Genomic DNA, 72,089 nt, shown 5'->3' on the forward strand with positions numbered 1-72,089 from the left:
AGATCAAGTGAGCTGAATGCCTAGCTAGAGGCCGCTTCAGTTCAAGTGGAATTAATGATATTAATCCACAGCTTACTCTTGACTGAACCCGTAGGGTCACACAAATAGTACGTAAACGGATCAAGTATTTAATGGCATTAAATACTCCATCTATGAATATTCGGAACCGACGGATCTTGGTTTCAGTGGGAGCTAAGATCGTCACAGGCAAGAAATGAATACTCCGGAAACGATGATATTGCCGGAAACGGAAATATGGATCGTATCGGAAATATGAATATTATCCGAGTCGTAGATGTTACCGGAAACGGAAACATGGTACGTATCGGAAAATATTATTGGAAATGGAAATATTACCAGAATCGGAAATATTGCCGGAAACGGAAATATTGTCAGAATCGGAAATATTGCCGGAATCGGAAAATAATTCCGGAAACGGAAATATTAAATATTTGTTCGAAACGGAAATTAATTCCGGAATCGGAAATATTAAATATTGTTCGTATCGGAAATAGATTCCGGAAATGGAAATTTAATCGGAAGCGTATCGTACGAATTAGCATCGGACGAGGCCTGCCGGACGAAGGCCCAGCACGAAGCCAGGCCGTCGCCCAGCAAGCACGCACGCCACAAGCCCAGCGCGCGCCAAGGCCACGGATGCGTGGGCCTTGCTGCGTGGGCTGCAGCTCGCACGCATGGGCAGTCCTTGTGGCTGCCGTGTGTGTGTGAGTTTGTGCTCATGCGTGATTCCTGAATCAGCAAGAGTCAGTGTATGATTAAATGTCTATTCCTAATTGGATAAAATTAATTAAATAGAATTCATGTAGGATTCTAATTCCAATTAATTCGCATCCTACTAGGATTACGATTCCTTTTCCATAACTCTATAAATAAAGGCCTAGGGGTCAAAATTTATAGACAAGTTTCAAAGTATTCAAAAGTGAGTTTTTGAGAGAAAATCAAACACACATCTTGCTCAAAAGTGCCGAAATTTTCTAGTACCTTAAGGGCGATTCTAGTTGGTCAATCTTAAGGCGGATCCGGACGTGCTGTGGACTATCTACGGAGGGACGACACTTGGAGTCCTAAAAGACTTGTTCTTGTTCGGTTCGGGCGCAGCTAGGGAGGGCACGCAACAAAGAGTATGCATCTAATTATGCTATATGATTATGTGTAAATAATATGTTTCCTGGGTTAATGGTTGTTTCCGCATGATCTATGTAAATGTCATATGTATCATAACCTAACACTCCAGCCCTTGTCTCACCGCACAAGCCACGGCACTCCCATCACAGCCCCGTACCACAGCCCCCAGCCCCGTGCCCGCCTCTCCCAACAAGCCTGCGTCTGTGTTCACCTTATGCCAGCCCGCATTCGGTTTGGCCCACCCATCAGCACTAACCACTCCTCCCCCTCCCTTATGCGAACACTGCTTTACCCACTCCTCAAAGAACTCGCTATAGGACTTAGATGTGTACCGTACCGTGCTAGCCGGATCAACCGTGAGTCCTTCCATGACCACCTTGTTCCTCGCACCCAAAATCGCCCAACACAACGTTACCATCTCCTCCATCTCCTCCTTCTTCAACCTTGCAAAGCAGATTTCCCACCAATCCAAGAGTGACCCACATCGCCATTCAAGAGTGCGTTCAAACTCCGAACCCATCCACGTCGCTGTAGCTAGTGGGCAATCCCGAACCGCGTGTAGCGTCGTCTCATCCACACGGGAACACACATCGCACACCGTATCAATACTCGACACCCGCTTGTTGAGGCCCACCCGTGTCGGCAATGCATCCTGACACGCTCTCCATACAAAGAGCTTAACTCGAGGCAAAACCCGGAGCTGCCACACCTTTTTCCATAGGTCCCGCGGGCTTAATGCCCCACACACTTCCCTGCACCACTCGTCACTGGCCAGTGCCCTGTAGGCCGACCGAACCGAATACTCTCCATTATTTTCGAGTTCCCAACATGAATATATTTTTCTTAGAGTATAGATCATAAAAAATAAACAAAGTAGATTATATGAATAGTATGTTAGGTTATGATACATATGAATAAACATAAATCATGCGGAAAAACCATAAAGCCAGGAAACATATTATTAACACATAATCATTTAGCATAATTCAGATGCATACACTTTGTAGCGTGCCCTCCCTAGCTGCGCCCGAACCGAACAAGAACAAGAACAAGTCTTTAGGACTCCAAGTGTCGTCCCTCCGTAGATAGTCCACAGCACGTCCGGATCCGCCTTAAGCTTGACCAACTAGAATCGCCCTTAAGGTACTATAGATTTCGGCTAATAGGGCAAGTGTTTGTGGCTGATTTTTGCTTAAAAATCTTACCTTTGAATACTTGAATCTTACCTTTGAATACTTGCCTTTGACGATCTCAGCTCCCACTGAAACCAAGATCCGTCGATTCCGAATATCCATAGATGGAGTATTTAATTCCATTAACTACTTGATCCATTTACGTACTATTTGTGTGACCCTACGGGTTCAGTCAAGAGTAAGTTGTGGATTAATATCATTAATTCCACTTGAACTGAAGCGGCCTCTAGCTAGGCATTCAGCTCACTTGATCTCACTGAATTTATTAACTTGTCAATTAATACTGAACCGCATTTATTAGACTTAACATTAAATGCATACTTGGACCAAGGGAATTATTTCCTTCAGTCTCCCACTTGTCCTTAGGGACAAGTGTGCATTTCCTAATTCCTTTGTCGCTCGATGCTTGCTCTTTAACATAAGGTAAGAGTTGTCAACCTTATTACGTCCAGATGTGTTTCTCGGTTTCAGAGTACAACTGATCAAATAAACAGATAATCATAGCCTATGATTCATCCGAGCACGGCCATGCATTTTACAGTTTCTAGCTCTCCGAGTGGCCTTGTACAACTTTTAAGCATCTCATCCCGATTTATGGGAGGACAATCCCAATCTTGCGATCTTGAGATTAGACTTTGTTTGATAGGTGATTACCTGAGCGTTGCCTTTATAGACTTTTTTTACGGTGCGACGGTTGGTCAACGTCAAAGTAAGCAGTTCTCAAAGAAGTAATCTCAAATCACTCAGGTATTGAGGATTTAGTGTCTAATAATTTTAATGAAATTTACTTATGACAGATTTTCATCTCTTACAGTAAAGTTTCATAGGTTTGTCCGATACTAGTCTTCCCAAAGTAAGTATCTATGCAAATGATTTACGACATTGCCATGTCCACATAGTTCAAGAAACAGAACTACTAGTCATCTTGCATTCTAGTCGTCTAACGTTTTCTATGCGTCCATCTTTATAGAAAACTCCGACCAGGGACCATTTTCAACTTTTGACATTCAAGTTCACTTGATAGACATTTCTTAGTTACAGGACTGGTCCTGACAGTCTATCTTGAATATATCGTCAAATTGAAGGGACTCATCATTTAATACTAAACCAAGATTAAATGGAATATGAAAATTCATTTCATATATGATAAATGTTCAACCCAAATGTTTTACAACCATGGGCCTCTAACCCATATTTAAAACAGTTCATGGAATTCAAAGCTGTGCTTGATTTCCAGTGCCACAATGTGAGTGTTGTTTCTCACTTGTTGCATAGGTTTAGTTATCATGCTTTGCCAATCTTAATATCCTTTTCATCGAATGTTCTTAGAGATAGGATGATAAGATCTTTTGAGTTTGTTTATTATGTGAACTAGTCTTTCTTACTTCGATAGTGGTTCTACGCATTTTGCAATGAAGAACCGTCAAGTCAGCAGACATGTGATCCACCCAAGTTCAGTGAAGAACTCTTTAACGTAAATAACCCTGTTTTATTGCTTCTTAGGCAATAAGTGCTTTTACTTCAACTGTTTAGGTTGCTAGTGATGCTTTGTTTGGATTTACTTATCCAAGAAGTTCATAGATATGTGGAAGACTTTCCAGCTGTATCTTAGAACATAGAAAGTAATATTTTAATTTCCCACGCAACAACTCATGGTCTCCAATCCATGTTGCCATTTCAAAACACGATGCTCTATAGCTCGTCCTTGCCAATGGTTAACTCCAACGGGATCTTGCTTGATCCTTTACCAGTGTTTATGCGTGTAGCATTAATATTTAGTATATCTTTATTTCCTTGAATCAAGAACTATTCCTATGTACCTTTTCAAGTACCATAAGTATTCTTGATCTCAATCTAGTTGATCTTCATTAGATCAATAGAGATTGGTATATGTTCGTCATGCCTAAAGTCATACGATACGTTTTTGGCGATCCTCATATTATATCATACATGATAAATTCTTTTGCAGAATAATTCCCAATTGAATTCTATTCATGTAACTTTAGCTGATTATAGTTTCAGTCGATACTAAATCCAGCTAAATTCTTTGACATATAATATAGGTTAAGAATCTCATCTAGATCCTTTGATGTTTAACTTAGTAAATGCTTATACATAGTTCAAACATTCTTTACTTAGATTTATTCACATGGGTCGAATATCTCCAATGGAGTCTTTCGTGTTTGATTTAGTAAATTCCATTACTTAATCTAAAACAATATCATAAGATCTTTGTAAATAGATCTTAATACCCAGTATGTACTAAGTTTCGCCATGGTCCATCATTGATGAATAATTTCAAATCTAAGTCATTAGCATTTGAATGTTATTTCACAATAGAGAGATATGTGTGCGATACACATAGGACCAATTAAGTTTTTATGTACTCCCACTAAACTTCTTATATATCTATAAGAATCATGTACATTTTATGAAACTAAAATCTTAATAGCTTCACTAAAATACAGTTCCAATTCCCAATTGCTTGCTTAAATTTTGTACTTAGATTTTATAAGCTAGCATTCATTTCAAGCATTATTTGGATCCACAAATCCTATAACATGCCATGTACATAGTTTCTTCCAACATTCGACCGAGGAAGATGTTTTGTCATCCAATTGCTATATGTACCAATATGCAATCATTGCTTGAATTATAGACTTAAGCATTACGATTTGCATGAGGTTTCAACACAATCCACACCGTGAATTTGCTTATAACCTTTAGCAACTAATCTAGCTTTGTGTGTGAACACAATTTCATGTTTGATGGTTTTTATCCTCAAAACAAACTTGCAACCAATAGGTGTGAAACTATTCTTGCAAATCAACAAAATTTCAATTTTGTCATCAAAACATTGAGTATGTTTTATGGCCTCTAACCATTTAAAACTTTTGAGTCTATATATGGCCTCTAACCATTTTAGGGAATCTGGGTTTCGTCATAGCTTTCTCACAGGTCACAAACTCATGATAGTAGTTTGACTGCAAGTTGTAGGTTTCTTCACTATCTAATAGAAGAATCGCATAGCTTCAGTGACCTGAACTCCATGTTTCTTCACTATCTAATAGAAGAATCTCATAGTTTCAGTGACTTGAACTCTATGCCTACTTGGGTATAGAACATCAAACAATAGAATATCAATAGCCACTTGAAAGTCCTTTGAATATTCTGTTCTCCTTGAAGCACTTGTAAAGTCCAGCAAGAGATGTCTATTCTTTAAAGCCACTTCTAAAGTCCTTAAAGACTAAGTATTCGAATTTTCTAAAGAACTTCGAAAAGCCTCCGGAATGTCCGTTTGTGTTTGTTGTTCGCCTCGAAGACTTTCGAGGTCTATTTTCTCCCACTTGTCATTTTGGAAACGAATCTCCAAAAGGACATTATTTCGAGCAAACCAACATTATGTTCTCAAAAGTTCGTGGTAGAAACAATACCCACGTGTCTCATTTGAATAAATCACAATGAAACATATATCTAGACTTGGGCCTTAGTTTGTTGAATAACAAACACTAAGCTCCCACTGAGTTTAGGAACTTTTTAGATATATTATGAAAAGATATTCTGAAATTACTTTTCAATAGCTTTGACGAATTTGGTTTAGTTTGGTGGAAGTTTGAGCATTTTGTTTTAGAAATTATAGGAAAAGTCTTTATGATCCATCATTGATCGAATCAAGTACTAATCGACTTCGATCATTCCAACTTAGATATGCCATATCTTATGGAGCTAGATTGTGAATTTTACTACACACAATCATTGATGATCATTCTTGACTTAAGTAATCATCAACATGATCTAACCTAGATCTTTATGATTTCTTGCCAAGTGGGATTTATACTTCTGAATCTTTGAACTAGCCAAACAGATTCAAACTTATATCACATTGAGTAAATAAAACTATATTCACTCAAATCTGTGTGAAATAATAAAGTTATAAAACCTTTCTTTAGCTTTGAACTCTATCGTCTAGGCGTTCTAACAATAGTTCATATCTTTTGTTACTTTCAACAAGTAAGACTAGCTTGTCTTGAATTGATCTAGAAATCAATCAACTTTCAAAAGTCCATCAAAATAGAGCTTATGAATGTTAAATTGTTGATATGGTCTAAGCAACAATGCTAAAGATTAGTGGAACTCAAATCAAGGGGTTGATTTGAACCTAGTAAAGTTCTTATTGTTAAAGAGTTGTTTGTTTTAATCAAGCATATTGACTAAACCCGTAAATGACAATTTCATTCAAATAAACAAACAAACATTGTTTTTGTTTTTCTTGAATGTGAGTCTTTCTGTGTTTGAAAACAGAAATTTAGGTATGCTGATTATGGAACAAAATAGCCATTAAGTTCCAGCCTTGAAAGGACTTAAAACAAACTAGATGACCCTACAACTAATGTAGCATTGCCATGCTTCATTTCCCACTTGCAGGTCGTTAGTGTATCCTAGCTTCCATTGTTTGAGTTATTACCGAAGTAAGAACCTCAAGCGGTATATGAGACCAAGGAAGTTTGATTGCTAGGTCACTTCTCTTTTAAACATAAACTTATAGGTAGAAACAGAATCGTAAATTCCTTTCGTTTGTTCCTTGTTTTTCCCATTTCTTGTACCCTTTCTAATAGCCTTAAGAATTGAATTCTCCAGTGTTGACTTTTATACTTTGTTTAGACATGTCCAATGTTACTCCAACAAAGTTCTTACCATTTATGTTGAATATTCTGTTTCAACTAGATGATCTTACCAGAAGCTTCTAAAGTTCTCTAAGCATCGATCTATACAAATGTCTAGGGACTAGACTCATTCGAGAATTAAAAGGAAAAGATTTTAGGTTGTTAACCATTGGTAAAGCTGAGCGTTTAAACTCAATGCTTTATGATCTCAAAACTACATTGTATTTTGAATTCACAAGCACCAAACGGTTTTCCATTCGATTTTGATACTCGAAAACAACCATAAAAGTCGCTATAAGAAACGTACATTTTGAATTGCTCATTTTTTCTCATTTCCATGAATCATTCTTGGATTCATTACCAATCGAGGAAATTTACTGTTACCTTTCTAAAAGGATTTACTGCAACGCAAGATATTTAATTATAAACAATAATTAAAACATACATTGAAGCATGCAAAGTCTAAACATTTATCATGAGTAATAACTTGAAAATTAAAGCAATCATGCAATTTAAACAAGTCATTAGCATTTTATTCGAATTTATTGTTCCGGCAGGTGTGAATAAAATGATTCCAAGACCCTAAAATCATTGAAGAATTAAGCACATTATGTTTGACTCAATTTTAAAATATTTTAGGTAAGCAAAAGCCTTTTGCTAATAGTCTAGAAACTACTCTTGGTTGATAGGTACGTCTAAGAGCTTATTAGGTAAACCTATCGATTTTTCCACGACATAAAAGGACTTCTTACTTATATCGTTGAGTTTCACAAAAACTAACATGTACTCACAATTATTTGTGTACCTTACCCCTTTAGTATCGATAAGTAACACATCGCTATGGCGGAAACCTATTACTAAGATCGATGTAAAGGATATCCAAGTAAGTGTTATTTTGGCATGGCACCTTTTAACTCAATTTTTAAGTTTGGAACTTAAGGCTCTTACTATGTTGGTTAGATTTTAAGTGAACTAAAATCCTTAATCATGCAGTATAATCAAGCCACAATCTCATGCATATTTAAGACATATTTAAAAGTAATAAATAACTTAAAGCATGCATAAGATAATTGTGATCTAGTATGGCCCGATTTCATCTTGAAGCTTCAACTTCAAAGTCCGTCTTGAAAATGGATTGGAAACTCCGTCTTGAATTTCACCGTGGCAGGCGCCATTTTCTTCAAATAGGATAAGCTATAACTAAACTAATTACAACTATTTGATGGTACGCAGACCATTTTTGAATTGAAAAACAAATTTGGTGCTTTAGACCAATTACATTCAAATTAATGGTACACAGACCATATTTTCTATCCTATTTGGGCCATACTAGTCACTTCATAACCTGCAAAACAGTACACATACAATATATACCATTCACCCATTCATTATCATGAATGGCCCACATAGCTGGTTAGTAAAAACACGTTGTATGCATCACATAAATATTTGCAGCAATTAATCAAGGGCACCAATAATCTACCAATTATTCAGTCCTTATTAATTCTAATCAAGTTGTTTAACCTTAAAGGATTTGTAGACCAAATCAAGAATTTATGACTAAAAATACTCCCACTTAAACCAATAACTTTATATGCTTTACTAATTTTAAACATAAAAATGTATTTCTAGTCTAACCGGAAACATACAAATTTAATTAAAATTTAAAGCTCATATAAAATTATAATTGAATCCATTGATTTAATTTATTTTTCAGTTGAATTAAATGAATTTAAATTAATTCAAGGTTTAATTTTAGTAAAATAATTAGTATAAATTAAAATTTATAATAATTATAATATTCAAAATTAACATCCGAGAAAACAATTTAAATAATTAATTTTAAATTTAATTAAAATTATTTCCGAACTGAAAATTTAAAATTAAAACGAAACGCATCAATACTTTGCAAGACGAGGCACTTGGGCTTGCGCCCAAGCCCCATCGAGCTACGAGGCCCATGTCCCGTGCCTATTGATCGTCGCACATAGCCCGCACAGCCATACGCACCCACGCCCATGCCATGCACACACGCAGCCTTGCGGGCTACGCTGCGCGTAGCATTGTTGCATCGTTGCTGCTGCTCCTTGGCGAGCCTGGTGCGTCGTGGCGCAGCGTGCTGCTGCCCACACGCATCGTGCTCTTGCTGTGTGCCCATGCCCTCGCCCATCGCCCTGCACGCACGCCTAGGCGCAGGGCCTTGCGTGCCGCATAGCTCGTTGCTCGCTGCATTCGTACCGCACGGGCGACGAGCTCCCTTGCTCGTCGTCGCGTGCCCGCATTATACAACACCCCTTAAGGGTAACACGTAGCTTCCATTGCTTTGTGCGTGCATCATTTAAGGGCGTTTTCATGAAAATTTAAAAATTTTAATTTAAAATTAATGACAAATTAATAAATCATATTAATTTCATAATTTTAGGGCGAAAAATCGATTAACATGGATTCAGATATAGGTCATAAAAATTAAAAATTTAACATAAATTAACAATTTTTATGGTGGTTTTTAATCATGGGTACCTAATTAAATTATTAATTAATTATGAAAAACAAATCAATTCTAAATTATTCGAATTTCAACAAATTAATCATAATTACAAATTAGGTTGTATAATTAACAAGTCTAGGCATTCAAAGTTGTTAAACATATACTGTAGGTCAATCAAAAACTCAAGATTTATCAACAAGAATCGCAAATATTCAATTTAACATCTTAAATTTACAAACTTTTGCGTTCGAAAAACTAAAACCTCCGAAAAGTCATAGTTAGGCTTCGAATTTGGGAATTCTGGATTCGGCCGAAAACTAATATTTTTGTCAAAATTTTAGAATGCCTTTTACATGCGGAATTGACACAAAAATCACTCGGTTTGGATTGGTAACGAATATTCTGCCGAAAAACTGCGTACATACAATTAAATAAACGCAATTCGCAATTAATTACGAAAATTAATCACCCCTTTAATTCTTTGCAAATTTGTAAAATTTAACCATGTTCATGCAATTTAGATTATGAAAATAATAAGAGGCTTGTGATACCACTGCTAGGTTATGATACATATGAATAAACATAAATCATGCGGAAAAACCATAAAGCCAGGAAACATATTATTAACACATAATCATTTAGCATAATTCAGATGCATACACTTTGTAGCGTGCCCTCCCTAGCTGCGCCCGAACCGAACAAGACCAAGTCTTTAGGACTCCAAGTGTCGTCCCTCCGTAGATAGTCCACAGCACGTCCGGATCCGCCTTAAGCTTGACCAACTAGAATCGCCCTTAAGGTACTATAGATTTCGGCTAATAGGGCAAGTGTTTGTGGCTGATTTTTGCTTGAAAATCTTACCTTTGAATACTTGAATCTTGCCTTTGAATACTTGCCTTTGACGATCTCAGCTCCCACTGAAACCAAGATCTGTCGATTCCGAATATCCATAGATGGAGTATTTAATGCCATTAAATACTTGATCCGTTTACGTACTATTTGTGTGACCCTACGGGTTCAGTCAAGAGTAAGTTGTGGATTAATATCATTAATTCCACTTGAACTGAAGCGGCCTCTAGCTAGGCATTCAGCTCATTTGATCTCACTGAATTTATTAACTTGTCAATTAATACTGAACCGCATTTATTAGACTTAACATTAAATGCATACTTGGACCAAGGGCATTATTTCCTTCATAGTACAAAATACAAAGTGTTGCAACTATTGTGAAATGAGGAAGTATTATATATAAAAAAAGTTATAATATAATACAAATAATTGTAATTATGAGCTGAATAGTGAAGATTTATCTAAACTAGTTACTCCGTATAATATAATATAGATAGTTGTACTTATTAGCCGAATAGTTATGTTGTTTTATAAATTAATTAATATTCGCACTTATCAATCGAATAGTTAATTATTATTTAAATGAGTTATATTATAATACAAATAGGTGTACTAAGATCTGATTGTTAAGTTCTTACCCCCTCTGTATTTAAATACAAGGTACACTTGGTCGGGCACGGGTATAAGGAAAAATAGTTGAATGAAATAAAATAATAAAACAAGTGGGGTTGGAGTAAATATTTTAATCAAGTAAAATAAGTGGGGATCATTAAATTTTGGAGGGGTGTGGGGTGGGGGTTTATGAAATTAATTGTTTAATGTGGTAACTAGTGGCTCAGAGTGTAAATTAGATATATTATTTAATTAGTTGGAGGAGTTGAAAAATTACTAAAAATGACAATTGTATCTCATATTTAAATACGACCGGAAATGGTAAGTGTTGAAGGAAATAATGCCCTTGGTCCAAGTATGCATTCTATGTTAAGTCTAATAAATGCGGTTCAGTATTAATTAACAAGTTAATAATTCAGTGAGATCAAGTGAGCTGAATGCCTAGCTAGAGGCCGCTTCAGTTCAAGTGGAATTAATGATATTAATCCACAGCTTACTCTTGACTGAACCCGTAGGGTCACACAAATAGTACGTAAACGGATCAAGTATTTAATGGCATTAAATACTCCATCTATGGATATTCGGAATCGACAGATCTTGGTTTCAGTGGGAGCTGAGATCGTCACAGGCAAGAAATGAATACTCCGGAAACGATGATATTGCCGGAAACGGAAATATGGATCGTATCGGAAATATAAATATTATCCAAGTCGTAGATGTTGCCGGAAACGGAAACATGGTACGTATCGGAAAATATTATCGGAAATGGAAATATTGCCGGAATCGGAAATATTGCCGGAAACGGAAATATTATCGGAATCGGAAAATAATTCCGGAAACGGAAATATTAAATATTTGTTCGAAACGGAAATTAATTCCGGAATCGGAAATATTAAATGTTGTTCGTATCGGAAATGAATTCCGGAATCGGGAATTTAATCGGAAGCGTATCGTACGAATTAGCATCGGACGAGGCCCGCTAGACGAAGGCCCAGCACGAAGCCAGGCCATCGCCCAGCGAGCCGCACACAACGCACGCCTCGACCAGGCCCAGCGCAAGGCCAGGCCCAGCCAAGGGCGCGCGCGCACGCAGCACCGCACATGGGTTGTGCGCTTGTCGTGGGCCGCAAGGCCTGCGCGGGTGCACGGCTTGTGCGATGCGTATGCCGGAAATCCTAATTCTATTGGGATTCGTGCGAAGATTAAAATCCTAATCTTATTAGAATTGCTTTGTTATTTAGAGTCCTAATAAAGTTCTAATTAACAAATCCACATCCTAGTAGGATTACAATTCCTTTTCCATACCTGTATAAATAAGGGCCTAGGGGTCATTATTTATACATAAGTTTTCAAGTATTCAAAACTAGGATTTTTAAGCAGAAAAATCAGCCATAACTCTTGCCCATTTAGCCGAAAATAATAGTACCTTAAGGGCGATTCTAGTTGGTCAATCTTAAGGCGGATCCGGACGTGCTGTGGACTATCTACGGAGGGACGACACTTGGAGTCCTAAAGACTTGTTCTTGTTCGGTTCGGGCGCAGCTAGGGAAGGCACGCAACAAAGAGTATGCATCTAAATTATGCTATATGATTATGTGTAAATAATATGTATTCCTGGCTTAATGGTTTTTTCCGCATGATTTATGAATTGTCATATGTATCATAACCTAACAGTGGTATCACGAGCCTCTTATTATTTTCATAATCTAAATTGCATGAACATGGTTAAATATTACAAATTTGCAAGAATTAAAAGGGGTGATTAATTTTCGTAATTGTTAATTAATTGCAAATTGCGTTTATTTAATTATACGTACGCAGTTTTTCGGCAGTTTCTTCGTTACTCATCCAAATCGAGTGATTTTTGTGTCAATTCCGCATGTAAAAGGCATTCTAAAATTTTGACAAAAATAATTTTTTTCTGCCGAACCCAGAATTCTCAAATTCGAAGCCTAACTATGACTTTTCGAAGGTTTTAGTTTTTCGAATGCAAAATTTCGTAAATTTAAGATGTTAAATTAAATATTTGCGATTTTTGTTGATAAATCTTGAATTTTTGATTGACCTACTGTATATGTTTAACAAGTTTGAATGCCTAGCCTTGTTAATTATGCAATCTAATTTGTAATTATGATTAATTTGTTGAAAATTAGAATAATTTAGAATTAATTTGATTTTCATAATTAATTATAATTTAATTAGAAACCTATGATTAAAAACCACCATAAAAATTGTAAATTTATGATAAATTTTAAATTTTTATGACCTAGGCTTGAATCCATGATAATCGGAAATCAATTGAATAATAAATTTTCGATTTTTCGCCCTAAAATTGTGAAATTAATATTAATTTATTAATTTGTAATTAATTTTAAATATAAGTTTTAAATTTTTATGCGATTCGTTCATATAACTTGCACGCACAAAGCAATGGACGCTTCGTGTTACCCTTAAGGGGTGTTGTATAGTGCGGGCATGCGACGACGAGCAAGGGAGCTCGTCGCCCGTGCGGCACGAATGCAATGAGCAGGGGCATGGTGCACGAGCACAAGGCAGCAGCCCTGCCTTGTGTCGTGGGCCACGAGCTATGGATGAATGGGCATGGGCGAAGGCAAGGCATGGCAGTCGCGTGTGGGCAGCAAGCGAGCTGCGCCACAACGCGCACTGCCTCGCGCAAGCGCGCGCAGCCTCACGCGCAGCGAGCGCAAGCTCGCGTGCCACGAGCGCTGCGCCCAGCGCTGATCGCGCGCAGCGCGCAATTGCTCGCGCACAGCGAGCGATGGCTCGCGTGCATCAAGCGCTGAAGCGCGCGCAGCAAGCGCTGGCGAGCGCGCACAGCGAGCGATGGCTCGCGTGCGTCGAGCGCTGGCGCGCGCGCAGCGAGCACCACTTGTGCGATGGCTTGCGATGGGGAAATGCAGCAGCTATGCGACGAGCGCATGGGCTGCGCGCACATGGCCAGCGATGGCTGTGTGCGTGTGGCCCATGGGCGTGCGATGCGTAGGGTGTTTGCGTTGCGATTAGATCGTTTTGAATGTTTAATTTGAAATTTTCAGTTTACGTAATTTTAATTAATTTTAAAATTAATAATTTAAATTATTTTCTTGGATTTTAATTTTGAATATTGTAATTATAATAAATTTTATTTATTCTAATTATTTTACTAAAATTAAAATCATGAATTAATTTAAACACGACTGAAATTAAATTAAACTTTTGGATTCAATATGAGCTTTAAATTTTAATTAAATTTGTATGTTTCCGGTTAGACTAGAAATACATTTTTATGTTTAAAATTTGTAAAGCATATGAATTTATTGGTTTAAGTGGGAGCGCTTTTAGTCATAAACTCTTGATTAGGTCTACAAATCCTTAAGGTTAAAACAACTTGATTAGAATTAATAAGGACTGAATAATTGGTAGATTATTGGTGCCCTTGATTAATTGCTGCAAATGTTTACGTGATGCATAATGTGTTTTAACTAACCAGCTATGTGGGCCATTCATGATAATGAATGGGTGAATGGTATATATTGTATATGTACTGTTTTGCAGGTTATGAAGTGACTAGTATGGCCCAAATAGGATAGAAAATATGGTCTGCGTACCATTAATTTGAATGTAATTGGTCTAAAGTACCAAAGTTGTTTTTCAAATTCAAATATGGTCTGCGTACCATCAAATAGTTGTAATTAGTTTTAATTATAGCTTATCCTATTTGAAGAAAATGGTGCCTCCCACGGAGATTTTCAAGACGGACTTTGAAGTCAAAGCTTCAAGATGAAGTCGGGCCATACTAGATCACATTTATCTTATGCATGCTTTAAGTTATTTATTGCTTTAAATATGTCTTAATTATGCATAAGATTGTGGCTTGATTATGTTGCATGATTAAGGATTTTAGTTCACTTAAAATCTAACCAACATAGTAAGAGCCTTAAGTTCCAAACTTAAAAATTGAGTTAAAAGGTGCCATGCCAAAATATACACTTGCTTGGATATCCTTTACATCAATCTAGTAATAGTTTTCGCTCAGCGAGGTGTTACTTATTGGTCCTAAAGGGGCAAGGTACACAAATAATTGTGAGTACATGTTAGTTTTGGTGAAACTCAACGATATAAGTAAGGAGTCCTTTTATGTCGTGGCAAAATCGATAGGTTTACCTAATAAGTTCTTAGACGTACCTATCAACCAAGAATAGTTTCTAGACTATTAGCAAAAGGATTTTGCTTACCTAAGATGTTTTAGGATTAAGTCGACAAACTGTGCTTAGTTCTTCAATGATTTTAGGATCTTGGAATCATTTTATTCACACCTGCCGGAACACATAACTTGAATAAAATGCTTAATAAACATTGAATTATGCATGTATGCTAGAATTTAAGTTTATTAAGAGAAACTGTGAATGGTTATTTATTTGTTTATTCCTTTCAATTGTAGTTTTTAATATGGCAAACAACAATTCATTCAACATTCGATCAATTCTCGAAAAGGAGAAGTTGAACGGGAAAAACTTCCTTGACTGGCAAAGGAACTTGCAAATAGTTCTTATGCAGGAAGAAAAGGAGTATGTCCTAGATGAGGCGATGCCCGAAGCCGCAGGCGACGGGGTCACTCAGGCAGCCCTCAATCGTTGGATTGATGCCAACAAGGATGTGAAATGTCTAATGCTCGCCACCATGAGTGCGGATCTGCAGAAAACGTTCATCAACTCAGATGCTTTCACAATCATCAGTGAGTTGAAGAACATGTTCCAAGATCTGGCTCGAGTCGAAAGATTCGAGACTCATAGGCAAATTCTTGAGACCAAGCTTAAGAAAGGCGAGCCCGTAAGTCCACATGTTCTCAAAATGATTGGACTCATTGAGAATATGAGTCGGCTGGATCAGCAATTTTCTCATGAAATGGCTATAGACACCATCCTCCATTCTCTTCATAGCGGGTATGATCAGTTCAAACTGAACTACAGTATGAATAGTCTGGACAAAACGCTCACTGAGCTTCACGGTATGCTGAAGACCACTGAAAAGACGCTCAAAAGTGATAAGCAGGATGTGCTTATGGTGCGTGGGGGCAAGTTCAAGAAATTTGGAAAGAAGAGGAATGCTAAGAAAGGTGGCGAAAAGGCCAGCCCAACTAAGCAAACTGGCGCCAAATCTGTAAAGAGGAAGGTCAGTCAACCCACTTCTGAATCCGAATGCTTCTACTGCAAGAAGAAGGGGCATTGGAAGAGAGATTGCTTGAAGCTAAAGGAAGATCAGAAGAACGGAACAGTCGTTCCATCTTCAGGTATTTTCGTTATAGACTGTATACTTGCTAATTCAACTTCTTGGGTATTAGATACAGGTTGTGGCTCACACTTATGTTCCAATCCACAGGGACTAAGAAGAAGTAGAAAGTTAAGCAAGGGTGAAGTCGACCTACGAGTGGGAAATGGAGCACGGATTGCTGCATTAGCTGTAGGAACTTACTTTTTGTCGTTGCCCTCCGGGCTAGTTTTGGAACTGGAAGAATGTTTCCATGTTCCAAGTCTTACTAAAAACATCATTTCAGTTTCTTGCTTAGATGCTAAGGGATTTTCCTTTTTAATAAAAGACAATAGTTGTTCGTTTTATTTTAAAGAGATGTTTTATGGATCTGCTAGATTAGTCAATGGACTTTATTTATTAGATCACGACAAACAAGTATATAACATAAATACCAAAAAGGCCAAAAGAATGATTCAGATCTCACCTATCTGTGGCATTGTCGATTAGGCCATATAAACTTGAAACGCTTAGAAAGACTTCAAAATGAAGGAATTCTAGAACCATTTGACTTAGAGGATTATGGTAAATGCGAATCATGTTTACTTGGCAAAATGACAAAGCAACCTTTCTCTAAAGTTGGAGAAAGAGCAAATGAACTATTAGGTTTAATCCATACAGATGTATGTGGACCAATGAGTACAAATGCTAGAGGTGGTTTCAGCTACTTTATCACTTTCACTGATGACTTCAGTAGGTATGGTTATGTCTACCTAATGAAGCATAAGTCTGAATCCTTTGACAAATTCAAGGAATTTCAGAGTGAAGTAGAGAATCAATTAGGCAAGAAGATAAAGGCACTGCGGTCTGATAGAGGCGGTGAATATCTGAGCTATGAATTTGATGACCATCTGAAAGAATGTGGAATTCTATCAGAATTGACTCCTCCTGGAACACCACAATGGAACGGTGTGTCGGAACGGAGGAACAGAACCTTGCTAGACATGGTCAGGTCAATGATGGGTCAGGCCGAACTTCCATTAGAATTTTGGGGACATGCACTAAATACAGCTGCACTCACTATAAATAGAGCTCCGTCTAAAGCTGTAAAAAAGACTCCATACGAATTATGGTTTGGAAAGCCTCCAAATGTGTCTTTTCTTAAGATTTGGGGATGTGAAGTATACGTTAAACGATTAATTTCAGACAAACTTCATCCAAAATCTGACAAATGTATCCTTGTGGGCTATCCAAAAGAAACAAAGGGGTATTACTTCTACAATACATCTGAGAACAACGTATTTGTTGCTCGAGATGGTGTCTTTTTGGAGAAAGATCACATTTCCAAAATGACAAGTGGGAGAAAAGTAGACCTCAAAGAAATTCGAGTCGAACAACAAACTCTAGAGAATGCTCAAGATGACATTCAGGATGAAACTCAGAGATCTTTAGAAGAATCTGGTGAGAATCATGGTCAATCTAGAAATGTTACCCCGCGTGGATCGCAAAGATATAGATCTCAACCGGAAAGGTACTTAGGTATTTTGACGAACGAGAGCTATGACGTTCTATTACTTGAAAGTGATGAACCTGCGACTTACAAACAAGCTATGACGAGCCCTAGCTCCAAGCAGTGGCAAGAAGCCATGCAATCTGAATTAGACTCCATGTCTGAAAACCAAGTATGGGATTTGGTCGATTTGCCAGATGGCTACCAAGCCATTGGAAGCAAATGGGTTTTCAAACTGAAAAAGGACAAGGATGGGAAACTTGAAGTTTTCAAAGCTAGATTGGTTGCAAAAGGTTACAGGCAAGTCCACGGTGTGGATTATGATGAAACCTTTTCACCAGTTGCAATGCTAAAGTCTATTCGGATAATGTTAACAATCGCTGCATATTACGATTACGAAATATGGCAGATGGATGTCAAAACTGCTTTCTTAAACGGCGTTTTAACAAAAACTGTGTTTATGACACAGCCTGAAGGTTTTGAAGATCCAAAGAATGCTAAAAAGGTATGCAAGCTAAAGAAGTCAATCTACGGATTGAAGCAGGCATCCAGGAGCTGGAATATACGTTTTGATGAAGCAGTCAATGACTTTGGTTTCATCAAGAACGCAGACGAATCTTGTGTATACAAGAAGGTTAGTGGGAGCAAAATTGCTTTCCTAGTATTATATGTCGACGACATATTACTTATCGGAAATGACATTCCTATGTTGAACTCTGTCAAGATTTGGCTTGGGAAATGTTTTTCGATGAAAGATCTAGGAGAAGCACAATACATATTGGGCATCAAGATTTACAGAGATAGATCTAAAAAGATGATTGGACTTAGTCAAAGCACTTATATCAATAAGGTGCTTGATAGGTTCAAGATGGCGGACTCCAAGCGAGGCTACCTACCCATGTCTCATGGAATGACTCTAAGCAAGACTCAGTGCCCAAAAACACTTGATGAGAGTACACGAATGAATGGGATTCCATATGCATCATTTATTGGTTCAATAATGTATGCTATGATATGTACACGCCCGGATGTTGCGTATGCACTCAGTGCTACGAGCAGATACCAGTCAGACCCAGGAGAGGCGCATTGGAATGCTGCCAAGAACATTCTGAAGTACCTGAAAAGGCACAAAGATGACTTCCTGGTCTATGGTGGAGATGATGAATTAATTGTTAAAGGCTATACGGACGCAAGTTTCCAAACCGACAAAGATGATTTCAGATCATAGTCTGGGTTTGTCTTCTGCCTCAACGGAGGAGCAGTAAGCTGGAAAAGTGCTAAGCAAAGCACCATTGCGGATTCTACAACTGAAGCGGAGTACATTGCTGCACATGAAGCAGCAAAGGAAGCTATATGGCTAAGGAAGTTCATAGGTTAACTTGGTGTAGTCCCCTCCATTAAAGGACCAATAGCCCTGTATTGTGATAATAACGGAGCTATTGCACAGGCAAAGGAGCCTAGACACCACCAGAGAGTCAAGCATGTACTTCGTATATTTCACCTTCTACGAGAGTTCGTTGAAAGAAAAGAAGTCGAGATAAGAAAAGTTGGTACTGATGACAACATATCAGATCCATTAACTAAACCTCTGCCGCAGGCGAAGCACAACTCGCACACTGCAGCTATGGGAATCAAGCATATTGGAGAATGGCTTTGATGTCTCTGATTAATGTTTTAAAGTTTTAGAGTTTAAATCTTTGTAAAACATTATTGGTTAATCATTCACAATAAATGAAAAGAATTCATTTTTCCATTTAATTTGTGGTTTATTAAATGATGAGTCCCTTCAATTTGACGATATATTCAAGATAGACTGTCAGGACCAGTCCTGTGACTAAGAAATGTCTATCAAGTGAACTTGAATGCCAAAGGTTGAAAATGGTCCCTAGTCGGAGTTTTCTATAAAATTGGACGCATAGAAAACGTTAGACGATTAGAATGCAAGATGACTAGTAGTTCTGTTTCTTGAACTATGTGGACATGGCAATGTCATAATCATTTGCATAGATACTTACTTTGGGAAGACTAGTATCGGACAAGACCTATGAAACTTTACTGTAAGAGATGAAAATCTGTCATAAGTAAATTTCATTAAAATTATTAGACACTAAATCCTCAATACCTGAGTGATTTGAGATTACTTGTTTGAGAACTGGTTGCTTTGACGTTGACCAACCGTCGCACCGTAAAAGGAGGCTATAAAGGCAACGCTCAGGTAATCACCTATCAAACGAAGTCTAATCTCAAGATCACAAGATTGGGATTGTCCTCCCATAAATCGGGATGAGATGCTTAAAAGTTGTACAAGGCCACTCGGAGAGCTAGAAACTGTGAAATGCATGGCCGTGCTCGGATGAATCATAGGCTATGATTATCTGTCTATTTGATCAGTTGAACTCTGAAACCGAGAAACACCTCTGGACATAATAAGGATGACAACTCTTACCTTATGTTCAAGAGCAAGCATCGAGCGACAAAGGAATTAGGAAATGCACACTTGTCCCTAAGGACAAGTGGGAGACTGAAGGAAATAATGCCCTTGGTCCAAGTATGCATTCTATGTTAAGTCTAATAAATGCGGTTCAGTATTAATTAACAAGTTAATAATTCAGTGAGATCAAGTGAGCTGAATGCCTAGCTAGAGGCCGCTTCAGTTCAAGTGGAATTAATGATATTAATCCACAGCTTACTCTTGACTGAACTCGTAGGGTCACACAAATAGTACGTAAACGGATCAAGTATTTAATGGCATTAAATACTCCATCTATGGATATTCGGAATCGACGGATCTTGGTTTCAGTGGGAGCTGAGATCGTCACAGGCAAGAAATGAATACTCCGGAAACGATGATATTGCCGGAAACGGAAATATGGATCGTATCGGAAATATAAATATTATCCAAGTCGTAGATGTAGCCGGAAACGGAAACATGGTACGTATCGGAAAATATTATCGGAAATGGAAATATTGCCGGAATCGGAAATATTGCCGGAAACGGAAATATTGTCAGAAACGGAAATATTATCGGAATCGGAAAATAATTCCGGAAACGGAAATATTAAATATTTGTTCGAAACGGAAATTAATTCCGGAATCGGAAATATTAAATGTTGTTCGTATCGGAAATGAATTCCGGAATCGGGAATTTAATCGGAAGTGTATCGTACGAATTAGCATCGGACGAGGCCCGCTAGACGAAGGCCCAGCACGAAGCCAGGCCATCGCCCAGCGAGCCGCACACAACGCACGCCTCGACCAGGCCCAGCGCAAGGCCAGGCCCAGCCAAGGGCGCGCGCGCGCGCGCACGCAGCACCGCACATGGGCTGTGCGCTTGTTGTGGGCCGCAAGGCCTGCGCGGGTGCACGGCTTGTGCGATGCGTATGCCGGAAATCCTAATTCTATTGGGATTCGTGCGAAGATTAAAATCCTAATCTTATTAGAATTGCTTTGTTATTTAGAGTCCTAATAAAGTTCTAATTAACAAATCCACATCCTAGTAGGATTATAATTCCTTTTCCATACCTCTATAAATAAGGGCCTAGGGGTCATTATTTATACATAAGTTTTCAAGTATTCAAAACTAGGATTTTTAAGCAGAAAAACAGCCATAACTCTTGCCCATTTAGCCGAAAATAATAGTACCTTAAGGGCGATTCTAGTTGGTCAATCTTAAGGCGGATCCGGACGTGCTGTTGACTATCTACGGAGGGACGACACTTGGAGTCCTAAAGACTTGTTCTTGTTCGGTTCGGGCGCAGCTAGGGAAGGCACGCAACAAAGAGTATGCATCTAAATTATGCTATATGATTATGTGTAAATAATATGTATTCCTGGCTTAATGGTTTTTTCCGCATGATTTATGAATTGTCATATGTATCATAACCTAACAAGTGTATCTCCTATTCAAATACAGATGGAGTACTAGGGCTGTCCAAAATCGAATAAATTTCATATCGGTAAATTTGGACCTGAATCCGATCCGAAAAAATCGGATATCCGAAATGGCGGATCAGATCATCGAATATCCAATCTGATGCAGTTTAGAATTCTTGCTTAAAAAACAAGTCGTAGCTGCCAAAAAATCAATTAAATACTTTCGATTATGCTACTGTCAGCTTGTGGAGCATGGTTGCAGATAGAGGAGAGATGTGAAAGAGGGGTTGTTGGTTGCGGGAGAGGATGGTGAATGAACCGGCACAACAATAGTTTAGGGTTTTCTTTTGATTTTTGAAAGTAACTTTTTTAAATATCGGATATTTCGGATTTCTAAAAATTGTAAAGTAGCGATGCGAAAATTCCGAATATCCGATCCGAAATATCTGAAAGTGGAAAACTCGGACCGACTATCCAAATTTCCGGATTGGATCGACCGCATCACAGATCGGATCAGTCGAATGGAATACTTTTGGGCAACCCTATTACATACCCCATGGTTAGTTAAAGTATAATATAAATATTTGCACTCATAAGAAAATAGTTAAGTTGTTACCTAAATAAGTACTATGTGCTTGTTTGGTTCACTTGGATAGTAACTTTCCATTGGAAGTTCCATTTTACGGGAAGTTAATTCTTTAGTTAACTTCCTAGAAAATAACTTGATGATGTTTGGCTGAACTTGCGCATTTATAATTCATGGGAATTGTAACTTACCAAGGGGAGGGTAGGTAAGTCCGTAAGTCACTTCCCATGTTCCTGGGAATTACAACTTCCCAAGGAAGTTCCAATTCCTCCATTACACTCATTTCATGCCAACCAAACAACTTGATATATATGCACTTTCTAGAAACTCAAACTCCCCCTTCTAATTTACTTACAACCAAACATCACTTATGTATAACAAAATATTTGCATTTATAATCCGAATTGTTAAGTTCTTACTCCATATAAAGTAGTTAAAACTAGTTTGTGGTCCGAGCAATGCCCCGGTTGCATTTAGGAGTGTTCGTGGTGGTTAACCGTCCCAAAACTTGATTGGTCCGGTAACCGTAAATTTATGTTCGGCATTTTCATGAACCGTACCCGTACTGTTTAAACGATTAACCTTGATTTCGATACTGTTACCTGGTTAACCACATAAACCGCTATTTAACTTTTTATTTCTTTTTTGACTCGTATGTACCGCATTTTTAAATAGAAGATCAAGTCAAATAAAAATGAGTCCAAACAACTTTAAAAATTACACAGACTTGAGATCGAATCCGGTGTGCCATCCCAAATAACCTTTCTTTTCCATTCTGACTTGAATTCGCGCACCCCTCCAATCTTTCTTGACGAAGAATCCACCACCTAGAGGCTAGAGCAGTGGAGCACCCCTTTTATCCGTCCCCTCCCCTCCCCTCCCCTTCTCTTTTCTATCTCAAGTTCTCCAACAAAACCAGTCGGCGGCGGCACCTCTTCCAAGTTCCAACCACCTCTTCTTCTCAGCCGCTAATGGCGAATTTGGCTACATCAGCTGGCGGCATGCTCGCCATGCTAAGCGAGCATTCAACTTCTCTGAAGCTTCATGCTCTCTCCAATCTCAATGTCTACGCTCAATTTCTCTGGCCAGAGATATCTACTAGTATCCCTCTTTTGTATGTTTTTCCATTTTCACTCTCTTCGATCTACATTTAAAAAAAAAATTATTATTAGGGTTTCAATTCTATTACTGCTATTCATTCAGATCTACTTTTACTTTTCTTGCGGGAATTCCATCCAGATTCACACCTTCTTGTTGTCCCTTTTGTTGTATGTTGATGAATTGATAAACTTTTGAAAATTTCTCTGATCTGATTGCAAAAGGGAAAAACTTCCGTCATTTTATTATTTTCTTTGTTTTAAAATTTCAGAGAAAGTTTATATGAAGATGAAGAATTCTCCCAGAGACCACTGGCAGCATTAGTTGTTTCTAAGGTAATCTTCAATCTTAAACATACTTGATTATTAGGGTTTCGTAGTACATTCAAGAATTCGGCTCCAGCATACTTTATTATTAGGATTATAATATTAAGCTGTAGTTGCATGTCAAATTAAGTGTGAGTGCAAATTGGTTGGGACCAAAGCTCTTGAGTATTGTTTGGCTGAATGACTTAGTGTTGCGTTTTGAAACATGGAATTCATTTCAAAAATGGAATTCAATTTCCAGAATTGAAATCTTTGCGATTCAATTCCTAATTTTGTGTTTTGGGAAACATGAGAATTTCAAATCCAAAATCTCAAAATTTGATATGCTGTTTGGGAATCAAAATAATTTCAATTGAACTATTAGAATTTCGGTTCCGCTTGACATATACACTACTTATTTTCAATAGAATTTTTTAATTTATTAAAATTAACATCAAGAACAATGGTGTAGCAACAACATCCACCAAAAATACATATAGTCTAAATTGAACAAAAATGTACCAAATCCACAACAATTATTTATGTTAATTAATGGAATTATTTGATTAATCAACAAGGGACAAGTAATTACAGAAAATCAGAATCAGATTGTAAACAACAGTTAATCAAACTTGGGATAAAAAAAAAAAAAATCAAACCCAACTCCTCGAATCCCGACAATACTATTGATGGATTAAGTCACCGTTTTCTTTTGATTTAGCTCCATTCCTCTCTTGACTCTGTTTCCATTTAATGCTGTTTTAAATTGGGATGATAATCACAGTCTAGAGAGAGAGAGAGAGAGCAGCAGACTCTTTTATTGAAAAAAACCAGCTCTACAATTAGCTGTAATGGTGGATTGTCAAAATGAAGGTGAAGAAGGAGAGAGAGATAAGGAGGTCGTGAATTTGTTGTGGTTTTCTTTTCGGCAAGGCTCTGAGGATTTCAAATTACATGTATGAAAAGTGGATTTGAAATTCCATACAGTGGGCTTATTTTAATTAGGAAGGCCATGGATTTGATCTAAATTCTGAAACTTACCGAACACTTGATTTACTCCAATTCTTGTATTTGATTTACCAAGCACACCATAAATGAATTCAGAATTGCTAATGGCTTCATGTCTGTTTCAAGTGCGAAATACCATATGTTCATACAAAAATCCCCTTGTCAGTGTGTGTGTTTGTATTTATAGACTAAAGAGAGAGAAAGATTTATGTCTTCATCATTCAATGAGTTGAGACTGTTGTGTTTGGAGATGTATCTTCTGCATAGCCCTTTGTTAGTTTCCCTTTGCTGCATGATGCCGTGCTCATGTGCTATTGTTTCTCTCTTTGCAGGTTTTCTATTTCTTGGGTGAACTTAATGATTCTTTAGCATATGCACTTGGAGCTGGGTCATTATTTGATGTTTCAGAGGATTCTGATTATGTTAGGACACTTCTCGGTATGTATGCTTATCTTTTCTTATACTTCGTATGTAGTAATAATTCTTGGTGACTAGTGGGATATCTTGAGTAAATCATAAACTGTTGTTGGAGATAGCTGGAACAGACTAGTCCATGACTAATTTTTATTGTTATTCTCTCTCTCAGACAAAGCCATTGATGAGTATGCTAGTCTTAGGAACAAATCAGCTGAGTCAAAGGAAGAAGCTGTCAACATTGATCCCAGACTAGAGGCAATTGTGGAGAGAATGTTGGAGAAGTATGATTTTTCCTTCTTGTCCATATTATGCTCTATTTCTTAAACGTATGTTCCTTGTTAAATTACTGTTAATTTTGGGCTAGGTGCATTTTGGATGGAAGATATCAACAAGCTATGGGGATGGCAATTGAGTGCCGAAGATTAGATAAACTCGAGGAGGCAATCATGAGGAGTGATAATGCTCCCGGAAGTTTGGCATATTGTATCAATGTCTCCCACTCCTATGTTAATCGTAGAGAGTATCGGCAGGAGGTGAGCATTTTCTCATGCTTGTCATACAAAGCTGGGACTTCATCATATTTGATTGTGCAGCTTTATGAACCTGCTATTGTTTTTCATCACAAGCTCTGCATGGCCTGATGTACAGGCTTGTAACCATAGGGTCAATTTTCTTTCTTGCTCCATTGTATGTGGTACTTTGCCTGCAATTCAAGCTGATAAGGAGACTAGTACTAATCAAACCAAATCATAGTGTTCAAGTGTTGTTGTACAGTGTTATTCATTTACATGGGTTTTAAATAATTAGATTTCTTTCCATGGTTCATAATCGTAAAATTGGGAAAGAGCTTAGATAAATGGCGTGTAGTTGAAGTGTTTTCTCTCTCTTTAAACTCAAATACTCAAATGCTTTTTAGTAATACAGTTTAGTACTTTTAGTAATAGTATGTCATAGTTTAATACGCAATACTTTTTAGTCATAATATGCCTTTGAAACTTTATTTCCTAGGAAATGCCAATATTCGTTTGGTTGCATGTAGGAATTTCTACTTCCCATGGGAAGTTCCATTTGGCTGGGGGAGGTAAATGGATTCCTCCGTTTTTCGGAAATAGAACTTCCTATGTTGTCAATCAAACAAGAGCATATATACTCATTTTCTAGGAAAATCAACTTCCCATGTTTTTTTATTTGTCAACCAAACGAGCAGTTACATTGTTCGGATTTGGCTTTCCTTTGATATGAGATGGGGTTGTAGTTCATCAAGTAGAATCTGAACTTCTGTAGCTTGGTATATTCTGTTATTGAACGGTATCTTATTTCCGAGGTGTCTGTTGTTGCATGTGTCTCTTATACGAAGAAGTTAGTCTCATATGGATTTGCGTGCAAATTTATCTGTTAATGTGATGGCTATACCTTTGCGGCTTTGGCTGAGACACCATCTTGCTTCTTTTAGGATCTTCATTGTTTAGCTTGCACTTAGAAATCATGCTTTCAGCAATACTAAATACCCATCTTTTATAGTTTTTATGTTGTTTAAATTCTATGGTTGGTTCCTGGTATAGCTTGTACTTCTATGCAGTTTCCACTTCTAGACATTATAGAAGAGATTTTCTTGTACTATTAGAAAAGAAAAAAACTTGTTTGCTGATATTGATGTCAAGAAATACCCGACATTGAAAAAAGGAGGGAAAGGAAGAATGGGCCACTGTTTTATTCCTTTTATTAACCTATATTGCCTTTTCAGGTGCTTCGTCTGCTTGTCAGAGTGTATCAGAAGTTGCCATCCCCTGATTATTTGAGCATTTGTCAGTGTTTAATGTTTTTGGATCAACCCGAAGCTGTTGCAAGCATTCTGGAAAAGCTTCTCCGTGCAGAGAAATTGGAAGATACCTTGCTTTCATTTCAAATAGCTTTTGATCTCGTAGAAAACGAGCACCAGGCTTTTCTGTTAAATGTGAGGGATCGCCTTTCAAAGCCCAAATCTTCTTCACAGCTGCCCATATCCACGGAACCAGAATCTTCTCAGACTGAAAATACAACAGCTTCCGAAGATGTGCAAATGTCTGATGAGACCCGTGTCTCAGATGCAGTTGTGGGTGAAATGGATCCTACTGAAGCTAGATATGCTGAAAGATTGACCAAAATTAAAGGCATATTGTCTGGAGAGACTTCCATACAGCTGACTTTGCAGTTTTTATATAGTCACAACAAGTGAGGCATTGCATTTTCTTTCCCATTTGTCAAGTTTATGTATTATCCAACTAAGGTCTGCTTTAAATCTCTTTTTATTTGGATGTAGGTCAGACCTCCTTATTCTAAAGACCATAAAGCAGTCTGTTGAGATGAGGAATAGTGTTTGTCACAGTGCAACAATATATGCAAATGCAATTATGCATGCTGGTACTACAGTGGATACCTTTTTAAGGGAGAATTTGGTAATATTTTCATCTTTTTCCCAATAGCAATTAGGATATCAGTGATGAGGAAATATGGCTTACTAACCGCTCTTGATTTCATTTGTCAGGACTGGCTAAGCAGGGCCACCAACTGGGCCAAGTTTAGTGCAACTGCTGGATTGGGTGTTATTCACAGGGGCCATTTGCAGCAGGGCCGGTCACTAATGGCGCCTTACTTGCCACAGGGTGGTGCTGGAGGCGGTGGCAGTCCATACTCTGAAGGCGGAGCACTGTATGCTCTTGGTTTGATCCACGCTAACCATGGGGAGGGTATCAAACAGTTCCTTCGTGATAGCCTACGCAGTACTAATGTTGAGGTGTGTGGTGTTTTGTTCAAAGAATACGTAATTTTCTTCTGGATTTCGTATATAATATTCTGATTTATTGTGTTACAATTGTGTGTCAATCTCGTCATTGCAGGTCATACAACATGGTGCGTGTTTAGGGCTTGGATTAGCAGCTCTTGGAACTGCAGATGAAGATGTATTTGAAGACATAAAAAATGTGCTCTACACGGACAGTGCTGTTGCGGGTGAAGCTGCCGGCATCAGTATGGGCTTGCTTATGGTTGGTACAGCTAGTGAGAAGGCCGGTGAGATGCTTGCTTATGCACACGAAACCCAGCATGAGAAGATCATTAGGTAAAGCTAGATGTTTCTTCTGTTGTGTATTAGTTCGTTTGCTGTTTCTTTTGGCTCATATGGCTATGTGGCATGTTCAGGGGATTGGCATTGGGTATAGCTCTTACAGTTTATGGAAGAGAGGAGGAAGCAGACACACTTATTGAGCAAATGACTAGGGACCAAGATCCTATTCTGCGTTATGGTGGTATGTATGCGTTGGCTTTGGCTTACAGAGGAACATCAAATAATAAGGCTATCCGGCAGCTGCTACACTTTGCAGTGTCGGATGTGAGCGATGATGTTAGGCGAACTGCCGTTTTGGCTCTAGGTTTTGTCTTGTATTCTGAACCAGAACAGGTTGGTTTTCATCTTTACTCTTGATCCTTTGTTTTTATGACAAAAAAAGGTATGAAGATTGAGGACAATTAGTACTGAAAAAAGCTTGATATCATTTAAAAGAAAACCTTGGAAACATCCCTATTGGGTAGCAGCAAAGGTCAGTGAGGTAGGCTACTCTTTTACTAACACTAGCCCTCTGTGTCCCATTGCTTTAACAATACCTAAAGAATAGCCTAGAATGCTGGTTTTCGAAAAGTCCTTTCTTTACTAATCCTAACTGCATAAGTGACTCACAATTCACAAAGCAAAAAGCACCAATGATAAGAGGATAGATAGAATCTTTTGATATTTTCGTTAATCTATATTTTCGTGAATCTTTTGATATTTTCGTTAATCTATATGTAGTTATGTACTACAGTACTAGTGTAACCTTTGAAGCTTTTAAAAGAAAAATTTACTTAAGTATCTCCCCCGCTACTGATTACTGAACTGGTGCCCCTGAATATCTCTGGGGATTGAAGTGAGAAACTATAGTATGAACGGAATGAGCCTGCAGAACACTTCGATGACTTGTATAGTTGTGTATGGTCTTCTGTTGATGTTGTTTTTCTGTTTTAACAACTTTCACACATTTGAGTTCTTTTCTTGACAGACTCCCCGTATTGTATCATTGCTGTCTGAGTCGTACAATCCACATGTACGATATGGTGCTGCCTTAGCAGTAGGCATTTCATGCGCTGGCACTGGTCTAAGTGAGGCTATATCTTTGTTAGAACCGTTGACATCGGACGTTGTTGATTTTGTTCGGCAAGGTGCCCTGATTGCTATGGCCATGGTTATGGTTCAAATCACCGAAGCTATGGATTCACGGGTTGGCACATTCAGGTAATATTTGTAGGCTTGTAGCTAAGAGCTCCTATAGTCCTTTTCTGCTCAGTTTCGTGTTCATTGTCTTTTACTATTCTGTTTTAGGCGGCAATTGGAAAAGATAATACTTGACAAGCATGAAGATACCATGAGCAAGATGGGAGCCATTTTAGCGTCTGGAATTCTTGATGCTGGTGGAAGGAATGTGACAATTAGGTTGCTTTCCAAGTCGAAACACGATAAAATCACAGCAGTGGTTGGTCTTGCTGTTTTTAGCCAGTTTTGGTACTGGTATCCTCTCATATATTTCATAAGCTTGGCATTCTCGCCCACAGCCTTTGTTGGGCTGAACTACGACTTGAAAGTTCCAAAGTTTGACTTTTTGTCCCATGCAAAACCTTCCTTGTTTGAGTACCCAAAGCCAACTACTGTGCCCACCACTGCATCAGCTGTGAAACTTCCGACCGCTGTATTATCAACATCAGTAAAGGCCAAAGCCAGGGCAAAAAAGGAGGCAGAGCAGAAAGACAAGTCTGTAGGGTCAGAGCCTTCAGCTTCCACATCTGCCAGTGGGAAAGGAAAATCGTCTACAGAGAAGGAGGGAGACTCTATGCTCGTATGTCATTCATGCTCTACTCTTGATTTTTCGTTTAGAATTCCAGGTAATCTTATTTGGTTTGTTTCATTGCGTGGCAGGTTGATAGTCTACCAGAAAAGAAGGCTGAGGCGGAACCTTGTTTTGAAACCATAACAAATCCTGCTAGGGTAGTTCCCGCTCAAGAGAAGTTTATCAAGTTTCTGGAGGGAAGCAGATATATGCCTGTGAAGTTGGCCGCTTCTGGTTTTGTACTTCTGAAAGACTTACGTCCTGAAGAACCAGAGGTATTGTCTCTTACTGATGCACCTGCTTCTGCTTCTGCAACAACAAATTCTGCTGCTGTTGCTGCACCAGTGCAACAGGGAACTGTTGCTGCCATGGCTGTTGATGAGGAGCCCCAACCCCCTCAGCCTTTTGAGTACACCTCATAATTGTCAATGATGTTGGTGGGTCAGTTGAACGCGAGGCTTGTTTGGTTGCCAACAATCATCTAAGGAAGGGGTAGATATTTCAGAGAGAAATTATAATATTGATGGGTCAGTGAAATGTTTGGTTATGGACCCAGTAATTGTTCAGTTGGTTCTCTTTTGAGAATTTTTTGTGTCAATCTATTTGCAAAATGATACTTGTATTTTACATGGTGAAGAATACATGAAGATACCTTTCGCTTATCCTCAATTTCCATGTTTGTCGTTACAATTTGAACCAGGCTCCTAGAGCTAGATTTCATCAGCTTACAAGTAGTTTAAGGTTTTTTTTAATTGACAGTTATGTAATAATCTTTTCGTGTTACATTTATGTCATTGACACTATTATTATTACAGTCTATGAGACTACGAGTCCTACCTTGTTTCAAAATCTTAAGGTTCTGCATTAGTGATTAGTAAAATTGTAAAGGAATAAGGATGTTCACTGAATGTCACGGACATCATGATCTGAGTAGAACGTAAAAGAATTCAAAAAAGCAAGTTTGAATATTTGAAAGGATTGGAGGTTGTAATTAAGTGATGTTCATAGTTTTGTAATTATTAATTAAAGTCATGAGAAAGTAAAAAGAGCGTAGTTGGGCTGTGAATGTGATTCACATTAATTAGAATCATGAGAAAGCAAAGACCCAGCCCAGCCCAATAAAACTTATGGGCGGGTAACTGGGTGGTGGATATTTAGTATTCAAAGGCTCCAAATGTATTGACAAAAGTCAAATCTCTGAATTTAATGGCGCTTTTCTTTGTTGTTTATACATGTGACTATATATCTATCTCAAATAATCTATGTATCATTCATGAGTATGTATGTATGTATTGTATTGTATTGTATTGTATACCATTTCTTCACCTCTCCAGAGTGTTACTAGCTAGATTGCTCATCCAAGACAACTTGGGAGTAGTCTATGTTAACCATTTGGTATTTTGCAGAATACTAGTAACATTTTCATAGTTATATATGTCAGGATAGGATATTGTCTTGATGCGCATGAGAAAACTAGCTAGGTCCGGTCCTAGTTGTTGTGACGTATATATAAAGTGTGATGCAGAAAGAAGAGAAGTACGCGGTACACACTCTGATAATTTGATTCTAAACAACAAAAACAAAATAAAAGTTGTGGCTTGTTGTTTTAGTACTTGATATGTTATTGTTTTTACCTTGTTTCTACTCTAGCAGTTACCCTTTGATTATCAACTATGTTATTTATTGGGTGTCCACTACTTGTGCAGGCGGCCACAGGGGAATTTGCTGCCAATGTAAATAGTTGTTCTTCCGTTCTTCCTAATCAAAGTGGGTCATTGCCGCCTTATCATCAATCTCAACCTCAACCTCAACCTCAACCTCAACCTCAACCTCAACCTCAACCTCAACTTCAAGGTGATAATACCATAATTGAGGGGAGCGGATCAGTTATGGTGGATTACATGTTAAACAGCCCTTCTGCTGAGATTATTAACAATCCATCAAGAACATCTTATCAGGAACAACAGCCCCTTGTGGTGGATGAGCACAACAGCAACAGCAGCATCAACTGTATAAGTGGAGGTATTCCCATTAATGCGGATAGGACACTCAGCTTTGCAGATGTTATGCAGTTTGCAGATTTTGGGCCAAAGTTGGGACTTGACCATTTCCAGCAGGAGAAGAGCCATACAACAGATCACAATATAGACCCTGTTTATTTCCTCAAATTCCCTGTGCTTAGTAGTAATTCACATTCACATTCACATTCACATTCACATTCACATTCACATTCACATTCACATATGGTGGCAGATCATCATGGTCATGGTAATACTAGTAGTATTCATGATGATAGCAACAAAAGTATTACCGAAAGAGATGAAGATGGAGGTTTTGGTGATCCTTTCCGAGAGAGAGGATATAGCTACGACCACCAACAAGATGACAACAATCTTAGTAATCCGGTGCAGCTTGACTTTCTCAGTAATGATGAAAATCTTGCAGGAACAGGAACAGGAACAGGAACAGGAACAGGAAGAGTAGTAGGGCATAATAATAATAACAATAATAAGAGCAGCAGCAGCAGCAGCAAGAGGAAAAGGCCTCGAAGTATAAAGACAAATGAGGAAGTGGAAAGTCAAAGGATGACTCATATTGCTGTTGAAAGAAACCGCAGAAAGCAAATGAATGAACACCTTCGTGTTTTAAGGTCTCTCATGCCTAGCTCCTATGTCCACAGGGTACTTAACCAGTTAACCCCATTACCTTACATTGTTTTTGTATTTGTAATTACTAAATTTTCATGTTAATTATCAAGTATGAAAATGTAGGGAGATCAAGCATCAATTATAGGAGGAGCAATAGAGTTTGTCAGAGAACTGGAGCAACTCCTACAGTGTCTTGAGTCCCAGAAGAGGAGGAGACTCTATGGAGATTCAGCATCATCAACAGTACTCGGAGTAGTTCAGCAAACGCCACAATTAGTACAACCGCAACCACAACCACAACCACAACCACAACCACCACCACCACCACCACCACCACCATCACAACCACCACCAATGAGTATGAGTATGAGTGCAATTGGAAACCATGAGTTGGACCCTATGGGTTTTGCAGGAGGATTGCTCCAGGAAGAAACAGCCGAAAGCAAGTCTTGCTTTGCAGACGTGGAAGTCAAAGTGTTAGGTTTCGATGCTTTAATTAAGATCCTTTCTCGCAGAAGGCATGGCCAACTCATTAAGGCCATTGCTGCCCTTGAGGATCTGCATTTCAATATTCTCCACACCAACATCACTACCATTGAGCAGACTGTTCTTTATTCTTTCAATGTCAAGGTACATTAATACTTTAATACTAATTACTAAACTCATTTTATACCACTAAATTAGTGGACTAATACTTTTTACATGCATCTATCTTTTGTAGGTTGCTAGTGAAGCGCGGTTTACTGCTGAGGATATTGCTACTTCTGTTCAGCAGATTTTCACTTTCATTCATGCTAATACCAATATTATTTAAGGTTAAAAGTAGTTATTATGATGTCATAATTTCAAAATTTTAATTTCTCGATAGATACAGAGTTACAATTTACAGACACGCATGTGAAATTGATCAAGTCACTCTAGAACATACTATATATTATGTGTGTAGTATAGGAGTACAGATCGATAACTCTTATAACCAACTCTTGTTAATTGTTATACACTTACTTATACATACTATTGGTGTTTCATTATTAATAATTTACGTTGTCCATGAGTTTATGACCCTTTAATTTTGTGAAGCATATAGCGAATCAAATCTTATCCTGGGTTCGACAAACTTGAAATGGGCACTTACTACATACAAATAATATTAGGCGATCAAGTAAGAGAGAGACAAATGAGACAAATGACGTAGGGTTGCAAATAAATGTCAAATGGGTTCAAAGCAAGAATTCGAGTTAGAAGGTCAACGGGCACCTGTATGACGACAGGGGTGTGCGTTGACTTGTCAGTTAACATGATTGAAAGTAAGGGGTCCTTGCTTTCTTGGCGGTATTAGGGAAGCGGCTACATGTATCCCAGGTATCAAATAGTAACATATCCTAAGCTCCTATTGGCTGTTGTCACATAAGCAACTTCACTTGGGATTAAAATTTAAATCTAAAATTTCAAATGGTACTTGAATTTGAAATTTTAGACCCATCACAGTCAAGGGTATGAAACTATTTCATACCCCGAGGGTATATGTAGCCTTTTCGCACTTGACCTAACCTTATGAGTTACAGCGCGTCTCCTGTGAGACCAGTCACACCATCAACTTGATGGTGTGACGAGCGCGAAACCAATAGCGTACCTCCCCTAAAACTATAAAAAAAAGTAACAGATCTAAACTATAGAAGTAACATACCTAAACTAAAAAGTATCTCCTCTAAAATTATATATAAAAAAAAGTAACATGTCTAAACTATAGAAGTAACATACCTAAACTAAAAATGTATCTCCCCTAAAACTATTCCGTATAAAAAAAAGTAACATGTCTAAACTATAGAAGTAACATACCTAAACTAAAAAAGTACCTCATCTAAAATTATAAAAAAAGTAACATGTCTAAACTATAGAAGTAACATACCTAAACTAAAAAAGTACCTCATCTAAAATTATAAAAAAAGTAACATGTCTAAACTATAGAAGTAATATACCTAAACTAAAAAAAATACCTCCTCTAAAATTATTAAAAAAAAGAAACATGTCTAAACTATAGAAGTAACATACCTAAACTAAGAAGGTATCCCCCCTAAAACTACTCCGTATAAATAAAGTAACATGTATAAACTATAGAACTAACATACCTAAACTAAAAAAAATACTTCCTCTAAAATTATAAAAACAAAAAAAAGTAATATGTCTAAACTATAGAAGTAACATACCTAAACTAAGAAGGTATCTCCCCTAAAACTACTCCGTATAAAAAAAGTAATATGTCTAAACTATAGAAGTAACATACCTAAACTAAGAAGGTATCTCCCCTAAAACTACTCCGTATAAAAAAAGTAATATGTCTAAACTATAGAAGTAACATACCTAAACTAAGAAGGTATCTCCCCTAAAACTACTCCGTATAAAAAAAGTAATATGTATAAATTATAGAAGTAACATACCTAAACAAAAAGTACCTCCTCTAAAATTATAAAAAAAAAATAACATGTCTAAACTATAGAAGTAACATACCTAAATTCGCAAGTGTGAACTGGTCTCACCATCAGTGATGGTGAGGACAGTCTCATATAAGAATTTGGGTATGAATTATGATTGGTTGTTTTCTTTTTGTATAAAATATATTATGTTCTTGGGCATTCCAAGTCATTGGATACACTTATACACCTACATTTACCTGTACCCGAGAAATAGCCGGAAGGTTTTTTTTTACAAGGACTAACAAAGCTAAAACAAACAAAACAAAACAACAGCCTACAAAAGACAGTGATATAAGAACAAGTTTACAGTTTTGTGGTTTTAATAATAATAACAAAGGGATTCCATCATGTCATCTGCATAGAATTTGAAGGTAATCAATTCAATCAATATTAGGGCACAATTCTTTTTAGGGTATCTCCAAAAATGAGTACTCCGTAACAATTACTTGTATATGATGGACAAAGTAACACTTTAAAATATCGGAGGGTAACAACTTACAAACAAACAACTGATAAGGCTAGTAGTCTACTTCTATAGTCATACGGAGTACTTCTTATGCTTTTATGATGGAACCTGGTTTAATTCGTGTGAGGTCTTCTCTCCTCGTCATAAGACTTGAACACTTGACCCAACACACAACAAAATTTCAAACTGACCACCAATATAAAGTCAAAAGGAGAGATTGCTTAAATCACTGCCATTTTAGTTCCCCACTTCTTACTTCTTCTATCAGGCTTTCTGATTCTCTTTTCTATAGCTAGGTATGGAGTAACAACCCAGCATCTTAGAAGGCCACTGTTTTGTCTAGTGCCTTCGAGTTTCTAGGCCCGTCACCTATTTGATATTGTAAGTTGGCACACTCAGATAGAACTTGGTATTCTTGAAGTCATCCAACAGTGGGTTGTAACCATCTTTGGTTTTTGTTTTTGATGGCAGCCCGAATTGTTCCATGAAAGCAGATGTATCAAGCTGCAAACAAAATGGTGAAGGTTTAAATAGAAACGCAGAAAATCCATCAGGAGAAAGAAGGGGAACTGACAGATTGAGTCAACAAAGATATGAAAGTACAGTGACATATTAAGTTACCCTCTTAAGAACTCAAAATGAGAAATGGAAAGCACTACTTTCCTCAGAAAATTACTACCTTAGGAAAGTATACAAGCTCAACTATTGTTGCAGAACCAGGAAGCTAAAATCTATATTATACACAAGTCAAGCTAACAGGCCCAAGCAATTGGAACATAATCAGCCGATTCAATTCCACAGATTGAGCTTCTAGGTTAAGCTAGGAGAAGGGACAACATACTTGAGTCAAATAAACATGCAAACCACTCTACCTAATCTGTTTGTTACAACAATATATCTATTGACTGCCACCTAAACAACTTAATTCGAAACCAGAAGACTTGATTTCCCTTATGCAGCTTATTAACATGCAATGCATCTTCTTTCTGGTTCATTTTCATTCTCTACAGGTTCCCAATAGCCCATCCACCACAAGCAACAATTTAGGTTTTCCCATCCATCATCATGTTGAAGCATATGGCACACATCCAATATGATGCCAAGTTGTTAAATCGGACACTTTATAAGTTATTCTTATTTATTTTTCCACTTTCTAAGATATCAAGTTCTTGACAAAATCCTGATATTCTCCTAAGCTAAAGTTATTAAGGGAGGAAGATGAGATTGCAAACAATATTACAAACGTACTTTTCTTTACTAAGATGGATCAACTAAAGATTATGAAATTCTCCCAATCTTCATAGCTGCATGTTATCCACATAAATTACTCACTCTGCATCGAGGAACTTATGCAGGGAGTTAAGGTAAGCTAACAGTACTCAACTACTCATCCCTTCACAGAAAAAGGAAAAGGCTAACTTTACTTATCAACCCACATGATATAAATTTAATTGCAAGAGCTATGAAGTCAGATGTGCTGCTTACTGTAAAAGTCCGCCTCTTCTTCTTTTCTTTGGATGGGTTTTTTTGGCATGTTTCCAGCCAACCTGAGCAATAATGATCAAAGCGTTCCAAAAGCCAGAAGTCTGTTGGGAAAAAGATATCAGCATCACCCTGCAACATGAAGACAAGAAAGAAATTGATTACTATTCTCCTCATCATTTACTTTCCATAGTTCAGAATTTATATCAAAATATCATTTTTTTTTTCAGCCACTCGTTTGTCGGTAGTAAGGGGTGAAGTGGGGGGGGCAGGGGTTCCATGTACGGCATAATGAATCCAACGGATAAACCCGGTCATAATATATCATCTTAGTATCATTTGACGCATTATGCCATAACGTCCACAAGTAGCAGTGCGTCTATTTTCATACATGAACATAGGCATTTGTGGATGACATGAACATAGGCATTTTCATACATGAACCAGTAACCACAATATACGAGATAATTGTGATCAGGCACAATAGTGCATCTCCAGCCTCCTACCTTGCAACTGCAAGATGCGGGGTGGAATGATTTTTATTTTTTTTCAAATGATACGTAGGGAATAATTTGATAAAATTGTAAAAGGTACTTGTAAATTGTAATGAACCTGAACTTGATGAAAAAAATAAACATAAAAAACAAAGCAAACCTTTGCATCCAGATAGCTATTGTAATCTACGCTGCAGCCATCGATCTGCACAAACGGTACAAAACAATGTCATTAGCTTATGCAAAATGATCTTTTTGATTGCAGGTCACTCAGACTTCCCACTGTAATTCTGAGTGGAGTCGTTTGGAATTTCATTCCTCGTTTTCGAAAATCTTTTGACAAACATTTATGCCATTCACAAATGGACGAAATCTGGTGCAATGATGCCAAAAGCAATGATTTCATGGAATCATACACAAAGATCGTTTAGGGGGTGAAGGGTACATTGAGGAATCAGTTAACAGAAAATGGAGACTACCATCACTAATTCCAGAAAGCCAGTTTGTAGCATAACTCCTATGTAAAGTAAATTTTACAGGACTCTGCAAGTTTTAGATCTTCCCAAGTCCTGACATAGTCAGAACTAAAGGTAAGATGGATCACAGAATATGGACTCGAACACATAAATTGCACGTATCAGATCATGAGATATGGCGCCAAATAAGCCGAAGATTCACGCAAACTACATCAGAAACCAACCATGTAACAGATATAAATCTGATAATGAAGTAATGAACCCACATCAATTCAATTCTAACAACTGGAAACTAGATCCCAAATCATCATTTCATATTCAGCAATTAGTCAAGAGTATACCATTTTCATGTACCAAATCACTAAATGCAGCGCAGTCAGTCTGAAATGGGAGTAGCTTAGCATGTGAAGGAAGTGTGAATTGTCATAAGCAACAGAAACATATAGAGACCAAAAATTTTCTCTTCATTAGCAATGCATTCGAGACAACCTCAACATAATTTTCGGAACAAGGTTGCCAGTTTCAAGAAATTTGTAGCACAAGCAGATAACTGAGGCAGAATCGAAAACTGTGCATAATTCAATATCAAGAATTACCTTTGCTGAGACCAGTGGAGCCCTTAGACCAGGTAACTTCACATCAGGTAGGTAACTAAAATCTGATGCAATCAACGACATCTTTGGTAGGGCACTATGTAAAGCCTCCATAAGTTTCTGATAGAATATTGAAAGCAATTTAATCTTCAAGCCATCAGTAAAGCAGGTGACGAAGATGTTCGAAATTGAATTTTGCTTACCAGACAGCCTGTTGGTAGCCAACAACGCCGAGGCTTAGGAAAGATTTTAGAAAAAATACTTCTTGCAGCTGATGCTACTCCAGTTGCTGGGCCATTAATATCCTCAGCCAATATCTCAATGCAAAGTGTTATTAGACGATCTTGTAAAGGTCTGTATGACTCAGACGGAATTTCCCTGTTGATTACAATAAAGTTAGTCAGGTTACCATTGGATTTGAGATTTAAGCTCATAACTTAACGGTTGACCACAAATTCACATGCCTAAAAGACATAGAATATCAATATCAATATCAATTTAGAATAAAATATCACCAATTACTAAATACAGTTTTCGGGGTTTTAGTTTTTTCCCTTAGTAAGAATGTTTTGGAGGGCACAAAGCAGCAAAGAACAAAAGTCCACCAACAAGAAACATCCAAAGAAGACAGACTAGCCAAACCTTGGCTATGGATCCAGGTGATATCTTCCCATGGCCTTTTGCCACTGAAAGTGTCTTTCTTTTCTCAATACCTGGGCATCCATCCATCGCTCCTTGTTGGTCATTTGAAGGAGTTATAACTTTTGGATGCAAAGAGCCCAGGTTTCAAGAACCTTAGTAAATTAGAGCATATTCTTCAAACACCAACATTTTGTGTTAAAGAGAGAGAATTGAATAAAAGACAATATAATAGGTAGAGAGATGAGAGAGAGTGAGACCATTCATGAATTGGTGTTCATGAACACCAATTTCCTGCATGGAGGGCTTGACATGTGGCATATGGGGGATCAAACAATATTGTTTATTTTTTTTTTAGTTGCAAAGTGACATTTTAGAAATGGTGTTTGATAAATGTTGTTAAATGTTGGGTTTGGTGTTGGGGAGAGAGAAAAGATAAAATATTATATTTAATTAGATTGAAGTCCAAATTCTTGATGTTTGATAAACATGCTCTTAGTACCCTCTTATCCCTTCATCTTGGTTATTTTATAGAAATTTTCCATTCAAAATTCATCCTTTAGACCTTTCCCAGAGTGGATAAATATTACAGGAGTTGGACCAATCGTCAAAAGAAAAACTCTTTTAAGACCGGCCCACACAACTAATGCCATTCTTAAAATACTAAAGCTCCCAATTCCAATATTTATTCGTACAGTAAACAATTGGAGTAGGTTCAGTTCTAGCCCCATCTTGTCTATCGCCCTGTGAAGGTTTTTATAACCTTCTGACCAACAGGTCCAACCAATCTTCTACTAATGATTGGTTTTAGTAGGAGAAAACCCATCTCCTTTGCCCCCCTGTAACAAGCCCTCACCCCCAAGGCTGTCTGCTCAAAACCAATGATATTCTGCAAAATTAAAAACCCCACAAGTATTTGCCTCCTAGTGTATCTCAACTCTTATGTTTTGGAAGTGGAGAATCTGGGCGCCATGCACTGTGGACTAGCCTTGTTTTCATGGAACAAGTCATTTGAGATTATAAGGATCATATGAGATTGATTGCATGCTGTCATGAATCAGAATATTCACCAAAGGCCTCTTATTCAGCTCACATATACAAGGCACCCAACAGGTTAATGAGAAAAACATGCCCTGAAGTTAGATGATTCTGTTTTGCAATTGCTTGAAGAAGAAGTTGAGGTTACTCCAGGGATTTTGCATACAAGTTAGTTTATACAGAGTGTGAAATATAGTTCATAGATTTTTTTGATAGTAAGGAATTGGAGTATAAACAAGGGAGAGGATGAAGGGAAATGTATCTAGTCATTACGTTTTCTCTTTCTTCTTTAAACCTCTTGTAACAAAAATGTCATATGAACAAACGGGTCCACGATGAACTCGTAATGGCCTTGGGACTGTCCTTGCGCACTCATATTTGGTGATATCCGGACTTGAGGTCCAACATGGTAATAACCCATGAACCATATCCTTGTTAAGGTTGTCAATGATGGGGATTAAATACTTGTCCGACACCATATCCCTAATGAGGGTCCTATGAACAACAAAAAATACCAAGACCAATCCTTTTTGACAAGCAGCACAAGGCTCTATAATACGCTAGTAGATGCTTGCTATGTTAGTAGGACTCTTCATTTTACGTCAAGTACCCGTGTCGGATCCTCGACACTCGGACATGGCTACGGACACTGGACACTTCATTTTGGACCAAAATCATGATTTCTTTTTCACAAAATAGCTTAGTCGGACACTTGGACACGTACCCGTGTCCGACATGGGTACCCGAGTTTGAGTAACATAAGATGTTTGAGATACTCCTTCCTCCAATGTGTCCCTTATAGTGATATTCATATCATGGAGTTATTTAGCAAGTTGGTGACTAACCCTACACAAATCTTTTGAAAGGCGTATGCACTAAAAACAATCTCTCTCCGGAACAACTCATCATCTCTTGCTTCCACTTCATTAATAATATTCTAAATTTTTGCAAATTTGATAAAAGAAACTGTTATGAAGGAGGTGAAAGTTTGTTTTTTCACATAATGAATTTGTTTCTCAGTCAATCTAAATCCTTCCACAACCCCCACATTAGTCCTCATCCCTGCATCAATAAACAAATTATTTTCAACGTCATTAGGAAAAACAAAAGTATCTTCACCATACAACCGTTGTATCTTGAACTTTTCACGTCGTGCGGCTCTAGAATCCACTTCCTAGATCAGCCTACTCTAATGCATAATGGAGGGTAGTTGGACCCTTTATGCATTCTTGCGAAATTACACATTGTGGACTAATATTTTATTTCACAAGGCAACAACATACAATATTTACACAAAAAGTTTCCGGCAGCGTAATAGAGTAACCATGGAATCACATGCCTTGGACAAACCATTATTAAGAAAAAATTTAAGTGGTAAATTGCAGCTATACCCCCCTTGTGTGGAATATCATGTAAATACGGAGTTTCTCTACTACTTTACATAGGTTTATGGGTAATAATGCAAAGAGACGTGGTTTCCCACAAGGTTATAATTATGATAGTTCTTGTATGGAATTGCATATTAGCCGACCCCAAAACATTTTGGGACTAAGGCTTTGTTGTTGTTGTCTTGTATGGAATTGCATCTAACTCACAATTTATAAACAAACACAGTTCTAGTTTGCAATTTGATGCCTACCTGTCAAGCTGCTTCTCAACCCATACTTCTTCCCAAGGAGAAGCTTGATTTTCAGCATAGATAAGATCATGGGGAAGATTATCAAGCACCTGAAGGGGGAAAAAAAAAGTCTTGATATGTAGTATTTCTAAGGTGGCTCCAAATTTCAAACAAACATCACTAAGGATCTAGAATGAAAAACAAGATCTGAGATAGGTGGTGCAAATCTTATGTTCAACTGCGATATACAGGAGGCTTATTATCTACAATTTAAAGCCAAAAGTTAGATGCACCTTCCGAGTTCCGAAGTATGCTTTTAGAAACTAAGAGTAAGGGCTCCCGTGAAAGCGGAGTAGAGAAAAAAAGTACTATAAAAGACTTCAAAACAGAGGTGTTTAGATAGACCCATAGACACAAGACTCTCACACTCTGTCTTCATTAGCTAACATCATCATCAGTTCTTATGCCCCACAGTATGTCTTTTACCCATTCTTTTGTATACAGGTTACGATGATGATGAGTTCAGCTAAACGGTATAGAAGCCCAGCTCATGCTACAAGTTGATTCAACACCATAACGAACTGAGAAGCCAACCTAGGGACTAGGGTCCACTTGGAAGGCTCATGAACTGGAATGGCTTCTTTTAATTGCTACTCCATATATATGTTAGCATTAAACAATTCTTGAGTTTTCATTTTGCAAATCACGTAATATCAACCTATAACTCTATATGGGTAGGTCCCATGGCGTGTCCTTTTACCCACCTTTTCTATATGGGCGGAAAGATAATGAGTTGAGCTAACAGCTGAGCTCATGCTACATGTTGAGTTGGCACCATAACAAGCTGAGCCAAGCCAGACTGGGGTTACTTAAAAGAAGGTTATGAACAGGGTCTGGCTTCTTCTAGTTGCTAAATTCTAGCAATCAACAAGCCTTAATGTTTAGTTTTCTAAGACAAGTAACATTAACCTACAATTCTATATGCATATAATATATGTACATTTACTTAATACTAATACACAACGCATTACCATATATATATTCAGCTAAATACAACTCATCGTTATTTGCAATGAAAGAAGTACCAAAAAGATTTTAAAGAAGTCAAAGATTTTACAAAAGTCAATTCTGATGTTTTTTTTCAAGTTAATGACCAATGAAGCCCAAAACTCTCACGAAGGTCAAATTTTCAGTTTTCAAAACTTGAGAACTCGAGGGAACTTAGTAGGAACATTTCTCTAAACAAAATAGGAGTATATATTTTGTACAAATTTAACGAAATTAAGTTGAAAAGTTAAAAATATTAATGATTGACAAACAAGCATGAAATTCGAAGTTATTTATGTCAAAATTATCATCCATTGCAAGGCCATAACATCTTTTCCTTTGATTCTTGTACTCATGTCACAAGGGAGTGAAGGGACAATAACTTTTCCTTTAATTAATCACTTATATAACAGGCGAGACAAAGAGAAAGGAAGGAGGACACAGGGTTTAGCTTATAAAATTTTAAATAGAGGGGGGGGGGGGTGGCGGGTTGCATTGGTCAAGCAAGGTTGAACTTAGCACCCCTTTTTAACTATCCCTATATGTCTCCGCATCACAAGGGCGAAAGGCTCCTTTGTAATCCAATCTTCCTCCGCATCACATTGGCTCCTTTTCAACACTATCTATCTCTCTCCTCGTGACAGAGGCTCCTTAAAATGTGTTCCTCCCCACCCCCCATGTTGTAACTAGAAAACAAGAACATTGGAATGATTTTAAATTGGACAACAAATAAAAGGTTATTACAATCTACAAGACAAATAATTGAATTTGAAATACCTCTAGCATTATGACCCAGCATGGCTCCTGTTGAGCATTACCTACTCACAGCCAGAAAAATCACATCCACTTACATTAGACGGTTAATGGGAATAAAACCACAAAAGTGCACAAGAAAAGTTATTTAAATTTCTATTTAGAAGCCAATCATAAATCGGATTAATTTCATGCAAACCATGTACTGTAAAAGAATAAAGCTATTCCTTAATGCACCACCACACACACACGTGATAATCTTAACAGTGATGAGAGTACATAATTGAAGCAAAAACTGCACCATCCCTAAGAGTACCACACAAAGATTATACAGAAAAGCAGTGAAGGACCACTGGTAGTTAATTTCAGGTTTTGGAAGAGAAAAAGGGAATGCTTTTTAATACCCCAAAAAAAAATCTCGTTAAATGGGAAAACTGCTCTGTGGGAAACAAATTGAGAAGCTCCAATGTATTAAAGTGCCCGAAAGAGTTTAGGGCTTCTGGGGAATTTGATTCTAGTTCTAGCAACCCCTGTTAGGCCTAATCTAGGTTCCTTAAGTTGAGAAAATAATCCAAGATCTTGGCCAAACACTGCTTTAAGTTGGAAAATCCCAAGTTGAAAACAGTACCCCTTGTTCCTCTAAATGCTTAGAAACATATTTCTTCAGATATGGACAACATACATAGCACAATTTCTGAAAGAGATATTAAGAACAACAAAATTCTTTTTAGAGGATTCTACTTCATATGCTCCTTGTGGAATCAAGTATGATTAAGGTTTTCATACAATAATGATATGAAAATTGTATTAGTTATAACTTATAGCAGAAAAAGAGAGAGATCACACCCCATCCATTTCGATCTGCAGCATCACGACATTCAACCGTAAATCTTGATTTGTGACTCTGAACTTGGCCAACCGTTTCCTTTTGTTTTTCAGCTAGAGAAGGACTAATCTCCACTGATCTGCACCAATAAAATTGATGAATTTCATATTTAATATGCCAGCATAACATTTAGAAAAATGCAGCGGGATGGACATAGAGAGCTTGGCTTCCATAATCCATATATGCAAGATCCAACATGTTGACACATCACTATACTATTCTATAAATGGCTAAGTCATCCCAAATTTACCCTGTATCCCACAGAAAGCAAACCCACCCCATAAATATCGCATGTATAGTGTAATGAACTGATATTTTTGGGCAGAAAATTAATGGCTAAAGAATATTTAATTTGCTAGAAAGATGATGAACATAAAAGGGGATGCAAAAGGTAGTGACTTGAGGCCACAAATCTCCAAATTTAGTGACTTGAGGTCATCACTCTCCAAAGCCTAAGCTTTACTAATTTCTCAACATACCTCTCATAACCTAGTGTGCTAGTATTTATAACCATTCTACTACACCTACCTAATTTGTCTTCTACCTAATATCACTCATTACCTATTATGCCCTTCCCTTACACTTGGTTCATTGCAATACCGGCCCCCTAAACTTCCACCTTGTCTTCAAGGTGGGTAGTAATTAGCAGAGAATTCACAGCCTCGGTAGCAATAGTCAATGCCATTCTGTTTTCTGAAATTGACGTTCGGTTTCCATTGGCGCCCAAGCTCAATATTGGTAAGTCCTTGTACCTCCTCTGGTAGTGTAGCTAAGAAGAAATTATCCTTGAAGCTGTCATAAGCTGGAAGTAAGGTTTGGGTTTCTGACTTGGAATTGTAAGGTTGTAAGTTGGGGAAATTAACAATGGGATGTTGGTCTAAATTGTGGGGGTAATGATAGATTAATGTGGTAGATGGTCTGAGATTAATAATTGTTGAATTGGGTTTAGTTTTGGATGAAAGGGTTTGAAACTTGGTTTTGCAATTCGGTGGTAGTGTGGGTTCAAGGGTAGACAAATGGGGTTCAAAAAAATGGGTGCAACTATTGGTTTCAAACGACTGGGCTGAAGAGATGGGATTACAACTAGCATTGGGCTTTGAGTTTGTAGGCCCAAAATCAGTCAAGACCTCATTGAATAGAAAACAATCCAAATTGACTCCTCTTTCAATAGCTATATTCAAACCTGAATGTAAATCACGTGTTTGCAGCCTAACTTTATCGGTTGTGTTAGCCATTTTTGCATTTACTAAATTGCCCTTAATGATATCTTTTGTCTTCCTTTCCAAGCCAACAAGTAACCCATTAAAACTTCTCCAACACACCTCTTCTTCTGGAATCAAGTTCCAGTACCGCCGTGATTGCCGCTGCACTCGACCACCGGAATTCTTACCGGCGACGAAACCAGGACCACCACCGGATCCACTATTTCCGACACCACCTCGCTCAAATACTCTTCTCTTTGGTTCACATCTGATGTGGTATGATTCACTCGTCCCTCCGCCAAATCCGATTCCTCTCGCACCACCTCTTTCGAAAACACCTCCCCTGTGGTTATTTCCAGTGAGGTTTTGACAACCACCATTGTGCCCTCTTATGTAACCCCTCGCAGGACCACCACCTACTTGGCCGTACTTGGCCGGCGAGACCACCTCGTCCTCCGCCGCTAAAACCTCTAGCAAAATCACCATGTCTTTCCCCCACCCTTGGCGACGGAGATTCCTTTCGGCTCCCATCATCCTTATGACCTATGTCGACGATGCAACGCTGACCCTTGCTGGACCCACCCACAAAAAATGTTTTCAGCACCACCTGGGCTACCATATGCAACCCCTTTTCCAAATCCTCCACCTAGTGCCACCGTACTTTCGTTGGTAATGAAAAGTGGATATTCTCCGGATCCACTTTTCTGCAGATCTGCATTTTCCACGCCTTCCGTTTCAACCACCTCCGAATCTGCTTGGTTCTCTAGAGCAACAGCTTCTTTCTCTTCCTCTTCAAGTATCTCTTCTCTAATTTCAGTAAATTTCTCTCCGATTTCCTTCAATTCTTGCCGGAACGAAGAAAAGATCGGAGAAAGACCTTCCATAATGTTTTTCACGAGATCTTCCTTACATTTTGGGAAAATCTCATCCCACTTCTCTTGGGATTTCTGATCTGTAAACACCATCTTTCTTTTTTTGTTTTGTTTTTTTTTTTTTTTGTTTCCTCCAGAAAATCAGATCAGTTACCCCTCCCAGAACTGTATCGCTCTGATACCAAGTGTAATGAACTGATATTTTTGGGCAGAAAATTAATGGCTAAAGAATATTTAATTTGCTAGAAAGATGATGAACATAAAAGGGGATACAAAAGGTAGTGACTTGAGGCCACAAATCTCCAGATTTAGTGACTTGAGGTCGACACTCTCCAAAGCCTAAGCTTTACTAATTTCTCAACATACCTCTCATAACCTAGTGTGCTAGTATTTATAACCATTCTACTACACCTACCTAATTTGTCTTCTACCTAATATCACTCATTACCTATTATGCCCTTCCCTTACACTTGGTTCATTGCATATAGTCACCTCATATCCTGCAAAAAGTCAACCCAATCCTAACATGGACCCGATTTACGTAATGCTGCTAAAAAAACCCAACCTGAATTAGCTCTATCCATAAACGAACAACGGAATCTAAATCATATGTCCAACAAGTTGAGCGAGCTACAGAAAAACCACTATTATGTCCCATTTGAGCTGAACACTGATCAACAGAAAAGATTGTGTTTCAGCCAAGGTTCTACTCGTTCTGAACAAATGAGTTGCTCCATCTACTGTTGGAGTTCCACAAACAATCCATTCAAGAAAGCCCTTTAAGAATAATACTTATCCAATAGTCAAATCTGTTTAGAATCAAAGTATCAAGCACTTCCATATTGGGATCAAGCTGTGTTACACAGAGGGTTAAGTAACATTGCTATAAAGTACTTTATCCAGCACGCCTAATTACTTTTTGTGTATGGCTCCAAGATTATTATCCCTGTTAGGGTGGCTTGATAACTAGAGAAAATGCATCTTCCTACAAATAAACAAACAAACAAACAAGCATAAAATTGAGGGTATAGCTAGCCTCACCCAATCTACATGTGCTCCATTTCTAGATCCTAGCTAGATTGGTGGTTTCTTGATTTGTTTTCTTTAATTCTTAGTTCTATCTTACATTTGTCCAGTTTTTTATTTAATTGTGGTTAGGGAAGCTATTGTGTAATAGTCACACAAGATACCGGACAAGATTTAAGTGAAAGGTAAAGGATCATATACTCAGTTACTCACAGTTGCAATGACATGATTTTGACTTATATATTGATCACATCAACCTTTTACAGGTTATTTTAGGCCTTGTACGGGTCATACTGCACAAAATGTAAAAGTCCTTCATCCGCTCGGTACATAATGGTTTGACAAACTAACAACCAATCTGGATTAACACGTAGATAATATAATGGCTTGAACAACACCAAGACTATTGCCAAGCTCCCTACACCTTTCATCCGCAATCTTGAAAACTATCCTCCTTATTCCTTGATGTCATCCATTATCACAAAATAACACAACTAATCACCGGGAAGAGATGGCTTTCTGTCATTAGCATGCTATGAAGAGTGTATACCAGATCCTAAATTGTTGTTCAACCAATAAAGTTAAGCTCCTACCTTCCAAATGAACATGAAAACACGAAAAAGTGTAACTTGCAGCTTTAATTTGGTGATTGTTGACACTCATAAGAGATCAATCCTAAAAATCGGAAAACCAGATTCATTGAGAAAGATTATACCAGAAGACCCAATAAAAAATCGATATCATCAACATCCCTGTTTGATGGATTAGAATCAATGTCCAAGAGGACCAAGACTAATTGTGATCTTCCAAAACCAATGTTACCTAGTTTTTGTTCAGATATGTGGAAGAGTGGAACCAATATGGGAACACCACAATACACAAGTAAGTCTGTTTTAGGTAGAAATTTTTAATTGAAATTCGTCACAATTATTTACTCTAATTGCAAACTGTTTATGTTGTACTCCCTCCGTCCCGGAATACTTGACCTGTTTTCCTTATCGGGCCGTCCCTTAATACTTGACCTGTTTCTAAAAATGGAAATATTCTAACCATATTATATTATTTCTCACTCCACCCTTATTAACCCACCTACTCCCTACTCCATACAAAAAATAATTAAAAATTCAACCCCTGCTCTCCCCCAACCCCACCTCTTAACCCACCTCCCACTAACTACATTAAAATAATACCCCACTATCAACTACTACCTATTAAATTAAATAAGTCAATTCAAGTCCCTTAAACTTTGTGCCGGTCAAACCGGGTCGAGTATTCCGGGACGGAGGGAGTATAACTATAAGGATAATGATAATTAACTAGTGAGAAGTTTAACACAATTACGTATAATTAACTCATTAGTCATTACTTCCTCTGTCCAGATTACAAAGGACATTAGCTAATAAGTTTATACTACAATCCACATTGTGGAGTAGAAGGCAAAGATTGACAGCAGAGACGTATTGCACAACTGGTTAAACAGAAAAGAAGATGCTGAAAAATAAGTGAGTACCAATAGACAATCCAGCAAGAGGGCAAAGAAGGTAAAGATCTCCACAATTATATACCTACATGTAGGTCATGTTGTTGTAAACTCGTGGAGGTGCATTCAACATTAAATAATCCATTATACCCTTTGCACAAGTTCCTGATCCACCACCAATTTCATAGATCTGAATTTAAATAATAGAAAATAGCAAGCATCTAAATAAGCTAAGAGTGGGCGAAACGGGTTATAAATATACAAGTTACTGTAGCAGCAATTAGCAAATGAGAAGCACTCCCTCCATTTCTGAATAAATGCATCACCTTGACCGAAACACTTGTCAATGCACTACTTTTACCACTAATATCTCTAATTGTCTATTAATAAATGCTACTCCTTCCGTCTCTTTTTGTTCTTTACGTTTGGTATTTTTCACGCGTTTTAACGATTAATTAATTTGCATCGAGATTCCTCAATTTTTTTATTTAAACAAGATAAATAACGTTTATTTATAATGTTTTCACTTTTATCAAAATTCTGATATTGAGAAATGAGTAAATTTTAATGTCCAGTGAAAAGGTGTGAGAGATTAAATAATTGGACACAAATTTTGATAGAATACTAAGTCATTTACGTGATAATATAAAAGAAAATGTAAAGAACATTTTGAAATAACCAAAAAGTAAAACGTAAAGAAAAAAAAAAAAAAAGAGGAGAGAGTATAAAAAGTTGATACAATGAAAATACACATTTTGACTAATCCATATACCATAATAATATTTAATTTAGAATATTTTAGTAAAATATCAAGTCCTAAGTTAATACTTATGAATAGTGCAAAAGTCCAAGTGATAGGCATTCATTCAGAAACGAGGGGAGTAAGTGAATAAGCGAGAGGGAGGGAGTAAAAGGGAGTCACTTTTAACGGAACGGAAAGATTAGCAGTACGCAAAATGGCTTCCGCAATCCCATGGGCATACCAAGGCTGTATGGAAAGAATAAAGGTGAGAGTTAGGGTTGTATCTAAAATCAGGAAAAAATATAAAAAGAAAAGAAAACGATGAAGCAAACCTTAAAGAGTTCGACAGGAGTAAACCATGAAATCTCACTTTGTTTATAAATCTTATTAAGATGTTGCAAATAAGCTTGTCTGCCTGGAAAGTAAAGCAAATGAACTCAAATAAATAAAGGAAAACTGGGAATAGAATTATTATAGAATGTGAAGAATAAGCAAACCTTGAAGGTGGTTGAACTTAATACTAGTATCCAAGACTCCAACTGAACCCGATCTTTTGGAGAAATAACCATGATCTGGGTCATACAACGCCGCATGTATGTAATCACGCACCTGTAAATAAATGTAATAATCCCAGATTATCTATTTATTGTTATACATGTATACTCCTCTGAATCGAATTGAATTGAATTGATTGATTGATTGAGAGAAACCAACAATTACCAGCATTGGGTGATTGACGTCGATGTGAGTGGAGAAATAGGCGGATGAAATCGGAGCATAACTTTTCAGTTTGGGAGGACATTGGAGAATACGAGAAACCGCACAAACAGAGCGATGCCCAGGCATTGGATTTTTCGATTTTGGAAATGCCCGTTTGCTGCACTTTTGGGTACCGTATAGTTTCTCAACTTCAACACCCTACATTTTTTTATTTATCTTTATTCTTTTAACCCTCCACACCCACCGGTCCTCCACGAGCTCCGCCCATTCAATTTCGCAAAAACATATCAAGAGATATGTTAATAAATATATTATCTAAATATTAAATATTCATTGTCTTTTATAATAAAATTATTTATTTTATTTTTCATTTTTAAAATATCAATTAGGTTGTATATGCAACTTTTAGATTGTATATCATTTCATTATATTTCTGATAGTGCCACTTGATTTACATACATGCAAGCACCTCATCAAGAAGTATCATCGATTTTGAACTTGAATATTGAACTAGAAGTTGAATATAGAACTTGATAGTGAAATTAGGAGGCTCTTATTCAAAAGTTAGAACTTTTATGCTCAAAATATCTCATCTTTGATATGCTCCAGACTTTAACTTGTTCTAATTTAAAGAGAGTTTGCTCTCATTTAAATATCATTGAACTTTGAATATTGAAATTGAATATTGAAGTTCATGAGTTCTAGTTTGAAGAAGAAATTGCACTTCTTCAAACATCCTTGATCATTTGCAAAGTTAAGATTTTTATAAAATTTGTATGATGATTGTTGTAAAGAGCATTTTCAAGAGCGAAAACCTCATTTACTAATCATGATTTTCTGAAACAAGCATTAAAGATTGAAGCTTTGAACTTGAAAATGGAGTATGGAAGATCATTTGAAGGGAGATTCAAGTATGAAATCCCCTCGAAGATTACTCCTTTGATGCATATCCTAGTTCATGTGAGTATGAACTTCACATGAACATCCTTGGATTTTGTAAACTAGAAAGGTAGATAACTTGATTTGAGAAAGTCCTTGGAAATTTACCTAGACTTAGGTGTTGATTAATTTCTAAGCTTGGACTCCCAACGCTTAGGCATTAGAACATTGAACTTATATTTTGAAGAACTTGAAGATTTAACATGGAAGGGCTTCGAAAATAGGCAGAGCTTCGTCGCTCGAAATTGGATGTTGCTGCCTCTTTTTGTTCGTGGAAAATGGGGGGTATTTATAGAAAAACTTGATGGGAGCTTTGGATTGGCGCCAGGCGCAGGTAGGGGGGTGTCCCAGGCGCAGATGTTGTTGGCACCAGGACAACTATTTTGTCCTTTTGTGCGTTTGGCGGTTTTGCAAAAGATGCTCTTGTACCTTCTCCGCCCTTTTGCTTGGAGGTTAAGGAATGAATTTTTACGTCTTTGAAAGTGACATTTTTGAGGAGTTTCTCGAGATTGCTGATTTGTATGGGTTTTTCTCGGTTTTGCGGGCCGGCGCCGAAATTTGACTTGCCTTATATAATTTTGAATGGAAACGTGCCTTGGAGAATGATCCTGGCATCCATTTTGAGAGATTGAACTTGGATTTTGAAATTTTATTTTGGAAATGTGTTTGAGCTTGAATTGGAATTCGAGGTTAATTAGGATCTGGAGCCGAGGTTTGTGTCTTTGAATTGGAAGTTCGGAATATAAGTCGAACTTGGGGATTGAATTTTTATAGCCTTGAGTATGGATTTGGAGTTGAAATTTCAGAATTAGATTGTGTTTGGATTGGAATTGTGTTTGCTTTGAGATTTGTACTTGAGTTTTTAATGAAAGTTTGAAATTGAATGGATTTATGTCATTTACAACCGGTCGCTTACACTTAGAAATTAACCGCCCAAATCTAGTGGAGGTATAATCATTGGACTCTAGGAGAGACACAAATTAGGTGTCTACACAAAGCTTTGCTACATTTTAATTATGTTTCATTTCAGGATGTAATGATGTGTTGTCGTCAATTCGCTGGTAATGTTAGGAATAACAAAGCTAGCAATTTGATCATATCGTGTTCACCATGATAGTGGTCGAGTATCTTATGGTAATCGGTACTCCTCAATATTAGCCTAAAGGCTAACAATGAAAAAAAAAATAACCTTGGTCTTTTTATTGTAATGTTAAGAGTTGAATACGAAGTATGTTATACCAACCTTTTGTAATTGGGATAAATATGTCTTCAGAACTCACCGGTGTTAATCCAATTCTTACCTAGTCAATTGGTATTACTTTGCCTTTTTAGCAGGTACTTCAACTACAATAGTATTTTTTTTTTACTAACATTACCTGATATGAATACTTCAACATGGCAATTGTTAAGCTTAATTGAATATTTAAATTACCACAATATATGACGGTGAAACAAAGCCCGTTGGTTAAACGAGTTCAAGAACTAGTTAGTTCAATGTAATCTCTATTACATAAGGGAAGAGGGGAGGGGCATTACGGTGATCACACTTTTGGTGTGCCCCATGTAAAAAACTAAAATACCCTTCACAGTTTGCAATTTAATTCAATAAAAAAAGCTGATTTTTAATGCAAAAACAAACGCCAAAAAACGCCCTAAACCTTCTTAGTGGGCCCAAAAAGGCAACTGTGCAACTGATTTGACTGCCATAACAACCTATAATATTCTTTGTTCAGGAAAAGAAATCAATTTGATTGAAATTAATTTTGATTGAGTGATTAAATCAGGGAAGGAAATGAAAATTAGGGAAAGATAATACAAATACATAATCAATATGAAACAATTAATACAAAAAAAAAAAAATTACAAATTATTTCAATTGCCAAATAAAACTAATTACCCAATCAAAGGAAGTCAAATGGAAGACCACAAATCGGGAACTCCACATAAATCACGGATACAAATTTATACTTAGTCAACAAAATCTGTCAAATTGATAAAACTAATTACTCCAACAAACTGATTACCCAAGAAAACTACTTACGCGTGGAATCCCTCCAGTAAAAAAAACTAATTACACAATCAAAGGAAATTAAACGGAAGACCAAAATTTTTAGTGAGTTACTAAGTGATTAGGTATAATTAGGTGAAATACTATATTAAGGTTACAATAGTATTCATTTCAAAAAGTATATAATAATCCTTTTAAAATAAGACTGTGTACTCCCGCCAAAAAAAAATACTGTTTACTTTTAGAGTTTTATGATAGATGAAAACGAAGATCAAAGTAAGATCGAAGGTTGAAATGGAGGGATAAAAAATGACAAAGAATTTTACTCACCCATAACAAAATAGATTCGAAAATGTGAAAAGAAAAATCAATTATGTACGTGAGTATTACATTTTATATAATTGATTGATACTAGTAACACACTACTTAAAGAATGAATCCAAATGCGAGTACGGGAGATGAAATCATAATCCACAATGGGTTTGAACTTCCAAGTACCCGAATATATTTCAGATGTTATCTTAGAAGATAGACCTCCGTAGAGGGGCTATCCTTTGTGAGTTGTAACACTTTAAGTTTTTAATATATCGTCCCTAGCTTGCATCTAAAAAAACAAACTTCCAAGTACGGAGTAACGTAGTGGTCGTAAATTGGTTGTTCCGGGAAGAGGAAGCGGGTAGCAGATGAGAAATGCAGTCGTCGTCTTCGGTGGGGAATGCCGAATGCGAGCAGCAAGAGGCAACATCTAGCCTGTTACATAATTATCATCGATCTCAACTCACAAGTACAGGTATTTCACTCTCAATTCACTCTTTGTTTCATTCAATTTCCTAATTGTTTTCATGATTTCTTAATTCTTAATTTGCATCAATTCCTCATCAACCCTTGATAGTATCAATCAATTCTTCTTGTCTATTCTCTCTATTGTGTTGTTCTCTTAATTAATTGCTTCAGTTTTTTGTTTGCCGATTACACTTGGAGTACCTTCTATTTTACATCAATGTCAAGTAATATCCCAAACCTTTAAAATGTATGAACTTAAAACACTATGCTTAACAATAATGTATTGAGTCACATATAGGTGAAATTCACTATTCATAAGAAAAAAATTTGCATTCCTTCCCTTTAAAAGCTCTATCATGGTTGCTCAATCAACCAAGGTTCGAACCTTGGTGCTTGCATATTTCCAATTTTTTTTTCCCTTTCTCTATTTCCTAGTTCATTCTCATTTCTGGGGTTCCTTTTTTTCCCTTTCTCTATTTCCTCGGTGCTCTCTTTCTCTTCGTCCCTATGTTCTTCTCTCTCTTCCATTTTTCTAAAGCAGTGTTCTTGATTCTCTTTCGTTGATCGGAATTCTTCCTGCCAGCCTGTGTGATCGGTCTTCGTTGATCGGATTTCTTCCCTGCCATCCTTCCGCGATAAATCGATCATGATGGCGGCGGTTGTTGATGTGGGTAAAAATACCCCGCTTATGTGGCTCCATTAAACGTGAGACACGTGGCATTCCCCGGTTGGCCAGCCATCTATTTGGCTGCCATTTAGGAGCTACAATGTACTGATGTATGACTAGCCAAGTTATGCCAGCAACTTTAAGGCCCATGGCCCAAAGAGGAGATTTGTAATGGTGACACATGTCACCATCTGATAAACCAACCAATCATATGAGGTCACTCTAGGGTTTCCCCCAAAAGGGGGCTATAAATATACTCAATTCCCAAGAAATTGACACACAATTCTAGATAGAGAAACATGCTACTACTTACTTTAATGCTTTCTGTTTATTAATTACATCTTCCTTAAAACCCGTGTCTTACTTAAGCATCGGAGGGAATATTCCTTCGGGAATATTCTTGTTTTGTAGGTACACCGCCGACGTGGACTGGACTCAACGCTACGTGGAACCTGATACCTCCTCGTCATCATCCAAGGAAAAACTCCCACAACATTTGGCGCCGTCTGTGGGGAGGTAAGGTAACATGGTAGACGTCCAGCACTTCGGAGACGGGCCCATCAGTCGAAACGAAAACAACGAGACTGCAATCAATGGTGATCGTCCTCCTCGAGGGAGGGACGACAGAAGCAGTCCGTCTGTAGGACAAGGCGGTCGTCCTGAACCTCCTCCTGAGCCGCAACTTGAGCAGGTTCAAGTAGACGATGAGACGGGTCAACCTTTGCTTCCTCCAGGCGGCCATTTGAGAGCTGATGCCGACACAGTTATGGAAGAAAACCCAGACTTGCCGGTGTCTGCTGGACAACTTAAAGATATCCTAGCTGGATTCAAGGCGCAGATGGACACCCTACAAGATGAGATCAAAATTATCCGTTCTCAGTCTCAGGGGACGGGAATACCATTCTTTAATGGACTCGCTCGGTCTAATGTTTGGCGGCAAGACCAAGCACGAAATGATGAGCATGACAGACGCTTTGACAGAACCAGAACTTCCTTCCAGCCCATAGCTCTGCGTCGGGTTCTACCTGTTAGGTTATGATACATATGACATTACATAGATCATGCGGAAACAACCATTAACCCAGGACAACATATTATTTACACATAATCATATAACATAATTTAGATGCATACTCTTTGTTGCGTGCCCTCCCTAGCTGCGCCCGAACCGAACAAGAACAAGTCTTTAGGACTCCAAGTGTCGTCCCTCCGTAGATAGTCCACAGCACGTCCGGATCCGCCTTAAGATTGACCAACTAGAATCGCCCTTAAGGTACTAGAAAATTTCGGCACTTTTATGAGCAAGATGTGTGTTTTAATTTTCTCTCAAAAAACTCACTTTTGAATACTTTGAAACTTGTTATAAATTGTGAGCCCTAGCCTCATATTTATAGGGGTATGGAAAGGGAATCGAAATCCTATTCAGATACAAATTAATTAAACCTAGAATCCTACAAGAACTCTAATTTAATTAATTTATCAAATAGAATTAGGAATTTAATCATTAACCGAACTCTGCATGTTTTAGGAAACGTGCACGAACACAAACACTTGCACACACACGCACGGCAGCCACGATGGGCCCCTATGCGTGCGCGCGAGCAGCAGCCCACGCAGCGCCCGCGCGCGCTGCGCGCTGCGCGTGCTGTGCGCGCTGTGCGCGCTGCGCAGCCTGCTGGGCCTGGCCTTGCGCTGGGCCTGGCGTGGCTGTTTGTGCGGCGCGCTTGGCTTGCTGGGCGATGGCCTGGCTTCGTGCTGGGCCTCGTCCGGCAGGCCTCGTCCGATGCTTATTCGTACGATGCGCTTCCGATTAAATTTTCCGATTCCGGAATTCATTTCCGATACGAACAATATTTAATATTTCCGATTCCGGAATTAATTTCCGTTTCGAACAAATATTTAATATTTCCGTTTCCGGAATTATTTTCCGATTCCGGTAATATTTCCGATTCTGACAATATTTCCGTTTCCGGCAATATTTCCGATTCTGGCAATATTTCCATTTCCGATAATATTTTCCGATACGTACCATGTTTCCGTTTCCGGCAACATCTACGACTTGGATAATATTTATATTTCCGATACGATCCATATTTCCGTTTCCGGCAATATCATCGTTTCCGGAGTATTCATTTCTTGCCTGTGACGATCTTAGCTCCCACTGAAACCAAGATCCGTCGGTTCCGAATATTCATAGATGGAGTATTTAATGCCATTAAATACTTGATCCGTTTACGTACTATTTGTGTGACCCTACGGGTTCAGTCAAGAGTAAGCTGTGGATTAATATCATTAATTCCACTTGAACTGAAGCGGCCTCTAGCTAGGCATTCAGCTCACTTGATCTCACTGAATTATTAACTTGTTAATTAATACTGAACCGCATTTATTAGACTTAACATAGAATGCATACTTGGACCAAGGGCATTATTTCCTTCAGTCTCCCACTTGTCCTTAGGGACAAGTGTGCATTTCCTAATTCCTTTGTCGCTCGATGCTTGCTCTTGAACATAAGGTAAGAGTTGTCATCCTTATTACGTCCAGAGGTGTTCCTCGGTTTCAGAGTTCAACTGATCAAATAAACAGATAATCATAGCCTATGATTCATCCGAGCACGGCCATGCATTTCACAGTTTCTAGCTCTCCGAGTGGCCTTGTACAACTTTTAAGCATCTCATCCCGATTTATGGGAGGACAATCCCAATCTTGCGATCTTGAGATTAGACTTCGTTTGATAGGTGATTACCTGAGCGTTGCCTTTATAGCCTCCTTTTACGGTGCGACGGTTGGTCAACGTCAAAGCAACCAGTTCTCAAACAAGTAATCTCAAATCACTCAGGTATTGAGGATTTAGTGTCTAATAATTTAATGAAATTTACTCATGACAGATTTTCATCTCTTACAGTAAAGTTTCATAGGTCTTGTCCGATACTAGTCTTCCCAAAGTAAGTATCTATGCAAATGATTATGACATTGCCATGTCCACATAGTTCAAGAAACAGAACTACTAGTCATCTTGCATTCTAATCGTCTAACGTTTTCTATGCGTCCAATTTTATAGAAAACTCCGATTAGGGACCATTTTCAACCTTTGACATTCAAGTTCACTTGATAGACATTTCTTAGTCACAGGACTGGTCCTGACAGTCTATCTTGAATATATCGTCAAATTGAAGGGACTCATCATTTAATAAACCATAAATTAAATGGAAAAATGAATTCATTTCATTTATTGTGAATGATTAACCAATAATGTTTTACAAAGATTTAAACTCTAAAACTTTAAAACATTAAACAGAGACATCAAAGCCATTCTCCAATATGCTTGATTCCCATAGCTGCAGTGTGCGAGTTGTGCTTCGCCTGCGGCAGAGGTTTAGTTAATGGATCTGATATGTTGTCATCAGTTCCAATTTTGCTTATCTCGACTTCTTTTCTTTCAACGAACTCTCGTAGAAGGTGAAATCTACGAAGTACATGCTTGACTCTCTGGTGGTGTCTAGGCTCTTTTGCCTGTGCAATAGCTCCGTTATTATCACAATACAGGGCTATTGGTCCTTTAATGGAGGGGACTACACCAAGTTCTCCTATAAACTTCCTTAGCCATATAGCTTCCTTTGCTGCTTCATGTGCAGCAATGTACTCCGCTTCAGTTGTAGAATCCGCAATGGTGCTTTGCTTAGCACTTTTCCAGCTTACTGCTCCTCCGTTGAGGCAGAAGACAAACCCAGACTGTGATCTAAAATCATCTTTGTCGGTTTGGAAACTTGCGTCCGTATAGCCTTTAACAATTAATTCATCATCTCCACCATAGAACAGGAAGTCATCTTTGTGCCTTTTCAGGTACTTCAGAATGTTCTTGGCAGCAGTCCAATGCGCCTCTCCTGGGTCTGACTGGTATCTGCTCGTAGCACTGAGTGCGTACGCAACATCCGGGCGTGTACATATCATAGCATACATTATTGAACCAATCAATGATGCATATGGAATCCCATTCATTCGTCTACGCTCATCAAGTGTTTTTGGGCACTGAGTCTTGCTTAGAGTCATTCCATGAGACATGGGTAGGTAGCCTCGCTTGGAGTCCGCCATCTTGAACCTATCAAGCACCTTATTGATATAAGTGCTTTGACTAAGTCCAATCATCTTTTTAGATCTATCTCTGTAAATCTTGATGCCCAATATGTACTGTGCTTCTCCTAGATCCTTCATCGAAAAACATTTCCCAAGCCAAATCTTGACAGAGTTCAACATAGGAATGTCATTTCCGATAAGCAATATGTCGTCGACATATAATACTAGGAAAGCAATTTTGCTCCCACTGACCTTCTTGTATACACAAGATTCGTCCGCGTTCTTGATGAAACCAAAGTCACTGACTGCTTCATCAAAACGTATATTCCAGCTCCTGGATGCCTGCTTCAATCCGTAGATTGACTTCTTTAGCTTGCATACCTTTTTAGCATTCTTTGGATCCTCAAAACCTTCAGGCTGTGTCATAAACACATTTTCTGTTAAAACGCCGTTTAAGAAAGCAGTTTTGACATCCATCTGCCATATTTCGTAATCGTAATATGCAGCGATTGCTAACATTATTCGAATAGACTTTAGCATTGCAACTGGTGAAAAGGTTTCATCGTAATCCACACCGTGGACTTGCCTGTAACCTTTTGCGACCAATCTAGCTTTGAAAACTTCAAGTTTCCCATCCTTGTCCTTTTTCAGTTTGAAAACCCATTTGCTTCCAATGGCTTGGTAGCCATCTGGCAAATCGACCAAATCCCATACTTGGTTTTCAGACATGGAGTCTAATTCAGATTGCATGGCTTCTTGCCATTGCTTGGAGCTAGGGCTCGTCATAGCTTGTTTGTAAGTCGCAGGTTCATCACTTTCAAGTAATAGAACGTCATAGCTCTCGTTCGTCAAAATACCTAAGTACCTTTCCGGTTGAGATCTATATCTTTGCGATCTACGCGGGGTAACATTACTAGATTGACCATGATTCTCACCAGATTCTTCTAAAGATCTCTGAGTTTCATCCTGAATGTCATCTTGAGCATTCTCTAGAGTTTTTTGTTCGACTCGAATTTCTTCGAGGTCTACTTTTCTCCCACTTGTCATTTTGGAAATGTGATCCTTCTCCAAAAAGACACCATCTCGAGCAACAAACACTTTGTTCTCAGATGTATTGTAGAAGTAATACCCCTTTGTTTCCTTTGGATAGCCCACAAGGATACATTTGTCAGATTTTGGATGAAGTTTGTCTGAAATTAATCGTTTGACGTATACTTCACATCCCCAAATCTTAAGAAAAGACACATTTGGAGGCTTTCCAAACCATAATTCGTATGGAGTCTTTTTGACAGCTTTAGACGGAGCTCTATTTATAGTGAGTGCAGCTGTATTTAGTGCATGTCCCCAAAATTCTAATGGAAGTTCGGCCTGACCCATCATTGACCTGACCATGTCTAGCAAGGTTCTGTTCCTCCGTTCTGACACACCGTTCCATTGTGGTGTTCCAGGAGGAGTTAATTCTGATAGAATTCCACATTCTTTCAGATGGTCATCAAATTCATAGCTCAGATATTCACCGCCTCTATCAGACCGCAGTGCCTTAATCTTCTTGCCTAATTGATTCTCTACTTCACTCTGAAATTCCTTGAATTTGTCAAAGGATTCAGACTTATGCTTCATTAGGTAGACATAACCATACCTACTGAAGTCATCAGTGAAAGTGATAAAGTAGCTGAAACCACCTCTAGCATTTGTACTCATTGGTCCACATACATCTGTATGGATTAAACCCAATAGTTCATTTGCTCTTTCTCCAACTTTAGAGAAAGGTTGCTTTGTCATTTTGCCAAGTAAATATGATTCGCATTTACCATAATCCTCTAAGTCAAATGGCTCTAGAATTCCTTCCTTTTGAAGTCTTTCTAAGCGTTTCAAGTTTATATGGCCTAATCGACAATGCCACAGATAGGTGAGATCTGAATCATCCTTTTTGGCCTTTTTGGTATTTATGTTATATACTTGTTTGTCGTGATCTAATAAATAAAGTCCATTGACTAATCTAGCAGATCCATAAAACATCTCTTTAAAATAAAACGAACAACTATTGTCTTTTATTATAAAGGAAAATCCCTTAGCATCTAAGCAAGAAACTGAAATGATGTTTTTAGTAAGACTTGGAACATGGAAACATTCTTCCAGTTCCAAAACTAGCCCGGAGGGCAACGACAAATAGTAAGTTCCTATGGCTAATGCAGCAATCCGTGCTCCATTTCCCACTCGTAGGTCGACTTCACCCTTGCTTAACTTTCTACTTCTTCTTAGTCCCTGTGGATTGGAACATAAGTGTGAGCCACAACCTGTATCTAATACCCAAGAAGTTGAATTAGCAAGTATACAGTCTATAACGAAAATACCTGAAGATGGAACGACTGTTCCGTTCTTCTGATCTTCCTTTAGCTTCAAGCAATCTCTCTTCCAATGCCCCTTCTTCTTGCAGTAGAAGCATTCGGATTCAGAAGTGGGTTGACTGACCTTCCTCTTTGCAGATTTGGCGCCAGTTTGCTTAGTTGGGCTGGCCTTGTTGCCACCTTTCTTAGCATTCCTCTTCTTTCCAGATTTCTTGAACTTGCCCCCACGCACCATAAGCACATCCTGCTTATCACTTTTGAGCGTCTTTTCAGCGGTCTTCAGCATACCGTGAAGCTCAGTGAGCGTTTTGTCCAGACTATTCATACTGTAGTTCAGTTTGAACTGATCATACCCGCTATGAAGAGAATGGAGGATGGTGTCTATAGCCATTTCCTGAGAAAATTGCTGATCCAGCCGACTCATATTCTCAATGAGTCCAATCATTTTGAGAACATGTGGACTTACGGGCTCGCCTTTCTTAAGCTTGGTCTCAAGAATTTGCCTATGAGTCTCGAATCTTTCGACTCGAGCCAGATCTTGGAACATGTTCTTCAACTCACTGATGATTGTGAAAGCATCTGAGTTGATGAACGTTTTCTGCAGATCCGCACTCATGGTGGCGAGCATTAGACATTTCACATCCTTGTTGGCATCAATCCAACGATTGAGGGCTGCCTGAGTGACCCCGTCGCCTGCAGCTTCGGGCATCGCCTCATCTAGGACATACTCCTTTTCTTCCTGCATAAGAACTATTTGCAAGTTCCTTTGCCAGTCAAGGAAGTTTTTCCCGTTCAACTTCTCCTTTTCGAGAATTGATCGAATGTTGAATGAATTGTTGTTTGCCATATTAAAAACTACAATTGAAAAGAATAAACAAATAAATAACCATTCACAGTTTCTCTTAATAAACTTAAATTCTAGCATACATGCATAATTCAATGTTTATTAAGCATTTTATTCAAATTATGTGTTCCGGCAGGTGTGAATAAAATGATTCCAAGATCCTAAAATCATTGAAGAACTAAGCACAGTTTGTCGACTTAATCCTAGAACATCTTAGGTAAGCAAAAGCCTTTTGCTAATAGTCTAGAAACTATTCTTGGTTGATAGGTACGTCTAAGAACTTATTAGGTAAACCTATCGAATTTGCCACGACATAAAATGACTCCTTACTTATATCGTTGAGTTTCACCAAAACTAACATGTACTCACAATTATTTGTGTACCTTGCCCCTTTAGGACCAATAAGTAACACCTCGCTGAGCGAAAACTATTACTAGATTGATGTAAAGGATATCCAAGCAAGTGTATATTTTGGCATGGCACCTTTTAACTCAATTTTTAAGTTTGGAACTTAAGGCTCTTACTATGTTGGTTAGATTTTAAGTGAACTAAAATCCTTAATCATGCAACATAATCAAGCTTTTGATCTCATGCAGTTTAAGACATATTTAAAACAATAAATAACTTAAAGCATGCATAAGATAAATGTGATCTAGTATGGCCCGACTTCATCTTGAAGCTTTAACTTCAAAGTCCGTCTTGAAAATCTCCGTGGGAGGCACCATTTTCTTCAAATAGGATAAGCTATAACTAATTACAACTATTTGATGGTTCGCAGACCATATTTGAATTGAAAAACAACTTTGGTACTTTAGACCAATTACATTCAAATTAATGGTACGCAGACCATATTTTCTATCCTATTTGGGCCATACTAGTCACTTCATAACCTGCAAAACAGTACATATACAATATATACCATTCACCCATTCATTATCATGAATGGCCCACATAGCTGGTTAGTAAAACACATTATGCATCACGTAAACATTTGCAGCAATTAATCAAGGGCACCAATAATCTACCAATTATTCAGTCCTTATTAATTCTAATCAAGTTGTTTTAACCTTAAGGATTTGTAGACCTAATCAAGAGTTTATGACTAAAAAGCGCTCCCACTTAAACCAATAAATTTATATGCTTTACTAATTTTAAACATAAAAATGTATTTCTAGTCTAACCGGAAACATACAAATTTAATTAAAATTTAAAGCTCATATAAATTTATAATTGAATCCAAAAATTTAATTTAATTTCAGTCGTATTTAAATTAATTCATGATTTTAATTTTAGTAAAATAATTAGAATAAATAAATTTTATTATAATTACACTATTCAAAATTAAAATCCAAGAAAATAATTTAAATTATTAATTTTAAAATTAATTAAAATTACGTGAACTGGAATTTTCAAATTAAACATTCAAAACGATCTTTAATCGTAACGCAAACACCCTACGCGTTGCACGCCCATGGGCCGCACGCACACAGCCATTGCTGGCCATGTGTGCGCAGCCCATGCGCTCGTCGCATAGCTGCTGCATCCCCATCGCAAGCCTCTGCACGCATTGGTGCTCGCTGCGCGCGCCAGCGCTCATCGCACGCGAGCTATCGCTCGCAGTGCGGGCGCGACATCGCTCGCTGGGCGCGCGACATCGCTCGCTGGGCGCGCGAGCCATCGATCGCTGGGCGCGCGACATCGCTCGCTGGGCGCGCGACATCGCTCGCTGGGCGGGCGACATCGCTCGCTGTGCGCGCGAGCAATGCTGGGCGCAGCGCTCGTGGCACGCGAGCTTGCGCTCGCTGCGCGCGAGGCTGCGCGCTTTTGTGCGAGGCAGCGCGCGTTGTGGCGCAGCTCGCTTGCTGCCCACACGCGACTACCTTGGCTCGCCCTTCGCCCATGCCCATTCGTCCATTGCTCGTGGCACACGACACAAGGCAGGGCTGCTGCCTTGTGCTCGTGCACTACGCCCTTGCTCATTGCATTCGTGCCGCACGGGCGACGAGCTCCCTTGCTCGTCGTCGCATGCCCGCATTATACAACACCCCTTAAGGGTAACACGAAGCGTCCATTGCTTCGTGCGTGCAAGTTTTATGAACGAATCGCATAAAAATTTAAAATTTATATTTAAAATTAATGACAAATTAATAAATAATATTAATTTCATAATTTTAGGGCGAAAAAATCGAAAATTTATTATCCAATTGATTTCCGATTGTTATGGATTCAAGTCTAGGTCATAAAAATTTAAAATTTATCATAAATTTACAATTTTTATGGTGGTTTTTAATCATAGGTTTCTAATTAAATTACAATTAATTATGAAAATCAAATTAATTCTAAATTATTCTAATTTTCAACAAATTAATCATAATTACAAATTAGATTGCATAATTAACAAGACTAGGCATTCAAACTTGTTAAACATATGCAGTAGGTCAATCAAAAATTCAAAATTTTAGAATGCCTTTTACATGCGGAATTGACACAAAAATCACTCGATTTGGATGAGTAACGAAGAAACTGCCGAAAAACTGCGTACGTATAATTAAATAAACGCAATTTGCAATTAATTAACAATTACGAAAATTAATCACCCCTTTTAATTCTTGCAAATTTGTAATATTTAACCATGTTCATGCAATTTAGATTATGAAAATAATAAGGGGCTCGTGATACCACTGTTAGGTTATGATACATATGACATTACATAGATCATGCGGAAACAACCATTAACCCAGGACAACATATTATTTACACATAATCATATAGCATAATTTAGATGCATACTCTTTGTTGCGTGCCCTCCCTAGCTGCGCCCGAACCGAACAAGAACAAGTCTTTAGGACTCCAAGTGTCGTCCCTCCGTAGATAGTCCACAGCACGTCCGGATCCGCCTTAAGATTGACCAACTAGAATCGCCCTTAAGGTACTAGAAAATTTCGGCACTTTTATGAGCAAGATGTGTGTTTTAATTTTCTCTCAAAAAACTCACTTTTGAATACTTTGAAACTTGTTATAAATTGTGAGCCCTAGCCTCATATTTATAGGGGTATGGAAAGGGAATCGAAATCCTATTCAGATACAAATTAATTAAACCTAGAATCCTACAATAACTCTAATTTAATTAATTTATCAAATAGAATTAGGAATTTAATCATTAACCGAACTCTGCATGTTTTAGGAAACGTGCACGAACACAAACACTTGCACACACACGCACGGCAGCCACGATGGGCCCCTATGCGTGCGCGCGAGCAGCAGCCCACGCAGCGCCCGCGCGCGCTGCGCGCTGCGCGTGCTGTGCGCGCTGTGCGCGCTGCGCAGCCTGCTGGGCCTGGCCTTGCGCTGGGCCTGGCGTGGCTGTTTGTGCGGCGCGCTTGGCTTGCTGGGCGATGGCCTGGCTTCGTGCTGGGCCTCGTCCGGCAGGCCTCGTCCGATGCTTATTCGTACGATGCGCTTCCGATTAAATTTTCCGATTCCGGAATTCATTTCCGATACGAACAATATTTAATATTTCCGATTCCGGAATTAATTTCCGTTTCGAACAAATATTTAATATTTCCATTTCCGGAATTATTTTCCGATTCCGGTAATATTTCCGATTCTGACAATATTTCCGTTTCCGGCAATATTTCCGATTCTGGCAATATTTCCATTTCCGATAATATTTTCCGATACGTACCATGTTTCCGTTTCCGGCAACATCTACGACTTGGATAATATTTATATTTCCGATACGATCCATATTTCCGTTTCCGGCAATATCATCGTTTCCGGAGTATTCATTTCTTGCCTGTGACGATCTTAGCTCCCACTGAAACCAAGATCCGTCGGTTCCGAATATTCATAGATGGAGTATTTAATGCCATTAAATACTTGATCCGTTTACGTACTATTTGTGTGACCCTACGGGTTCAGTCAAGAGTAAGCTGTGGATTAATATCATTAATTCCACTTGAACTGAAGCGGCCTCTAGCTAGGCATTCAGCTCACTTGATCTCACTGAATTATTAACTTGTTAATTAATACTGAACCGCATTTATTAGACTTAACATAGAATGCATACTTGGACCAAGGGCATTATTTCCTTCACTACCATCTTTTCGGCCTGAACCTGAACCGTCCAGAAGAGTACCGATCATTCAGCTGGATAGGCCTCAAGAAACTGAGCTGTCAGATACTGATTACACCACTCCATTCTGTGCTGATATCATGAACGCTCCCAAGGAGCCTAAAGTGAAGCCGCCAGCTATTGACGCCTATGACGGCACGTCTGACCCTGATGTACATCTCTTGGCCTATCGGCACCATATGTATGTCCAGGGAACTACCGATGCAACCTGGTGCAAATACTTCCCGTCCACTTTGAAAGGAGTTGCCTCAAAATGGTTCGAGAAGTTGCCCGCGGGAACGATCAATACTTATGCGGAATTAGAGATGTTGTTTTCTGCAAGATTTATGGCTTATAAAGAGGAGAAGAAGACGAGCATGCATTTGGGCCGAATACAGCAAGGGAAAGATGAGTCCTTGCGAAGCTATGTTCGACGTTTCAATTTGGAGTCTGGATAGATTCCAGACTTACCTGACGGTGTAGCCTTTGATAATTTCTTCAGGGGACTTAAGAAGGGGTCCTTTAAGTTTGACCTGGTGAAGAAAAGTGTTAGAACTATGGCCGACGCTCTAGATGAGGCCGAGTCCTTCATTCATGCCACTGAAATCTGCTCCGTCCCTAAAGAGTCTAAGGGAACAGAGACCACTGACCATCCGCAGCGAAAGGAAAAATCGGATAAAAAGACCAGCCGTCCGAATGGGACATGAGCCATTGAAAAGAAAGGTTATCAGACAACTCAGTCTCAAGGACAGAAGAGAGGACGTCCCTATGATAAAGAAAGGTTCGAGTATAACACCGACTTGTACATAATATTGTTGGATGTCAGTGATAGATATGAGATTGATCGTCCGTTCCCCATGAAGTCGCCGGTGGAAACTAGGGACAACTCTCTTTACTGTAAGTTCCACTGTGATGTAGGACACGAAACAAATGATTGCAAGAGTTTGCGGAGGGCTCTTGATGGGTTAGCCGCCAAGGGATTCTAGAAGTCGTATCTCAGTTCGAGTGCAGGAGGAAGTGGTAAGAAATTCTACAAGAAAAGCAAGTCACCGTCATACCGCCGTGACGACAATGATACTGATCCAAAAATTGTGGCCGTCATTTCTTGGGGTCTGGCCGCTGGTGGCCCAACAATGAGAGGTCAAAAGGACTATGCAAGCCGATTGGGGCAGGTCATGTTGTCTGGAAAAGCCCCTATGGACCACTTCCCTAAAGTGGAGATTTGTGAATCAGACAGGGGCAAGATCGCCACTCCACACGACGATCCCCTGGTTATTGAATTGAAGGTAGCAAACCTCAAAGTAAGGCGTATATTAGTAGATACGGGGAGTTCGTCTGACATTATCAGCAAAACTTGTCTAAATCGTCTTGAACATGACCCCAAGACCATTGAAAAGATACATTACCCGATCATTGGATTCGGAGGCGGCATAATTCATCCCCAAGGGATAATCACTTTGCCCCTACGAGTGGGAGGTCGGCATCAGAGCAAGAACCTAAACGTCCGATTTCTAATTGTGAAAGACCTCACAGCCTATAATATCATATTGGGGCGTCTAACTTTAAACCAGGCCAAAGCGGTGGTCGTCACTCATCTTATGCTTATGAAATATGTTTGCGATAGAGGCCAGGTCGGCACTATTCATGGTGATCAACAGCTAGCAAGAGACTGTTATCTCACTAAGCTAAGCCCCGAGGCTTGGGGAAAAAATGACGAAGCACGAACAAGCTCTAAAAGAAAGCTAGATGAGATAGAGGAGAAAGTCAAGAAAGAAACCTTCACCATTGCCACTGCGCACATGGAAGCCAGACGACCTGAGCCGGTTGGTGGACATTATGAAATCATCCTCGATGAAACACGTCCAGATAGGACGGCGCCAGTAGGGGTCTCTCCTGACGACCAGCTTGGGGCACATTTGGTCACTCTCCTGAGAGAATTCCAGGACATTTTTGCTTTTGCTGTGGAAGAAATGCCGGGCATCGATCCAAGCATAGCCGTCCACAAACTCAATGTAGATGAGTCTTTAAAACCTGTCCGTCAGAAGAAGAGAAATCACGGGGAAGCAAGAAACAAAGCCGCAACTGAAGAAGTTCAGAAGTTGTTAGAGGCTGGGTTCATTCGGCCAAGTCAATATCCAGATTGGGTGGCAAATGTAGTGTTGGTACCAAAACCCAAAAAATCCTGGAGAATGTGTGTGGACTATACAGATTTAAACAAGGCTTGCCCAAAAGACAGCTTCCCTTTGCCCAAGATAGACCGGCTGGTAGATTCAACGACAGGTCATGCTTTGATGTCCTTCATGGATGCATACTCGGGCTTTCACCAAATTCCCTTGTGGCCAGATGATCAAGAGAAAATGTCATTTGTTACTGAGCAAGGCCTGTACTGTTACAAAGTGATGCCGTTTGGCTTAAATAATGCGCCGGCCACATTTCAACGTCTGGTCAACACTGTCTTCTCTGGTCAGTTAGGGCGCAATATCGAAGCTTACATTGATGATATGATAGTAAAAAGCAAGCAACGTGAAGAACACTTGGCTGACCTAAGAGAAACTTTTGAAACGCTCCGAAAATACCAGATGAGGTTGAATCCAAAGAAGTGTGTTTTTGGGGTGACGACTGGAAAGTTCTTGGGATTCCTCATTGATGAAAGGGGAATCGAGGCCAATCCTGATAAAGTACAAGCAGTAATAGACATGACGTCGCCAAAATCAGTCAAGGAAGTCCAACGCCTGACGGGATGTCTAGCGGCCCTGGGGCGGTTCTTATCAAGGGCAGGTGACAAGTGTCATTACTTCTTCGGCACAATCAAGAAGAAGAGCAAATTCGAATGGACTGAGTCGGCAGAAACTGCCTTCGTCCGGCTAAAAGAGCACCTCCACACCCTACCTCGGCTTGTCAGTCCTCTTCAGGGGGAAACGTTGTATGTGTATTTGGCCATCTCTGAATGGTCCTTGAGTGCTGTGTTGCTAACTGAAAGGGAGGGAGTGCAACTCCCCTTCTATTTTGTGAGCCATGTCCTGCAAAACGCTGAATTAAGATATTCTCCAATTGAGAAGTTTGCACTTGCGCTGTTTATGGCCAGCAAGAAGCTGCGCCCTTACTTTCAGGCACACAAACTGGTGGTATACACAGATCAACCCTTGAAACAACCCCTTACTAAGCTAGACGCTGCTGGGCGAATTCTGAAATGGGCAATTGAGCTGAATGCATTTGATATCTCATATGAGCCTCGAAAAGCTATCAAGGGACAAGCATTTGCAGATTTCATTGCAGAAATGACAAGGCTAACTTTTGAAAAGAATGTGGCGACTCGCTGGACAGTCTATGTGGATGGCTCGTCAACCCAGAACGGGTGTGGAGCCGGCATAATATGTCAGTCTCCTGAAGGAGACAAGTATGAGTATGCCATGAGATTCAACTTCCAAACTTCCAACAATGAGGCAGAATATGAAGCTTTATTAGCCGGCATAAAAATGTGCAAAGCCGCTGGAGCTCAAGAGATACTTGCCTTCTCCGACTCTCAGCTCATTGTGAGCCAAGTAAATGGGGACTATGAGGCAAGGGACCCTAACATGATCAAATATATGCAAGCTGTGCATCAAGAAATAGAACATCTAAAGAGCTTCGAAGCTAAGCAGATTCCCAGAACGGAGAACAATCAGGCCGATGCCCTGTCGAAACTAGCTAGCTCGGCTTCCTGTGATACTCCGCGTCACGTGTTTTGGGAAGTAAAGGATAAGCGAAGTATTGAGCAGGGATTGTGCGCTCCTATGGTAGCTATCCTGGATCGGTCATCAACATGGATGGACCCTATCATTGCTTACAAAATGGACGGAACGCTTCCGGACGATTCATGTCTGGCCACCAAAATACAAAAGAAGAGTTCTTGGTTTGAATGGTGGAATGGAGTTTTGTACAAAAAGTCATTTTCTAGACCTCTCCTGCGGTGCGTCACTCCTGAGAAAGGAAAGGAAATTCTAGATTATTTGCACCAAGGATTATGTAGCTCCCACATTGGAGGACGAGCCCTGGCAGAGAAAGCTTTGCGAACTGGTTATTATTGGCCCACTTTGAGAGAAGACGCCCTAGCCATGGTGCAAAAATGTGACAAGTGCCAACGGTTTGCTCATCTCATCCACAGGCCGGCCCACCCACTTACTCCTATTATGAGTCCCATTCCGTTTGCCAAGTGGGGGATGGACCTGTTAGGGCCATATACAGCGGCCCCTGGAGGTCGGCGCTATGTGATAGTTGAAGGAAATAATGCCCTTGGTCCAAGTATGCATTCAATGATAAGTCTAATAAATGCGGTTCAGTATTAATTAACAAGTTAATAATTCAGTGAGATCAAGTGAGCTGAATGCCTAGCTAGAGGCCGCTTCAGTTCAAGAGGAATTAATGATATTAATCCACAGCTTACTCTTGACTGAACCCGTAGGGTCACACAAATAGTACGTAAACGGATCAAGTATTTAATGGCATTAAATACTCCATCTATGGATATTCGGAATCGACAGATCTTGGTTTCAGTGGGAGCTGAGATCGTCACAGGCAAGAAATGAATACTCCGGAAACGATGATATTGCCGGAAACGGAAATATGGATCGTATCGGAAATATAAATATTATCCAAGTCGTAGATGTTGTCGGAAACGGAAACATGGTACGTATCGGGAAATATTATCGGAAATAGAAATATTGCCGGAATCGGAAATATTGCCGGAAACGGAAATATTGTCTGAATCGAAAATATTATCGGAATCGGAAAATAATTCCGGAAACGGAAATATTAAATATTTGTTCGAAACGGAAATAAATTCCGGAATCGGAAATGTTAAATATTGTTCATATCGGAAATGAATTCCGGAATTGGAAAATTAATCGAAGCGCGTCGTACGAATTAGCATCGGACGAGCTTGCTAGACGAAGGCCCAACACGAAGCCAGGCCCACGTCCAGCAAGGGAAACGCGCGCCACAACACGCCAGCCCAAGGCTGCGCCAGGCCCACCGCAAGGCAGGCCCAGCGCGCGTCCAAGGCTGCGGCAGTCGTGGGCTGCGATGCTCGGGCTGTGCACGCGCGCGCATGGCGCCCCTCGTGGGCTGCTATGCGTGCGTGGGTGTTTGTGTTCACATACGAAACCTAAAACGTACAGGATTCGTTTAATGATTAAATTCCTAATTCTATTTGATAAATTAATTAAATAAGAGTTTTATTATGATTCTAATTTAATTAATTCGTATCCTAATTCGATTTCAATTCTCTTTCCATACCCCTATAAATATGTGGCCTGGGTTCACAATTTATAACAGGTTTTTCAAGTATTCAAAGTGAGTTTTTGAGAGAAAAATTCAGACACATTCCTTGCCTAAAAGTGCCGAAATTTTTAGTACCTTAAGGGCGATTCTAGTTGGTCAATCTTAAGGCGGATCCGGACGTGTTGTGGACTATCTACGGAGGGACGACACTTGGAGTCCTAAAGACTTGTTCTTGTTCGGTTCGGGCGCAGCTAGGGAAGGCACGCAACAAAGAGTATGCATCTAAACTATGCTATATGATTATGTGTAAATAATATGTATTCCTGGCTAAATGGTTTTTCCGCATGATTTATGAATTGTCATATGTATCATAACCTAACAGTGGTATCACGAGCCTCTTATTATTTTCATAATCTAAATTGCATGAACATGGTTAAATATTACAAATTTGCAAGAATTAAAAGGGGTGATTAATTTTCGTAATTGTTAATTAATTGCAAATTGCGTTT

At 38.6% G+C, this 72,089-nt stretch overlaps 4 protein-coding genes across 6 annotated transcripts in view; 3 read left to right on the forward strand and 1 right to left on the reverse strand.

Moving 5' to 3' along the window:
- The first annotated feature begins 22,892 nt into the window (after positions 1 to 22,892).
- On the forward strand, positions 22,893 to 30,702 carry LOC110774977 (26S proteasome non-ATPase regulatory subunit 1 homolog A). Its single transcript, XM_021979582.2, has 13 exons — positions 22,893 to 23,282; positions 23,538 to 23,601; positions 24,912 to 25,017; positions 25,166 to 25,277; positions 25,361 to 25,529; positions 26,741 to 27,207; positions 27,296 to 27,431; positions 27,521 to 27,769; positions 27,873 to 28,093; positions 28,174 to 28,432; positions 29,067 to 29,299; positions 29,387 to 29,897; positions 29,978 to 30,702. The coding sequence occupies exons 1-13, from the start codon at positions 23,140 to 23,142 to the stop codon at positions 30,308 to 30,310; spliced, it is 3,003 nt and encodes a 1,000-aa protein (XP_021835274.1). The 5' UTR covers positions 22,893 to 23,139; the 3' UTR covers positions 30,311 to 30,702.
- Positions 30,703 to 31,065: 363 nt separating this feature from the next.
- Positions 31,066 to 33,590, forward strand: LOC110774979 (transcription factor FAMA). Of its 3 annotated transcripts, none has more exons than XM_021979584.2 (4): positions 31,066 to 31,424; positions 31,595 to 32,569; positions 32,660 to 33,166; positions 33,258 to 33,590. In XM_021979584.2, the coding sequence occupies exons 1-4, from the start codon at positions 31,347 to 31,349 to the stop codon at positions 33,348 to 33,350; spliced, it is 1,653 nt and encodes a 550-aa protein (XP_021835276.2). In that variant the 5' UTR covers positions 31,066 to 31,346; the 3' UTR covers positions 33,351 to 33,590. The 3 variants fall into 3 exon arrangements, with proteins under 3 accessions (XP_021835276.2, XP_056690918.1, XP_021835277.2); XM_021979585.2 differs by having other exon boundaries at positions 31,067 to 31,431; XM_056834940.1 differs by having other exon boundaries at positions 31,066 to 32,569.
- Positions 33,591 to 35,350: 1,760 nt separating this feature from the next.
- Positions 35,351 to 50,735, reverse strand: LOC110774975 (uncharacterized). The gene is made up of 13 exons (XM_021979580.2): positions 50,545 to 50,735; positions 50,322 to 50,433; positions 50,157 to 50,239; positions 50,005 to 50,070; positions 49,172 to 49,272; positions 44,463 to 44,581; positions 43,641 to 43,681; positions 41,838 to 41,926; positions 38,725 to 38,899; positions 38,525 to 38,641; positions 37,613 to 37,657; positions 36,962 to 37,090; positions 35,351 to 35,980 (listed from the first exon to the last, which is right to left on the reverse strand). Exons 1-13 carry the CDS (start codon positions 50,668 to 50,670, stop codon positions 35,846 to 35,848), a joined length of 1,338 nt encoding a protein of 445 aa, XP_021835272.1. The 5' UTR covers positions 50,671 to 50,735; the 3' UTR covers positions 35,351 to 35,845.
- Positions 50,736 to 67,454: 16,719 nt separating this feature from the next.
- The window catches only part of LOC110774978 (uncharacterized), a 14,480-nt gene continuing 9,845 nt past the window's right edge, over positions 67,455 to 72,089 (forward strand). The window contains exon 1 of the mRNA XM_056831187.1: positions 67,455 to 70,557. Within this exon, the coding sequence (XP_056687165.1) occupies positions 67,455 to 70,557 (3,103 nt within the window). The remainder of the gene's footprint in view (positions 70,558 to 72,089) is intronic.

Source organism: Spinacia oleracea, chromosome 1, assembly GCF_020520425.1.
Source record: "Spinacia oleracea cultivar Varoflay chromosome 1, BTI_SOV_V1, whole genome shotgun sequence".
In the NCBI taxonomy this organism is placed as follows: Eukaryota; Viridiplantae; Streptophyta; class Magnoliopsida; order Caryophyllales; family Amaranthaceae; genus Spinacia; species Spinacia oleracea.

Bases quoted from the DNA above. Each gene is read 5' to 3' on its own strand.
- LOC110774979 (XM_021979584.2), top strand. From the start codon at position 31,347: ATGCGCATGAGAAAACTAGCTAGGTCCGGTCCTAGTTGTTGTGACGTA. The intron at 32,570-32,659 runs GTACTTAACCAG...ATGAAAATGTAG, and splicing joins CTAGCTCCTATGTCCACAGG to GGAGATCAAGCATCAATTAT. The intron at 33,167-33,257 runs GTACATTAATAC...TATCTTTTGTAG, and splicing joins TTTATTCTTTCAATGTCAAG to GTTGCTAGTGAAGCGCGGTT.
- LOC110774977 (XM_021979582.2), top strand. From the start codon at position 23,140: ATGGCGAATTTGGCTACATCAGCTGGCGGCATGCTCGCCATGCTAAGC. The intron at 28,433-29,066 runs GTTGGTTTTCAT...TTTTCTTGACAG, and splicing joins TGTATTCTGAACCAGAACAG to ACTCCCCGTATTGTATCATT. The intron at 29,898-29,977 runs GTATGTCATTCA...ATTGCGTGGCAG, and splicing joins AGGAGGGAGACTCTATGCTC to GTTGATAGTCTACCAGAAAA.
- LOC110774975 (XM_021979580.2), bottom strand. From the start codon at position 50,670: ATGCCTGGGCATCGCTCTGTTTGTGCGGTTTCTCGTATTCTCCAATGT. The intron at 50,071-50,156 runs GTTTGCTTCATC...CTTTCCATACAG, and splicing joins CTCCTGTCGAACTCTTTAAG to CCTTGGTATGCCCATGGGAT. The intron at 41,927-43,640 runs GTATTTCAAATT...TTCCCCCTTCAG, and splicing joins GCTGGGTCATAATGCTAGAG to GTGCTTGATAATCTTCCCCA.